Source organism: Triturus cristatus, chromosome 4_1 (genome assembly GCF_964204655.1).
Source record: "Triturus cristatus chromosome 4_1, aTriCri1.1, whole genome shotgun sequence".
Classification (NCBI taxonomy): Eukaryota; Metazoa; Chordata; class Amphibia; order Caudata; family Salamandridae; genus Triturus; species Triturus cristatus.
In genome coordinates this window covers 60241977-60314065 of record NC_140585.1, presented here as the reverse complement: position 1 = coordinate 60314065, position 72089 = coordinate 60241977, and the positions used below count along the sequence as shown (strand labels likewise).

At 45.0% G+C, this 72089-nt stretch overlaps 1 protein-coding gene across 1 annotated transcript; it reads left to right on the top strand.

Moving 5' to 3' along the window:
• Positions 1-25152: 25152 nt before the first annotated feature.
• On the top strand, positions 25153-63577 carry LOC146839507 (uncharacterized). Its single transcript, XM_085651557.1, has 2 exons — positions 25153-25353; positions 58393-63577. Exon 2 carries the CDS (start codon positions 59110-59112, stop codon positions 60016-60018), a length of 909 nt encoding a protein of 302 aa, XP_085507683.1. The 5' UTR covers positions 25153-25353; positions 58393-59109; the 3' UTR covers positions 60019-63577.
• The last annotated feature ends 8512 nt before the right edge of the window (positions 63578-72089 follow it).

Genomic DNA, 72089 nt, shown 5'->3' with positions numbered 1-72089 from the left:
ATCCTGTCACAGGGAGGTGTAACCACCTCCCCAGAGAGGCTGATGTGTATTGGGGCAGGGTGGTTGCATTCACAGAATGCTTTTGAGACACTGCCTGGGGCACACAAGGTGTCCCTGTGCATAGCCCAGTTCAAACTGGTTGCAGGGGCACTCAGCCCCAGCTCTGGCGCGAAACTGGACAAAGGAGAAGGGGTGTAACCACCCCCACCCCAGGCCCTCCCATAGGTGGGGCCTTAGAGTTAGTCCATCACCTACACTTAGTATAAGTATAGGAACCCAGTCCCTAGGACTTTAGATTACCCTGGACGAACCTCTGAAACATATATCCTGGACCTTCGACTTTCTATCTCGACTAGAAGACGGAAGAAATCTCCCTTGGGGTCAAGGAGTGACTCCCCTGCTTGGTAGGCACCAAAGAAGCAATTGACCGGTCTGCATTGCTGAAGCTCCCGCCAGACGCCGAAGTCTCTGCATCACCAGAGGTAGATTTCCAGACTTCCCCGAGGCTACCCTGAGTCCACAGCAAAGCTGAGGCCCGTGGCTATCGTGGATAACGGGGAACCATGACCCCTGGACACCGTGAACTTTTGCAGCAACAACACCTTCCTGGTCATCCTCGAAGTTGTGCTTTGGGCTCCGAGTAGCACCAGCCTTGAGCACCTCCTGCACCAAAGATTGTTGGCCTCCAGTCCACGAGTGACCCGTGGGCCAGCTCCAAGTGCGACCACTCGAGGCTCCTTTGCGATCACTAGCCCGTTGGCTAGCAGGTCCCCACGAAGGCAACTCCACTTCTACTTGTGCTTTTCTGGTTGCTCCAGACTTGTGCTTACTTACCCTTGCTAGGTGAGTCCATCAGACCTTGCTGGTCGGCACCGCAGTCCTTTCTCTGATTTCCTGAGACTTGCCGTTGCCAAGGCTTGTTCGGTCCTTACTGGTTGTCGACACCGCAGCACTCGACAGACTTCATGGGACAGCTCGAATGCGGCTCATGGACTTCGTTGACACCTCCTGGACCTCGTGGCTGAAGAGTCAAGACACTCGACAACTCACCTGAAGCACCCGACATCTGTGGGCATTGGTCCATCCTGCCCTAAGTCACTGGCAAGTGACCCCGACTCTGTCCCCACTGCTTTCAGGTTCCTTACATCCCAGATCCAAGCTTGGATCTCTCTGGATACTTCTCCTCTTCTCGGCAGCAGCAGTTCTTTGCAGGCTTCCATTGGAATCGACGACGCGACCCAACACCAAAAGGCACCTATGCACCCGGCTTCCCTGGGTGAGGTAGCTCCAGTACTCCGGTACTCGCAAGGGTGCTAGCCCTAGAACTGTCTTAGTCCAAAAGGGTTTGGTCCTTGTTCGATTTGAAGTGTCCCTAATCTTTAAAATTCCAACCGCGACATTCCCCATAGAAAGTAATAGGAACCCGCGGTTGTGTTTCCACACTGCATACGGCTCCCGTGGGTCCCCGATGTCCCTACCTTGGGTGGTTGCTTGGGGTCCCAGCGTTGCTAGAGGTGATAGGCACCGTGCCTATCTCAGTCGTGGTTCTTATACCACTATTTTAGTATATGGTTTGGTACGCCCCTAGGGCCAAAACGTGTATTTGTGCTTTTACTGATGCTTAAACACTTGTAACTGAAGTACTTCGAACTCCGGTCTCATAAAGAGACTAGAGGGGTTTATCTTAAATACATATATTTTGAATATATACCTGGTGTGGTTGTCTTTTCATTTGATCTTCAAGAGATTATAGACTGGTAAAACAAGCTGCTTTACATTCCTTCAAGACTTAGCCTGAAGGCTGCTCTCCATAGCTACCACTAGTATAGCTTTCACATAAGGTTGTCTTTAACCTATTACCATAAGGGGTTGTTTGGACTGATACAAGGTGCTCACTAGAACTAGTGGACAGCATATATCAGGCCACCTTCTCACAATATCATCAACATACGCCTCAGGGTCAATGCTCTCTAACAGAGAGGCTACATGTGCGGCAAAGACTCCTGGACTGTTTTTGTAGCCCATGGCTAATCTTTTAAACTGTTTTTGTTTGCCGCCAGAAGTAAAGGCTGTCCATTGACTACTAATAGAGGACAGGTTATGGCTATAAAAGTCGTTGGAGATGTCAAGTGTGGTCTTAAACCTTTTTCTCACAAGACTATCAACGAGGGCAGAACTGTGGGTGTTTTGTACCATGCACGTCCGACAATGAGAGTTCAAATGCCGATAATCCAAAACTTGGCGGTACCACCCATCAGGTTTGGTTACAGTGAAAAGAGGATTATTCATGAGTCACAAACATGTTTCAATTATATCTTGATATTCCAATTGTTCAAGGATCTCCATGACGTGAGATCTAGCTTCTCGGCGCATAAGATATTGGAGTTGTGGCTGTGGCATAGACTCATTGCTTGGTGGTAATTTATCCCACCCAACCTGAGTACGGTACAACGCCGGAGCAAGCACTTGAGCCCACTCTTCTGCAAAGTTCTGAGCTTGCTCCTTCAGCGCTGTGTGCGTGAAAGATGGGAGGATTACCTCCTCCCCTCTGGGAGTGCCCAAAACGAAAGCTGGGGGCCAGTCCGCCTCTGCAAGCAAAATGTTATATTTAGTGGTCATATTTTCACAAAAAATCCCTTTTATGGTACGTTGTATGTCACCTTCAATTAAAAGGACTATGTCATATAGTCTGTCAGGGGGAGCCACTCTAGTGTCAGCAGTTTCTACAGTAATAAATGTGTCAGTTGCTGTCGCCTTCAGATGTGGACGCAGTTCTTGCCACACTATTGTAACCTCCGCTGTGCTGTCTAGCATCGTTAGTGCGCATGTCAGGTTCCGAAGCTGTGTTCTCACTATCTGTGGCATACCTTGCTGTTAGTGCAGCAACTTTCTTTTTCTGAAACGGAGGTCGTTGACGTGCAAAGTCGTCCTGCTTGCCTTTACCATCAGCCGGGCAGGGCTGCTCACATCCTTGTGGGGCACCCCGACCTCTGCCATGTTCTCCTCCACCGGACTGTGAGACCAATGTTTCCTGTGAAGAATGAGGAGAACGTTGATCAGGAACCTGAACTCTATCAGGAGACCTAATTCTTGTGCTATCGTGCAATTTGTAAGTGAGTTCAGTAGTCGCTTGTATCGATGACGTGGGACGAGACCCCTGTTTCTGTTGCTGCGTCCCCTGTTTCTTAGTTTTCCAATTTTGTTTAGGAAAAGCTGCACGGTTGTCTTTAGTAGACTAAACTGTCGTAGTTTGCGGTTGCGCTGTTGTTTTAGCAAAAGGCTTAACATCCAAAGTATTGCGGCTAATGGTCTTATAAGCCTCCGCAATAATTCTAGGTAACTGCCGGGGTTTATCGACGTCGGCGACGAGGCGCAGCTCATTCGAAACTTGAAAGTTAACTGCATCTCCCTTGACGTTAGCAAGGATGAGATCAGCAACTACGTCGAACACACCCACAAGCCTCATTCCCAACTCGACTGCTGCCTCCGGACCGTGCTCATCCTGAACACATTTAATCACGGAGGACAATACAGTCATAGACGGTGTGCTGAAGCACTTTGCGTAGACTGCTGCAAATACTTTACCCCAGTTCTCACAATCTGTTACCTCTGGGACTAAGTCTTTCTGCAAACTAATTGTAAGGATCCTGTGTTTTTGTACAGGAGTAGAATTTGGAAATACTGCCTCCAGCTGGTCAAATTTCTCAGCAAGCCAATAAGGCATATCGTCCTTATTCTGGGGGCGCTTGCCCATTACCGAATTAACCATGACAGGACTAATAGTGATCCCGGCCGGTCCAACTGGTTGCGTTGCAACCCCAGGTGCCCCCACCTGGACATTGCGAGAGACGTATTGCAGTAAAGCCCTATGCACCGCAATCAGGGCGGTGTGGAGTTGACACAAGTCATCCAGCGGGGCTAGCAAATATCGTGGATGTGGTGTGAACCCGGCCAAGACTGGCCAAGTGGCCCCAGGAATGGACAAGGGACCTAACCGAGCTGGAGGTACGGTGTGGGGGAGGGCGCCATTGAACCAAATACGATGCTGCCAAGCGGAAATTGAAATTTCCTGCGTCCTATATGGCGTGTAATTAGCTGGAACTGCCGTAGGAGTGTATGCGTGAAACGTTTTATCATCCGCATTCACCTCCGGAAAAGTAACCGAAGAGTAAAACAGCTCATAGGGGAAAGATGCATCGGCACTCACCACAAAGATAATAGACATTCCATAGTCTGGCAACCCGAACTGCGTCAAATGACGCCGGTGAGGTGCGCGACTATGCACTGCAATGGCAACTTCAGCCATAAGGACGCAGAGGACAAAAACTATCTATACTAACCCGTAGCACAAAAAGGGTAAGTAATTCAAAAAGAAACCTTTTTAATTGTCAAGCTTAAATGAACTGTGGAAATATGGATTTTTCTGGTCAGTTATGTCCCCTATCTTGGACCCCAACGGTTCTATGTGCATGTCACAAGTACATGTGTGTTCCCTCCAGTTCCAGTTATAAAGACGCAAACACATGTGCGTCCACCGTCAACATGTCCTCTGGCAGATCCGCCATGAATAGGCCGGATATTCCATTCCTAAGTATGAAAAGCCACCGGCTTTATATGGTTCACTTATGCCATTTTACAGTCCAGGCAAGTAGGCCCTGATTCTGTCATCAAACTCTTCTTGCCTTCTGCCTCTGAAAGCTCCAGTCTGAGCCTGCATCTGTGACCATGAACTTTGTCTCATTCTCTGCGCGGCTCACGAAGCCTGACATCAGCCTATTCTCTGCCAAGAACTGTATTTCACCTTCGAGTTATCTGCTTCCCCCTCAGCCGATGCATTCCTGCCTAGTAGCTTAAGTAAACATTCTTCCAGTTACCGAGCAAAAGGCCGGCTTCTCTGTCCTCATGCAAGTAATTCATAGCCTTGTTACCATGGAATATTCCTACCCCCTCGCATTTAGTGTAGACACTTAGAGCTTGTACATGCACGCACAGTCAGTATAGAATAGATTCTGTCCGAGAGTCCTTCGTTTATGGATAACATAGTTCTTTAAACATAGGATGTTAGATATGATTTGGGATTAGGTTGACTTGACCCCTCAGACTTCTTGTCTCCACATGTAGAGCTAAATGTCAAGTCCCCTTCACCCCCTAGTTACACGTCAATTACACGTCATGCTGCTGCGCGCGCATCTATGCCAAGTATTATCTTATAGATCCACCTATAGGTGACATCACCACCAATTATGTTCCTTTTTACTCTTTATTACACCCATTTCTGGTTACGCAGAACAACTCGTCATTTTCCTTATCAATTGTTACGCCTACTGCATTTACTTCATTGTCATGTATGTACTATAAAAGTCATTTCTTGTCAATAAAGTGTGTGCTTCACTTCCTGAACCTTCGTGGTGACGGAACATTGGGAGCAACCGATTATAATCGATTATTGGAATAAAGCCCATTCCGAACCTCTAATACCACGGATTCTGCCTCTCATTTTACTGAGCTATTTTATTATGTTCCTGTATCAAATTCAGTCCCGGTAAAGGAGAAATATTTACCACATGATGGCGCCCGAACAGGGACACTTTCTCATCTCACGCGCCGGCGGTGCGTTGCAGGCCCGGTCTCCTGCCACAGCTGGACGGACAATAACGCGTACCAGCAGGATTTCCTGTATCTCCCTCCGGTCAAGCGGGGGCGACTGAGACTGCGATCAACACCCAGACGAGGCGGTGAGAAGTGCGAAGTATCCCGACCAGAGCCTAGCTGAGAGAGCAAGATCCGAGGTACACAGAGACCCACCAGTCCGAAGTCAAGCCCAGTGTCCGACGAGTCGAGTCCAGTCCAGTCCGGGTCAAGTTCAAGTTACTGAGGCCTTCCGTTTCTGAAGCTACCCGGTGAGTACCATTGCTGGGGAGGCATTTCTGACGTGCACATAGGTTGTGCCGGTCAAGACGGGTTTGGGTACACAAATCCGGTCTGCACTGTTTTAGCAGTGTATCTGTACTGTTTAGCAGTATATCAAGTATTCCGAAGTATTCCGAAGTGTCTAGTCATTGTCTAGTTATTGTCGAGAATTAAGCTTGGTGATTAGTTATGCAGACGATCATCATTGTTGTTTCAGTTAAAGGTTCAATGTTTAATGTTTAATGTGTTCAAATACGTTCTGTATATTGTGGTATGAATGACTGTTCATTATCGTGTTTATTGTATTAAGTCTGTTCAAAATCAAGTATCAGGTCAGTTGGTCAAAATCAAGTATAAAGTCAGTTCTCAATATGCCGCTCTTTTCGAAATTAAGACAGATCACTACTAGAAAAGGGGTTCTCGAAGAAGCCGTTCCTATTCCTCCTAGGGACACTCCAGGGCACTCTATGTATCATAAACATGGCTTAGACGCTATATTATTTCTTGATTTATGGGTAGACTACACCAAGGGATTACCAGAAAGTCAGAGGTGGCCCACAGCGGGAACCTGGGATGCAGAGTGCATCATGAAAGTAGAAGAAGAGTTATGGAAAAGGAAAGTCAGACAGTCACAGAAAGACGCCGTTGAGTTATGGCGTAAAGAATCTCATAGACGCACAGAAAAAGCACGTAGACAGGAAGAAAAGAATAAAGAAAGTTCAAATAAAGTTCGAGAGAATGTATTAATTGAGGAAGGTATCCGAGTGAAATCAGAACAAGTAGACAGACAAAGAAATGCCCTTATGAATGGTATGTATCCCCTTCTGGCCGAAGGATTACCTAAGGCTACCCCAGAAATACCGAAAGACTTGCCACCCCCATTGTTCCCAATAAAGGTACATCCTAAGGGGCATCCTAGAACCGCAGAAGATGTTTTTCTTTCCTCATATTTAGATGACGCAGCTCCCGAGTATGCTAATTCCGCCCCACATAGACCGCATACCAGGGAGGTCCAACGCCAAGATCCGGCACCCGTATCCCTACAGCAACAAATCGAGTCACAAGTTCTGGCAAGCACATCTGTTTCCACATCCGCTCCTACAGCTACTTCTATGGCTGTGTCCACACCTGTAGTTGCTGTGTCACGTTCGACGAATCCTTTCACACTCGACACCCCAGATGGGGCCGCGGGAGGTGCTACCAATATCTTTTCTACGCCACCCAGAATAAATAAACTCACTTTTCAAGAGTCAGCACATTCACGTACACCCAAACTCCTTAGTGCCCGTGCGCTTAAGGAACTTCTTATAGATTGTAGATATGACCCGGTGCCTGGAAAGGAGGACGAAATGACCCTAGCATCATTGCGTATCAGACGAGCCGCAGTGTATTTAGCGAAGTTACCAGGAATGACTGCGCATCTAGATAATATATATCATTTTGTCCAAACAGGGCGAGATCCAGAATGTATTTACAGAGCTATGGGATACCAGAAAGTAGAGATACAGGGGGAACTGTTACGTTTCCTCATAAACTGTGTGATCAGAAATCAAGACCGACCGGGGGTAGACCCGGAAGCAATGAAAATTCTTACAAGATGGAGCCAGAATATATCAGAAGGGAGACATGATAAACAAAATTGTATAATAGCCATGTGCCGAAAGATCCGTAAAGAAATAGAACGCCTACACGAAGAACGATTAGAGGTAGACGAGTTCGAACAAAGCGAGGAAGAAGGGTCAGGACTGCCCACAGGACAGTCGGACACCATAGCCTATGTAGGTAGAGGAAGATCTTGTAATAGGAATCAGACTAGATATCATACTGACTCAATACATCCGATATGTCCAGATAATAACCGGAATTTTCAAATACCTATAATTAATATAAGGTCTAACGAGCATTCGTTCCAAACCGCCGACAAAATACTCCGAGAACGAAGGGGTTATCATTTTCTCGATTCTATGGACGAACAAGATTTAGCCAGGGCAGCTGTCCATTGGGTGGACAGTCCCGGAAAATATAGTGATGATACAGTAGTACGCACATTTTTGAATCTTACCCCAGATGAACAAAGGTTAGCTGGGATTTATATGATTCAACAACTCATTATACTATATCGGAGTCAGCATTCGGACCCTGGTCCCTTACCTGACATACTGACTGAATTGCTTATGAATAAATGGAGAGGTCCAGGTACTAAATTAATTAAAGAAATTCTAGAATCAAGAAAGCAGTATATTCTTTTTGTATGTTCAGAGCATGTTTCATTGCCCGTCAAGGAAAGAACCACGTATCACATGGATAGACAGAATCCTTTACGAGAGGTGCACCCAATAAGAGACGAGGACAATCAGTTTAAACGCGTATTTGTATATACGCCCATATCGAAAATAGAATTGTTACAAATGAAGAAAGTGGTACCCAGTCATGACAAAGACCCAGCGGGTTTTCACCGAGAAATTAAAGACATGTTACTCATGGGAGAGTATACCTATCCCGACATTATGACAATATTAAAGGTGTTGATGCCTGCTGGCATTTATGAAAAACTCAAGGAAAAAGAGTGGGAGGTAGGTGACCAAAAGATAGAATGGTCAGTGTTAGAAGCGGAAGAAAAGGCCCGAACTGCAGGAGCAGGACTTGGGGATAAAACTAAAGCACTACCAGGATTACTAGTACAGGTACTGCCACGTCTATTAACTACGAAAAAGGAAGATTGGGGAACGATTTCAGCCTGTAAGCAGAAGCAAGATGAAGACACTAGTGATTACTATGCCCGATTTGAAAAATGTTTTGGTATAAATAGTGGCATAAAAGCAAGTAGCGAATCATACCCGCATCTGTTTGTAACAAAGTTAGTGGAAAATGCCCTGCCACCAGTAAAGAATAGAGTATTAAAATTCGAAAGTACCTGGCAAGGTAACACTCCATCACAAATGTTACAAATGTTACAGTACCATCACAATAGAATTAGAGAAGAACAAGAACATGAACACAGACGCATGAAAGACACGAAAATGAAAATGTTAGTTTCCCAGACAGTTCCAGCTGAAGGACATAAAAAGGGTATGACACATTCTGATTCAGTAGGACCTGTAAAAGGGACATGCAATTATTGCAAAAAGCCAGGTCATTACGTACACGATTGCCCAGTTTTAAAACATAATATCAGCATAGGTAAAACACAAGAAAGATCACGGCCACGCAGACAAGATCAGAATGAACAAGGAGCTTTGCAGCATGCCCAGGCCATGCCAGCCGCACAACAGCCCATACAGTTTGTGCCAGCTGCACCACCGTTACCTGTTACTGCCACACAGACAACAACACGACAAATGTATCAGACCGCACAGTATGAATATCCCGAGTATCAGCGTTACGCATGAACAAGCCTAGAGAGGGAAGTTGACTTACCCCTTATTGAAATCCCAGTAGACCAAGAAGGACCTTATGTACATAGTGAATTATTAGGCCAAGATAGAAAATTTCTACTCGATACAGGGGCAAGTCGAACGACCATAAAACGTAGTGAAGTTCCAGGGGCACCCCTCTCAGGCTCACAGAATATTTCCCTTGGTTTTTCAGGAAAACCTATTGTTAATGAAGTGTCACAACCGCTGCCACTTACGATAGGACCTCTGACCCGAACTACAGATTTATTGCTTACTAAATCATGTCCAGAAAATCTATTAGGAATAAAAACGTTAAAAGCTCTAGGAGCCATAATATGTTGTTCTCCGGAAGGAAGGAGTAAGATTGTTTTTGCGTGATTTTAAAGGTCACTATGTATCTAGAGACATGGATCTCCGATTACAGACTTTACCCACACGTCTATGGGCACAAGGCCCTACTGATGTTGGTTGCATGAATATTACACCATATCGAGTCACATTAAAGGCAGGAGTGGTGCTACCACGAATGCGACAATACAAGTTACCCCCAGATGCTGTAGTGGCTTTACTACAAATCATTGACGAGCTCATTGCCCAAGGAGTAGTTGTGGAAACAGACTCCAATATATGTAATTCACCGATAATACCGATTCTTAAACGAACAGACCCTAAGGCCCCGCCAGTATATCGATTGGTTATTGATCTGCGCGAGTTAAACAAATGCATTGTGCCACAATTTCCTGTGGTTCCCGATATCTCGTCATTACTGACAGCTATTGATTCCGAAGCAACATTCTTTACTGTAATTGATCTCAGCGTCCCAATAGATCCGGAAAGCCAATATTTATTCGGATTTAGTGTAAATGGGCGTAGCTTTAAATTCTCACGCGCACCTCAAGGATTTACAGAAAGCCCCAGCATCTATAGCCAAGCACTGAAACGAGAACTTGACAGTATCCACATGCCAGTTAACACTGCGCTGCTTCAATACGTCGATGATCTGCTGATCACCGCAAGAAGCGAACCGGAATGTGAAAAAGCATCACTGACAGTTTTACAATTTCTAGCCGAAAAGGGGCACAAGGTGTCCCCTTCTAAGCTGCAATTCTGTGTCCAGCGAGTTGTTTATCTTGGACACTCGCTGTCCAAGGAGGGAAGGCAGCTTACACCAGACCGCATTCAGTTAATAGCTAACATGCCAATACCCAAGACACAAAAGGAGGTGCGGGCTTTCATAGGCCTCACTTCATACTGTAGACAGTGGATCCCTCAGTATGCATTTCTAGCAAAACCACTCATTCAGTTAACCACACAGGAGGCAGCCACATCGACTGTTCTCCCTTGGACTCAAGAACATACACAAGCTTTTGAAAGCCTAAAGAAAACTTTATGTCAAGCACCTGTTTTAGCAACACCATGTTACAGAAAACAGTTTACACTCTTTGTTACAGAACGCGAAGGTACTGCCTTGTCAGTACTCACACAGGAACAAGCAGGATCACACAAACCATGTGCTTATTTTTCTAGTACATTAGATCCCGTAGCTCAGGCTTTGCCTGCATGCCTGAAATCAGTGGCAGCGACAGCTTTAGCAATCAGACAAAGCGATGCCATAGTGTTAGGACACCCATTGACAGTTCAAGTACCACACGCAGTAGAGGTTCTTGTAAATAGAACACAAACACAACACTTGACTATAGCGAGACTTACAGGGTACGAACTTACATTGTTTCAGCCACATATAGAAATAAGACGCTGTAACACATTGAATCCTGCCACACTTTTGCCAGTAACCGGAACAGACCCACTAGCCCATGACTGTATTGAAGTTATTACTGTAACGACAAAACCCAGACAAGACTTGACCGATGTTCCATTGTCCGATCCAGACCTGACGTTGTATGTAGATGGTTCATGTATGAGAACAAGTACAGGAGAATTAGTGGCCGCTTATGCAGTCACAACAGATACTGAAGTCATTGAAACTAATCGTATAAATACTTTGTCAGCTCAAGCCGCAGAGCTCATCGCTCTGACACAAGCTTGTATTCAAGCCACGAATAAAAAAGTCAACATATACACTGATTCACGTTATGCATTCGGAGTTGTACATGACTTCGGCGTGCTGTGGCGAGAGAGAGGTTATTTAACTTCCCACGGTGCCCACATTCAGCACGGACCCCTCATCCATGCCTTATTAGATGCAATACATCTACCTACTGCAATATCAATTATGAAATGTAAAGCTCATACGAAAGTTACTGATATCATTTCCCAAGGCAATGATCTAGCCGACAGAACGGCTAAACAGACGGCTCAAACCCAAACCCCCGACATGACAAAGACAATAGTCCCGATGCCGACACATTGTATGACAGTTAAAGATCCTACTCTTGACGTAATTGACATACAGACACATGCTACACCAGACGAAATAAAGAAATGGACTGAATTAGGAGGGATCCAAACGGACCAAGGATGGATGATGAAAGAAAAGTCTGTATGGTTCCTTCCTGATTCAATGGTCCAAGTTATAATTAACACTATACATAGTCCGGCACATCTAGGAGAAAAAGCTAGGCTAGACAGCATTCAACACATTTGGTTTAATAAACATTTACGAGCAGCAGCCAAACAAAAGGTCCGTACCTGTATGATCTGTTGTCAGTTCAACCCAGGAAAAAGTGTTCCCGTAGAACAGGGTGGATTTCATCCTCCTGATCACCCTTTTGAAGTCCTCCAGATGGATTATATCCAGATGGAACGATGTCGAGGATTCAAATATGTTCTCGTAGTTGTCTGCGCTCTGTCCCGTTGGACAGAGGCGTACCCGGTTTCAGATTACACTGCCCCGACTACTGCCAAACAGTTAGTTCGAGAATTCTTCCCACGGTACGGTTTACCACGTGTTGTCTACTCAGATAACGGCCAGCCGTTCTCATCCGAACTAATGAAACACGTTTCCCTTTTGTTAGGCTATCAGTGGAAATTCCACTGTGTCCGACACCCCGAAGCAGCAGGTCTCGTAGAAAGACATAATCAGATACTGAAAATCAGACTGTCCAAAATATGCAGAGAGAAAGGGGTCGACTGGATAGTAGCATTACCAGTCGCACTTTTTTACATGAGAATGGTAGCACACTCTAGAACAGGGCTATCCCCGTATGAGGTGATCTTCGGTAGACCACCAAATATGTGGGGGACGCCTATACCACGCAAAATAACTGATATTGACTGTAATATGCTGACAGATTACTTGGCTTCCTTGATGTCTGCACTACAATCTTGTCGTTCACAGGTTGCTGCAGCATTTCCCGACAATACTGAGGTGAAACCCCATGACATAGTTCCGGGTGATATTGTGTTTGTGAAAAATTTCGACCGAAAGACTCAGCTGGAGCCCAGGTGGAAGACACCCAAGTTGGTTCTGCTGACCACAAGAACAGCCGTGAAGATCGAGGGCCGCAAGGGCTGGATTCATTCAAGCCATATCAAAAAATTTCATGGACAATCCTCGGATATAGACATTGTGCCCTGCACTCCCTCACAGACTGATTCAAAACTTCCTTTGGTGGAAAAAACTGAAAGCGAACTTTACAAAGTTAAGTTAAGGCCTAGGACGTCAGACGGTTTGATTGTTTAAGTCCTCTCCTAGGTGAAGCGGTTGAATCTGTCTCTGACATGTATCCTCTAGACCTGAATCATGAACAGTCGCGAAAAATGATGAAACGACAGGCGTATTGTAAATCACTGCGTAGCCATTGTATAGGGACATTATTAATTTTGTTTTCCTTAAGTCTTTTAATAATTATTACCAGTATGTTGTTGCACATATATTACCCTATTGCCAGAAATGTTCACAATGTTATTGCAGAACATTCTTTTAGTGACTTACCCCCGCATGAATTGTCCTATAGACTTGCGCTGCGCAATAACACTTTCATTAGTATGTTACATCATTCCCATCAGACTAGTAATGCAACAAATTGTTGGGTGTGTGGCCGACTCCCTCCCTATCAGAATTATGAAGGAGTCTTGCCTTTCTTTCCACATCCATTTACACGTAATGGCTCCTGTGGAGCATGGTTTAGTTTAATCAATTCCATAAACTCAGACACAGCAGTTTACCAAGATCAGTGGGTATGGGGAAACCTGAACCTAGTCTTACTCAAGGTCTGCTATCCTGACAAGGAGGGTCGCCCCAAAAGAACAGGAACTGATCTAGAAAATGAAGTGTATGGATTAGGTAATTTTACACCTAATCTCATGATTCTAAATGTCGTATCCGAAGTTGAGCTAGTCTTACCCACCATGTCAGTATTCCCAGCAAAAGGTGAATTGTGTGTAAGAAAGGTTGGTTCCATACATATGGGCCATAGTCAATGCACTACTACAGTAGAATTCAGTGATCAAGGCAAATCTTCATTCAGAGCTTATCGCCATTCCTACTTTATATGTGGTCAGACTGCATATATGCGTCTACCTCTAGATTGGGATGGTACCTGCTACATAGCATTCCTTTTGCCACCTGTTTTCCTAGCTCCTCCTGATTATTATAGAAATATTCATTTAGTACACAATAGAGAGCGGAGAGATCTCCCAATTGTCGATTATACTGAGACGGCATGGGACAAGTATGTAGATTTCAATAAAGGCATCTTTCCCTATATAGGTACAGTTACCAATAGTAAGCTGATACGTAGATTAACTAGAACCCTTGAAGCAGTAGTGAATGAGACTATTTCCGCCTTAGGCAATTTAACAGAAGAGCAGTCTGCTATGCGGATTGTTGTGCTTCAAAATCGTCTTGTCCTTGACGTCATCCTGGCTGATAGAGGCGGAGCTTGTAGGGTCATCGGATCAAGCTGCTGCGTATTCATACCAGAAAATTCGCCATCTGTATATAAAGCTATAACTCGCCTTCACAAGATTGTAAGCCAGATACACCAGAACCCAGGCACTTGGACTTGGTCCAGTTGGTTTTGGAATGTGATATCAGCCTGGGGATGGAGAGTTCTATCCTTCCTAGGTATTGGCCTTCTCCTACTATTCAGTTGCTGTCTATGTCTACAATGTGGACCAGCGATCTGTGGTCTGTGTGCCACATCGTGTATTCCACCACCAAGATTTCATTCGTCACGGAAGAAGAAAGAAGAACAAATGATGCTATATGAACAGATCAATGGATTAATGAAGATTGATATCTCTTAACGGGCAAGTAGGGGACAAGGAGGGAATGTGGAAATATGGATTTTTCTGGTCAGTTATGTCCCCTATCTTGGACCCCAACGGTTCTATGTGCATGTCACAAGTACATGTGTGTTCCCTCCAGTTCCAGTTATAAAGACGCAAACACATGTGCGTCCACCGTCAACATGTCCTCTGGCAGATCCGCCATGAATAGGCCGGATATTCCATTCCTAAGTATGAAAAGCCACCGGCTTTATATGGTTCACTTATGCCATTTTACAGTCCAGGCAAGTAGGCCGTGATTCTGTCATCAAACTCTTCTTGCCTTCTGCCTCTGAAAGCTCCAGTCTGAGCCTGCATCTGTGACCATGAACTTTGTCTCATTCTCTGCGCGGCTCACGAAGCCTGACATCAGCCTATTCTCTGCCAAGAACTGTATTTCACCTTCGAGTTATCTGCTTCCCCCTCAGCCGATGCATTCCTGCCTAGTAGCTTAAGTAAACATTCTTCCAGTTACCGAGCAAAAGGCCGGCTTCTCTGTCCTCATGCAAGTAATTCATAGCCTTGTTACCATGGAATATTCCTACCCCCTCGCATTTAGTGTAGACACTTAGACGCTTGTACATGCACGCACAGTCAGTATAGAATAGATTCTGTCCGAGAGTCCTTCGTTTATGGATAACATAGTTCTTTAAACATAGGATGTTAGATATGATTTGGGATTAGGTTGACTTGACCCCTCAGACTTCTTGTCTCCACATGTAGAGCTAAATGTCAAGTCCCCTTCACCCCCTAGTTACACGTCAATTACACGTCATGCTGCTGCGCGCGCATCTATGCCAAGTATTATCTTATAGATCCACCTATAGGTGACATCACCACCAATTATGTTCCTTTTTACTCTTTATTACACCCATTTCTGGTTACGCAGAACAACTCGTCATTTTCCTTATCAATTGTTACGCCTACTGCATTTACTTCATTGTCATGTATGTACTATAAAAGTCATTTCTTGTCAATAAAGTGTGTGCTTCACTTCCTGAACCTTCGTGGTGACGGAACATTGGGAGCAACCGATTATAATCGATTATTGGAATAAAGCCCATTCCGAACCTCTAATACCACGGATTCTGCCTCTCATTTTACTGAGCTATTTTATTATGTTCCTGTATCAAATTCAGTCCCGGTAAAGGAGAAATATTTACCACAGAACCTATAAGTCAACTATATAGGTAGGTTTAAATCGTCACTCCCATCAACCGGAAACAAGAGTGAGGGTGTTGAGGACAAATATAAGCACTACTAAGGCGTCTCAATCATAAGACCAAAACGTTAGGTGCGCCATGTTGCGGGGATTCTGCTCATGCACAGATCTATGTGCAGGAAACCAGGACCTCAGTGAATTGTGGTGTACTAAAAAACTCACCTCAGTACCTAGAACCCCTATCCGACTAGCATCAGTGTCGCATTCATTCTCTGTTTCATATCGAAGCTACCAATGATTAGACAACACATAACAAGCGACTTAGAATACTCTCAAGAATAACTTTTCGTTATTGTTCTCATATCAGTCCACAACGTGAGTAATCAGAGACAAGGAAAAGTTTGAAATGTTTATTTTTAACTACGTGCTCTAAGGTGCAGTACTTTGGCTAACATAGGCAGACAAATTATTAGAAATAAAACCATCAGCGTTGTTACAATACCATAAAAAACAAAGGGAGAAATCATATTATAATGATAGTGGAAACAGGTCCTATAATACCTGGTGTACCACCCTCCTCTAGCTAATAAGCTAGTTTTATAATAATAATAGAAGGTCTCTAGGTTTGAATGGGGAACCCCATAACTCCAAGATCTGCTTAGGTGAATCACATCACAGGATCAGCACTGCTCTCTGTGTCTGGCAAGGTTTTCTCCAAGTGTATGTGAATCAAGCAAGCAATGCAATATTAAAGGCACCCGAGTTTCAGATATTTGCAGCTCTGTGCTTGTTGTGTCTAGAGCGTGGGCCGATCAACCTGAATTCAATAGCATACATTGTTATTTGACCTTGACGGTTTCTGCACACAGTGTTCAGACTAAGGTCGCGGTGCACGTCTAGGGATGTGAAAAACAGATCGTTCTCATGTGAAGAAAAAGCAAGCAAGCAGTTTTACTTATAATAACAGCTACCTGTAGTGTCGTGTGCAAAAGCAGCAAAGTGGAAAGATGGCGTTAACATCTAAAACGTTTATACTAACATAGCAATGTGTGCAGGCAAAACCCTGTCTTCACTACACAGGCTCTCGCCATTTTGAGGATGGGGAGCCCTACCCAATCAGGACTAGGCTCCTGCCACCCTCCCACTGGAGAGTGGCAGGATAGGGGGTGTACTCACCCCAGGAAAGGGCCCCATTGGTCCCTGACCTTTCCCTACCTGTAACACCCCTAAATGTAGTATTTAGTAGCACCCTGAACCTTCGTTCCTCAGATCCAGATTCCGAAACTACCAAGAAGAAGAAAAAGAAAGAAGACCTGCCGTGCAGCAGCTAACAAGAGGATGACTCCAACTGACTTGGCCCCAGCCCTACCGGCCTGTCAAACCTCGAACCTGCTCCTGCTCCTGCTAAACCCCGGCATCTCCAGTGGTCCGCAACCTCAAAATCCCCGTAGGACCTGACTGCCTTGCTCATCTAAAGACTGGGACTCCCACGAGCAGTGGTTCTGCTCAAACAGCAACAACCCCTGGTGCCAGCCAGGAGCCGCGAATCCAGCACACTCTGCACCCGCCGAGCCCGACCTGTGCCTGAGTGAACAAAGACCATGAGGACATCCCCGTGGTGACTGTGACCAAGAATCCAGCACCCAAGCACCCTCCGTGACGCTCCTGGCGACGCCTGCAGCCTCAATTCCAGGGACCCCCCAAACGCAACCTGCAGAAGGTAAGATTTCCAGATGCCAAAAGACACCCCTGCACTCTGCGGCCCCCTGTGCCCAACTCCTGGGTGCCTACCTAACCTACAGCTTCCCAACTTACCTCTCGAAGTGGTGGTCGCACCTGACGAATCTCCATCTCCGAGCTTGCAGCTTTTGTTCATAACACAGCTTTCCCGGCCTGTGCCTGAGTAAACAAAGACCACAAAGACATCACCCTGCAACTGTGACCAAGAATCCAGCACCCAAGGACCCTCCTCGATGCTCCTGACGACGCCTGCAGCCTCAACTCCAGGGACCCCCCCAACCGCGACCAGCAGAGAGTAAGATTTCCCGACGCCAAAAGACACCCCTGCACCCGGCACCCTGCGGCCCCCTGTGCCCAACTCCTAGATGCCTACCTAACCTACAGCTTCCCAACTTACCTCTCGAAGTGGTGGTCGCGCCTGAAGAATCTCCGTCCCCGAGCTTGCAGCCTTTGTTCATCACACAGCTTTCCCATTGAAATCCATTGAGCGCCCGACGGCTCGAAAGCACACTGCACCCAGCCGCCCGAGTGCCTCTGGAAGTGCAGCATCTGTTCTATTCTACTTCCCCACTTGCCCTGTGTAAGTGACCAGGAGCTCAGCTCCCACAGCCGCGTGGCCTGCCTGGTAGCAGCCACCAACCAAAGGCCTCCTACCCAGCATAGGCTAACATTGGGCCTACTCTCTCTGCACCCGGCTGCCCCTGTGCCGCTGAGGGTGTAACTACTGTACCTACCTGAACGTGGGAGACCCCCGAGCCTAACCCCAGAAGCTTAACTCTGCCAGTCGAGTACTTACCTGAAAGCCGATAACCTACATTTTCTCCATAGGGTAACATTGACTGGTTTCACTTGGAAATTCTTGTGTCGAGTTTTGAAACTGTGAAATATTCACTAGAAATCATCCGATCAACGAAAACGAAATTACTCACCTGTTACTAGGAGAGATCCCAGTGCTGGATCTTGGTGCCCAGCACTGACCCTAAAAAGTAATTACAACTGTGATTTTCAGATAACCTGATTTTCCCCCATAGGATAACATTGCCTGGTTTTCACCAGTGTTGATTTTTGCAACTTTGCAATATTCCTTAAAAATCGGCTTTTGTACAAAAACGATTTTTTTCAACTGTTTACAGGAGATGCACCAGGGCTGAATCCAGGATCCAGCCCTGAGTAAGAAAAACCTACATAAAGTAATTGTTACTTTATGTAGGTTTTTCTTACTCAGTTTGCTTAAAATTCCATTGAGCTCAATGTTATTATTGTGTTAGGATTGTGTAGCATAATGCAACAACTGTATCTATTGCATTGAAAAGTCTATTGCTTATTGAAAGTATACAACTATAGCATCTCATTCTGAGAAAGTATTTTTATACCTACTTGTGGTTCTAAAATAAAACAACTTTATATTTTTACATACAAACCAATTGGCCTAGAGTTCAGTTCTTGAGTGTGTGAGACCATTTGCTGACTGAGTGTGTATAACAAATGCTTTACACTGTCCTCTGATACTGCCTTACTGCTCGACCAAGCTACCACGTTAGAGAGTAAGGTTATATCTAACTTTAACCTCTGCCAAACCTCTGGGGACTGTTGGACTCTGTACACACTGAACCTTACTTTGGTGCAGTATATACAGAGCCACTTTCTTACATTGGTGGATCAGCGGTGGGATACAAACTTGCATTTGTAGGACTACTTGGTTACCATCTGATCACACGACAGAACTCTTAAATTGCCTTTAGAATTCAGATTTTTACAAATTGGCATTTTTTACAAATTACTAAAAGTCTTGTCAGGGCCTTGCTTAAGTCCCTTTAGAATTTTAGAAAAATAAAAGTCACTGTAGTCAAGGGTAGAGGGGTTAGAACTGTTTGGTTAGAATATCTCAAAAGAACCCAGCTATTAGTGAAAACAATAACATCCAGGACTTGGTTGAGGAGCTCGACCTCACAGGTTACTTACACTTGTCTTTCAAGGAGTTATGGTCCTTGTGAATAAATGAATGAAAGGACATTTATAGAGCGCATGGCTACTCGGGAGCATCCCAGCGCTAATAGCGTTGCAGTTCCAACTATACACAGTTTTTAGGGCAATAAATAGGTTTTGAGTTGTTTTCTAAAAGTCAGGTAGTTAGGTTCCAGGCGGACATTGGTGGGTAGATAGTTCCATAGTTTGGCAGCATTGACTGAGAAGCGATGTCCTCCGCTTCGAGTTCTTTTTATTTTTGGAATTGCCGCCAGTAGTTTATTATCTGACCTGAGAGATCTATTGGAACGATAGGGGTGAATAATGCTGCTGATAATCTGAGGGCCTTTGCCTGAGAGAGCCTTGTGCATGATACAAAGGGCTTTAAATTGGACTCGTTCTTGAATGGGTCGCCAGGGTAGTGCTGACAGTGCCGGTTTAGCAGAATGGCGTTTGGGGGTGTTCATAAGCAGGTGTGCAGCACAGTTTTGACCTATCGGTAGTTTCTTTATAGTTTTGGCTGGGGTTCCTAAATATAAGGCGTTCACATAGTCCAAGCGTGACAAGACCAAGGCTTGGACCAGTATCTTTTTAGCTGAAAAAGGAAGTAAGGGGAGGATCTTTCTTATCATTCTTAGGATTCCAAAGCAACAAGCTGCCACCTTGTGTGCTTGTTCTATGAGATCTAGCTTAGAGTCAAGCCATATGCCTAGACTCTTGATGTGTTCCTTCGGGGCGGGAGGGGTCCCCAAGCAACTAGGACAGAAAGACCTTATAGCCATTGAGGTAAAATTACCCAGGAGCATGAGCTCAGTCTTAGCTCCGTTTAGCTTCAAGTAAGATTCATCCATCCAACTTGACACCTTTTCCAGGCACAGTGCCAAATCAGAGCCTGTATTTTCTTTTTGATTTAGTGCGACCACCAGCAAACTTAAAAGTAAACCAATGGGCCTGCATCCAACCAAACAAGGGCTCCAGGACCTCCTGGCTGAGTATGCTAAGGACCACCCCTCTGAACATGGCGATGACCAGTCAGAGGAGGAAAGGGAGGAGGATGAGGGGGATAATGACCCCCTTCCAGTCATCCCTAGGAAGGAAAGGACCCCTTACCCTTGACTCCAAGATTCAACCCTTGGAGACCCAGAGGCCACACAGGTGACTTAGGCTTCAGTGAGGACATTGGGAATAGCCCCAATGAGAAGGGCAGCTTTTTAGCAAAGCTGGCCAAAAGATTCGATCTAGAGTCCAGGCTCCTGGTTCTAGAAAAATAAAGAAAGGAGATGGGTTTAACACCCATCAATGGTGGAAGCATTACTAAAACTAAGGACAGGGAGGAAACCTCTGATCCTAAAACCCCAAAGGGACTGTTCCTAAATTTGAGGAGGGTGATGACATCACAAAATGGTTCACATTCTTTGAGAGGCCTTGTTAAATGAGGAAGGTGAAGAAAACTCTCTGGGGGGCACTCCTGTGGGAACTGTTCTCTGGTAACTGCAAAGAGAGGCTTCTGACCCTCTCTGGGCCAGATGCAGGGTCCTATGACCTGATGAGGAAGACTCTGATTGAGGGATTTGGACTCACCACTGAGGAGTATAGAATTAGATACAGGGGGGCTCACAAAACCCTGACCCAGTCCTGGATTGATTTTGTAGACTACTCAGTAAAGACTCTGGATGGTTGTTTAACTGGACACAATGTGCATGATTTTACTGGACTTTACAATTTCTTTATGAAGGAACATATACTAAGTAATTGCACAAATGAAAAGTTACATCAGCATTTGGTAGACCTAGGTCTAATTTCTCCCCAAGAATTGGGAAAGAAGGCAGACCTCTGGGTCAAGACTCGGGTGACAAGGACAACCACTGGGGGTGACCAGAAGAAGGTGGTTACAAAACCTCCCCAGGGGAAAGGTGGTGAGAATCCCCAAGATATAAAGTCTGAGTCTTCCAAAGGGCCCCAAAAACCTGTACAGGGGGGTCGGTCCCAAACTACTCCCTATGTGCCTCAGCCCTATAGGGGTAAGAACTTTCATCCCTGAAAGGCCTGGTGTAACAACTGTAAGAAGTTGGGACACTTAACTGTAGATAAATCTTGCCCCCACAACAAGGCCCCTAAGGCAACCAGTAGAGCTACAACTGGGGTGGCAAGTCTACAGATGGGATCAACAGTGTGCCCAGAGCAAATCCGGATGCACACGGAAGCAGTTCTAGTTTCAGAAGGGGAGGTTAAGTTTGCCACTGTAGCTGAGTGGCCACCCAACTTAAAGAAATACTTACAATACCCTTGGGTTAATGGAACTAGGATAGAAGCTCCGAGGGATACAGGTGCCAGTGTCACTATGGTGAGAGACACACTGCAGGGCTCGAAAAATGTGTGAGTATGAATCTGGCTGAACACAGGTGCATAGGAAGGGCTCGAAAAATCTGAAAAATGGTACTAGTCCTGCAGGACTAGTACCTTGAAAAATCTCCTCGCCCTAACAGTGACCTACTTGACCTCCGTCTCTGAAAGCGGAGCAAAAGTGACAAGATAACAAGATTTAAAGGCATTTTTATTGCTCATTTGCTTTGTGAGCAACAAAAAGGCCTTTAAATCTTGTTATCTTGTCACATTTGCTCCGTTTTCAAAGACGGAGGACAAAAGTTAGTATGTTTTCCAACTCGCCAGAAAGGGCGAGTAGGACCTAAAAATAGCTCGACCTCATAAAATTTACCTCGCAAATGCGAGCGGTCGAGTGGATTTGTTGAGCCCTGCACTGGTTTCCCCTGAGCAATACTTGATTGGGCATACTTACCCAGTCACCAATGCTGACAGTGTTACCACTAATCATCCAATGGCTATGGTGACATTAGGCTGGGGGGGGGGGGGAGTTACTAGCCTTAAACAGGTAGTGGTCTCTCAAAAGTTACCAGCTGCATGCCTGCTTGGCAATGACCTGGAAACCTCGGCCTGGGCTGAGGTTGAATTAAAAACACATGCAGCAATGCTGGGTATCCCTGAATTGGTGTGTGCAAACTAGAGCACAGAGCAAAAGGAAGGGTGAAAAAGTAGGATTGGAGCCTGAAAGTATGGCCCAACCCACCAAGTGGAAAGGTGGGCTCAGCCTGTGTGTGCATGACATGGTAACTCACGGAATCTATACCACTGGGCTGGTGAGCATATGCCAATTCTGACCAGCTTCACCAAAAGGGCAAGTCAGGCGTGGCCAACTCTGGGTCCGGGAATCGATCCTCATCCACATTGCTGTGATGCGAGCGGCGAAGAGGACCTGAGCTACCATTAATTTGCCCAACACCCTGACAAGTGTTAGTGAACACTTCCTCAAATGCCACACACTCGCAACGCTGAGGGTAGGACTTGCCGGCAGCACTGCAGGTTTTCCCCGTGACTCAGCCCCTTACTTATTAAAATGTCTCAAGGCTTCACAATTATATTTTAATCATCTAAGTAGCCAAGTCATAGGGTAGTGACTCCTCAGTGATGCCGCATCATATCGGCCCGTGGTGTGTCCAGTCCCAATACATTGTGACAAAGTAGAGAGCTTACAGGAGCAGATCCTGAGCACGCCCCTGAAACCTAACGGGAAGAGCGCACACATGCATTGCCACTCAGTCATGGTGCATTATAGCAGCTGAGGAGGTGCTATAATGTGTGACTTCGGATTTCAGTGCGGTGATGCGGACCGCCACACTGAAATGCGTTAGTCTAATGTCTGATGCATGGTACGTGGCAGGGCTGGCATACTGATGCCACAAATCTGAGGTTGTGGGCATGTGGTGCGCCAGCTCACGTGGCAGTCAGAATCTCAGCTATAATGAATGATTTTTATTTTACTACAGTGAGTTGTCAGTGAGTGTGTTTTCAAATACAGCAGCCTGCCAGGTTGTGACCTAGACTACTGTTAGCTTACTATAATTATGAAGGTGAGGCAGCGTAAATCTGTGTCGGGGCCTCTCACAACCTACAAGACAGGACCCGGGAGAGATCCGCCTGGCCAGTGATGTTCCTCCTTTGCCTCAATTGATTGCCAGCAACAAGCCTAGGGCCCGGTGGGTGTACTAAGGCTGGTGAAAGCTGGAATGACTAATTGCTTTTCTGCGGGTGTAACGTTGTTTTGAGCTCCCCATCTTTTTGTGCCCGTAGAACACCGGCCCATCCTCTCAACAGGTATCCGAGGCTGTGGCAACATGTCCCTAGTTCATTTTCCTACCTGCCTGGGCCCCTGGAATTGTTGCTGTCGTCTGGCAACACTAGTACTTTGAAGCTGGTGACATCCACCAGGTCAGAGAGCTCCTCTCACGTCCAGCGTGCCTCGTGATTCGAGACAGAAATCACAGCAGTCTGCATATATCCTTATGAATTACACCATTTGTGCTGCATGTGTAATACAGAAATAGACAAACAGATTTAGCTCCATCAGTCGATATCACAGAAACAGCTTTACACCATGGCATGCATGACGAAAATTAATGGTTTTAAACCATAGGTGACACAGCTATTGCTTAAACATGGTTAAGGAGTGTTTTAGATATTTTAACTAGTTGCAGCAGTTAACAGTAGTGTTGTGCCTCTGACTTTACAATGGCACTAGGTTAGTGCCCTTCCATTTCTGGTGCTTTGCAGCACTTAACGTTTTAGTTTCTTGTTGCTCAGAAGGGTGTCATTTCTGATATTTATATGCTTTCCTCACCTTCTTCGCTTAATTATGCTGGCCAGAAAGTGTCACTCATAGTCATTGAAATGTCACTCATAGCAGTCTGAAACCTTGGTAGCTATGATAAGGAATAGCCCAAAAACACTGGAAGATTAGAAAAAATCTGTTCTTTTAATTTTCGCTTTGACGTATGACTTATGCCACACTTGTGGAGAAGTGTGGCTCAATGATTAGAGCGGCAGACCCTGATGCAGAGATCTAGCCCGGGACCAGGGTTCAATTCCCCGCCTCGGCGGGTCTGATAATTCTCGCCTCGGTGCCATTCTAATCATGGAGTCCCACTCTGCAACTCTGGGCAATAGCTTGCTTAATCTCCACAACGGCCCCCACAACGCTAAGGATGCCTGGCCTCCACCTTGGGGGTGCCCAGGAGTGGACGCCTCACAGGGAAAGCCAGGATGGGTTCCACAGCGGTATTCGTACAAGCGCCTTGAGACCCTTGTGGGTGAGTAGTGCGCTATACAAGTATCAATTTACATTTACTGTATTTGGTCTGATGTATAAAATTGCATGGTATTTTTCTCTATTTACTTTGTTATGTACCATGATGTGCATTTGAAAAACCCGATAAATAAAGTGTTTAAAAAAATAAAATGAAACAACTAATAAGCTGACCTGTTTAATTCACCACTAACACATATTCTCATACATTTAATGAAATATAAACTGTCACTTCCAGTTGACTGCTTACTGTAAATTCTCTTTAGTCCTCTGCATCAGTGTTTTGAAGATGCTCATGTGAAGTAAAGCTGTAAATACTTTTTTACAGCAGCAACCAAGGGTGAGACCCTGTAGAAGGACTGTGTGTATCTTAAAAACATTCATTTCTGTGACATCTAAAAACCAAGTCATTTCCTGCCACAAAATGCTTGTTTGTGTATATTCACTCCTGGATGTGAAGGTTCTTTAAGTAGCCAGCAGAGGGCGCGCCTGCCTGCTGATGAAATCCACTGAGCACGTTGTATGAAATGAAGAACGGTTTCCTTTCCTGTTCCTATTCAGCGGTGGCAGAGACAGTACAAGCAGCAGATGGTGACACAATTTCCCGCCTCTCCCTCTGTGTCCAGCCTGCTGCAGAGGAGGAAGTACGCCCTGTCTCTCTGTGCTGTCATCTTCATCTGCAGACCCTCATAGACCCCCCTCCTATCCCAGGACCACAAATCTGCACCTGCCCCACCCCAGCCATAGGAGAAGGAGAGAGCCTGGAAATGTCTGTACAGGTTTCCGCTCAGGTAGGAGATTGTAAGGACCTTGTGCTGTGTTTGTAGAAATAGACTGAATGATCCTGAAAGAACTCTCTAGCAGGAGCCAGGCTCTTCTATCCAGGGACCTCTGGGGGCCTTTCCGTCCGGCCCTGGGGGTGTTTGTGGTCATCGTTTGTTTTAAAGAGAGGATCTGTGCACTGCACTGCATCTTAATGCACTGTGAGAAATCTGTGCACACTGCACTGCATTTCACTGCACTGTGAGAAATCTGTGCATGCTGCACTGCATCTAACTGCACTGTGAGAAATCTGTGCACTGCATCTTACTGCACTGTGAGGAATCTGTGCACGCTGCACTGCATCTTAATGCACTGTGACAGATCTGTGCACACTGCACTTTACAGCACTATAAGGGATCTGTGTCACTACAATGCATCTTACTGTACTGAGGAGTTTGTGCCACTGCACTGCATCTTACTGCACTGTGAAAAATGTGTTCAAATTGCACTGCATCTTAGCGCTCTATGAGAAATCTGTGCACGCTTTTTGCTCGGCTCTCGCTGTCAGTTTGTTGACTTGCGCACCTGTACCCCTGTGTCAGAGGCATGTCCCCCAGGCAGTTGAACGTCAAGGCTCCCCTGCTGCCCCTTGCCCCTTTGCCCCTGTTTTCATATCTCAGTCTAGGTAAAGCCTCAGTCATTTCAATAGGTTCCAGTGGCATAGGATGGCTTATAGCATTATATCACAAAGAAAATGGGGGTCAAAGCACAAATTCCCGCACCAGTCTTAACGTCTCATAAAATTTAAACACAAAACAAGGTGCAAAAAAGCCTGGGACACAATCCCGTAGGTCCCAAAAATAGAGAAACCAGGAGAGACCCAACCGGTTCCTCTAAAACCATACAACAAAAAATAGCTCTGCACACTTGTAAATATTCAGTCTTGGCAACCCACAGTGAGGTACAGTTATAATACAGTTGTTTACTTAAGTAAAGAATCAAAGTTATTCTGTTGGTATTGAATTTTCATCTTTTATTCATTTTGCAACCACCAACGCGTTTCGTCCACTTATGGACTTCTTCAGGGCTTAAAAAGTAGGCTTTCTCTATTATCAGATATCCATATTCAGTATGACTAACCGAGTCTGTTTAAGGAAAAGTTTGTCCAGACATTGTCCACCTTATAGTTTCATGAGGACAAAGGATAGGTCGATGACCGTGTTCATCCGTCCTTCCACGATCGTCTGATTCGAAGCGAGGTTTTTAGAAAAACTATAAGATGGACAATGTCTGGACCAACTTTTCCTTAAACAGACTCGGTTAGTCATACTGAATATGGATATCTAATAATAGAGAGAGCCTACTTTTTGAGCCCTGAAGAAGTCAATAAGTGGACGAAACGCGTTGGCGGTTGCAAAATGAATAAAAGATGAAAATTCAATACCAACAGAATAACTTTGATTCTTTACTTAAGTAAACAACTGTATTATAACTTTACCTCACTGTGGGTTGCCAAGACTGAATATTTACAAGTGTGCAGAGCTATTTTTTGTTGTATGGCTTATAGCATTATCTGCTGCAGAGGTTGTGTGTCTGCTGCAGGGATTGTGTGTGTGTGTGCACTGACCTTGGATCTGCCAGGTAGGAGGCCTTTCAAGCAGTGGAACGTACATGTCTGTGTTTTCGATGTACCTCTGCAGGTTGGATGTGTGTGCATGTGACAGGGTAGAGTTGTCTTTGCAGGCTGTGTGTGTGTATGAGGTGCATCTACAGTGTGTCTTTTTGCAGGGTGTCTGCCTTAGCAGATGTTGGCCGGACTGTCAGTCACTCTGCTTGGCCTCTCCTCTCTGTACAGGAATCTTTAGGGTCACTTGCTGTAAGAGGGTCTGCTCTGTGCAGAATAGTCAGGTGCTACTTGATACACAGCAGACGTCTGAGAAAAGTCACGTGTGAAGTTCTAGTTCTTCCACATAGTTTGGAAGAATTAGGCATCTTTGAGTGAGACTTCAGCACGACTTCCAAATGTGAGTTATTACAAGCACCCAGGGCTACTTGTATGACAATGCCACAAGGGGTTGCTGCACTCTCTCATCAACGGTGTGTTGGTGTGGATCGTGCTATGATATGATATGAAGCCTACATGAAGGATTTCAAGAGACTCTTGAAATCATTCTGCTCAGGTTGTCACTTCAGCCGGAAGGAGAGAACAAGATGAGCGAGCAGAAAAAGCAAGAAGAGGCCAGAGAAGAGAAAGAAGAGCGATACAGAGAGAAAAAACACGAAGGGTGGAGTAATTAATAGACATCTGCCAAAATATGAAAGAAAGAAAATTGTACGGGAGGGAATGAGAGTTCTAAAAGATGGCCAGGAAAAGAAATGTAATGAACATTATTTATAAATTGCCATGAAAATGTGATTCAAGTTTGACGTGAATTTGAGTCTTCAAGTGTTATAGGTGTAATGTGCTGTTTAGTGGTACCAATACTTGAACGAACTTTATATCTTTAGATCTGGGACTTAATCCCGTTCACCAAAAGGTGTAAATGAACCAAAAGGAGGGATCAATGTATTTTCGGGTTACCAATCTCAGCTCAAGTGAGATAGTTAAGAGGTCCCAGGTTCCGACCGTCCTCCTTTATAAATGTGTTTATGCACATACTGCACAGATCTGTGTTACCTTTGTATCAAACATACCAATCCTAATAAATTCTGTTGGAGGTGACCCTTTCTAGGATGCTTTCCCTCAACTTTTTTTTTGCTTTTGTCCCTCCTGGTTTTCCTCTGATCTATGTAATAGCCTACGGACATTGATCGCATTTTACACTGCCATTCAGTGCCAAAGTGATGTGCTTGTCATATACATACTGGTTAGTGTATACATGATTGGCTAAATTGAGTTTGCTGTTAGTCCATTGTCTAGAGGTAAGACATAGACCTAGGGCATGTAACTCAACACCTTCTGCGTGGGCTAGCAGAACTGGTTGTGCCACCCACGGAGCTAGTTCTTTAAATGTGCCACAGATTTGCCATGACGGGGCCTGTGTGTGCAGGTTACTGTTACTAGGCTTGGCATTTAAGAAGACACTTGCCAAGGTTCTGCATGTCTCTTGCTATATCTGAGTACTCCCTGGGGACAGGGTGCGCTGTCGGGAAGACGAAGGGCATGTGCGTGTGTACGCTACATATACTGGTAGTGAATGGCACCGAGTAGTATGTTTGGTACAGTAGGGCCTGATCCTCATATTGGATTGCCCTGAGGGATCTGTGGAAAGGCTATTGAGCTGGACTTCCTGCATGCAGAAGAGTGTCAGTATAGTGTTTGATATCGATGAGTTAGTAATGGCGATCCTGCTCCGGTGGTGTGAGTGAATTCGACATTATGACAGTGGAAATACCACTTTGGGAAAGTGGGAATGCCTGTACTCATGGCTCTGTATACCTATCTGCCTGTCTCCAGTTCACAGCTGGCTGCTGGGGGGATGGCTACATCTGTGCATTTCTGATAAGACAGCCATAAACTAGGGGTCCAAAGGATACTGTAGACCTCTCACTCTGAGGGGCCTTCCTGTGTTGGTTAAGAGGGGGTGGAATTGGCACCTGCATTCCAAGAGGCAGGGTTGTGGGCCCACTAAAGAAACTGATAAATCCTCCCAGGGTAGGATGTCAGACATGACAACATTTAGAGAGGGCCTGTGCATTTCGAAGGCGGCCTTTTGAGCTGATCTCCTCTTCATAGGTCATTGTGGGTATACCCACTGGGCCTCTGCCTTTAGGAGTTAGAGACGCTTTGGGGATTGGAAACTGTAACAGAGTAGGATCTGCACTTATGTTGCCCCCACTTTTTTCCTGATGTTAACACTGGTTTCTGGCTATAGTCTGGCAGGGTCCCTGCTAATCAGGGCCCCAGTCTCTCTGTTCTCTCTAAACGACTTGGTGTGCATATTAGATGCACTAGTAAATGGAAACTGTGGTACCTTATGAGCCCCTAGTATATGGTACCTTAGGTACCAAGGGCATAGGTACTTCACAGGCCTACCAGGTGTTGAAGCATGTATTATGCTACCCCTGGGAAGCAGACTAAATCTGACACCACAGGCCTGCTACTGCAGCCTGGGGGAGGTAGTGTTAGCGCTCCTCACTGAGATATAGGTACCCTATATCTCTACCTGCACACACATATAAACCTATCAGTTACCCCTAAGGGAGGCCCTGTCATTCCTGAGGGCAGGGTGCTTGGTTTCCATGTGAGGGGGTGCCTCTGCCTGAGCAGGGCCCCTCTGCAGCTCTCAGAGTCTATTATCTGCGGCTGTTTGTGGATGCGGTTAAACCATATACTCTTAAGTGCATTATAACCTCGCGGTAAATGCTAACTCTGGGATGGCTGCATCAAAACATGTCGTGTTTGGTGTCAAACGCTTTGGAATCATACCCCCACACCAGAAACTGGTGTGGGAGCATGATCCCACCCTTCTAGAGGGGTAGACATGTACCTACTGTGGAAACACGGTAGAATCCTGAAAGAGGCCTGGCATCACAAAATGGATGCCACCAGCACAGACACTGGGCTGCCTGAAACTCGCAGTGGAGGAGGCCCAACAATAGGCATCCTGTCACAGGGAGGTGTAACCACCTTCCAGACAGGATTTATTGTATTGGGGCTGGGTGGTTGCACTCCTAGAGTGCTTTGAAGTCCTGCACTGGGGGAGCAGTAGGCTCCTCTGTGCATATGCCAGCTCAAACCGGTTCAGGGGCTACCTGCCCCTGCTCTGGCGCGAAACTGGACAAAGGGAAGTGGGTGTAGCCACCCACTCCCTGACCCTCCCATAGGTGGGGTCATAGAGCTAGTCTCTCCCTTTCCTTTATTATAAGTTCGGGAACCCTTGCCATTGCAAACTAGATATCCCTGGACGATGCTCTGAAGAAGAATCCTGGACCTTCGACATTCCACTACCTCTGGAAGACTGAAGATTCCCCCTGGAAGTCAAGCAGTGACTCCCCTGCTTGGCAGGCACCAAAACTTTGAATCAACGGTCGCAAACTTTCCCGCTCCCGCCGGAGTCCGAAGTCCCTGCAGCCCCGGAAGTGTATTTCCTGACTTCTCCAAGGCCATCGTGATTCCCAAGCGAAGCTGAGGGAAGTGGACCCCACTAGTGACGAGGAACAGCAATACCCGGTTCCCGTGGACTATTGTCGAGTGCAATCCCTTCACGACGTTCTACGAACTTGTGCATTTGAACACGTGTGGTCCAAGCCTCCAGCAGGATTTCCACCGAAGATCAGAGGCCTACCTCGTCCCGAGTGACCGTGGGCTCCTGTGAAGTGAATCCTCCCGAGGCGTCTTTGCGATCCCTTGCCAGTTGGCTTGTGGGTCCCCTAAAGACTTTTCTACAAAACCAAAAGGCTGCCCTGGTTGCTCCAGACCTGCCCTGACTTACCCTCGCTGGGTGAGTCCCTCAGACCTTGCTGGTGTGCACCGCTGACTTTTTACACTTTCCACGAGACTTGCTGTTACCAAGGCTTGTTGGCTCCAATCTGGTCGCCGACACCGCAGTAAGCTGCAGACTTCGTGGGACACGCCAAATCCAGCTCCTGGTCGTCATCGACGCCTCCTGGACCTCGTGGCTGATGAGTCAAGACACCCGTGATCACCTGAAATCACCCGACTACTGTGGGCGTCCAGCTTCCTGGCCCCGGGTCACTGGCAAGTGACTTTGAACACTGTCTCCTCTGCTTTCAGGTCTTCTTTCTTCTGAATCCAGCCTTGGATTCCACCGGACACTTCTTCTGTCTTCACAAGCAGCAAGTCTTCTTTGGCTCCCATTGAAAACGACACCGCGATCCGACACCAAAAGACACCTATGCACCCCGCTTCCCTGGGTGTGGTAACTCCAGCACTACGGTGCTCCTGTGTGTGTTGGCTCTAGAACTACTTACCCTGTAAGTAACTTGCTTGTAGACTCTCCCGAAGTATCCTAAAACTTTAAAATTCCAACCGCGGCTTGCTCCATTGAAGTCTATTGAGATCCGCGGCTGTGTTCTCACACTACATGCGTCTCCCGCGGGTCCTTTGCTTACCTGCCTTGAGTGGATTAGTGAGGCCCCATCGCTTCTGAAGGCCCTAGGCCTTGTCCCTTCTCAAGTCGATATTCCTAAAGCTCTTTTTTTAGTATATGGTCTGGTACGCCACTAGGGCCCCACCATATTTGTGCTTAACTTGTTGTGACACGTTGATTTGTGCATATGTTCCTGACTTCTAACCTCATAAAGAGATTAGTAGAGTGTGTCTAGTAATAAATACATATATATTTTATATATATACCTGTGTGGTGTCCTTTCATTTAGTGATTCAAGAGATTATAAGGTAAAACAAGCTGCTTTACATTCCTCTGTGACTTAGCCTGAAGGCTGCTCTCCACAGCTACCACTAGGATAGCTTTCTTTAAAAGGTTGTCTTAAACCTTTCTACCTAAGTATTTGTACTGGTGCAATTGGCCACTTTAACTAGTGACCAGCATATACCAGGCCAACTTCGCACAGAAACATACTACGCTGGTTCAACGCTGGAACATCAACAAGAAGAACTTTTGGGGTGGGGGGCTGCAACTGGATTATCTGCAGACTTGTGGTGGCCTGGGGCTTATTGTGCTCTAGGAAGGGGACTATCACTTGGTGGATTTTACCTGGATGTTTCAGGCCTGCAGCTAATTGCCAACTGTCGTGGCCAGGTTCCCCAAGCACTCTCTAAGGGCTTGTTGACTGGCCTCCTGTCCACGAGTTCCCAGGGACAGAAAAGATCTCCCAGTTTCCACAAGATCGTAAGGACCGCGCAGAGTTCGGCATAAACGGGTGGAAGTGATTGTCGGCTGGGACAAGGACCCTCCTGACGTGTGCAGTGATCAGACTGTGCCGAAGACTGAGCTGGTGACGTTCAGTGTCACACCTGGGGTGGCAGTAGCGTGAGTTCGAGGAGTGTGGGGGAAGTTTGCTGAGTCTGATGGGCCTGAGATTACAGCCGGAAATCTCTGCTAGTTCACATTCGTTAGTGTGTGGTGTCCGAGCAGTGTTGAGAGAAGTTTGCTGAGTCCGCAATATCCAAGCTGGCAGCATAGACTGTGTCCGACCTCCAGATTGGGAGGACGACAGTGCCTGACATCGCGGCCTCAGTCTGAGGTCACCGGCTCCCTCTCCCCGGACCCACGCCACAAAGTACTATGTTGTTAAGGATATCGTGACTGGAGGTCTCGTCGTGCCTTGTGTGCACCCACGACTGGCTCCCTGGAGCGGCTGTAGCTCCCACCTCCGCCAGAGGCGAAATCATTCTCCAAATTGGGAGCCCGCCAGCTTCTGGTGTTGCAGTCGTTTTCCTGCGGGGAGGATAGTGATCCCGCACTTGTAAAGGGCCACCGGGGGCCTGAGGACCTAATCTGGATGGACGAAAACACGTAACTGTTTCTTTCCACTTTAGGTGGTCCCTTAATCTAATCAAAGTGTTGACAGCAGGGGCAACGTGTATCGTTGGCAGGTGTAGTTTGAGTGGCTGATGGGCTAAGTCACAAGGTGTAGAGAGAACCTGTTATTTCTTGACCATTACAAGTATAAGGAGTACGCGATAATGGGAATGTTGTGGTTTATGCTAATGTGTAAGCGGAAAAGTGAAATACCTCTTCACAGCCTAGATATATGATTCTGTCGCTTATAATGTGGAAGGGATTGATTGTATTGGGAACACCTCTGGGATGTATACACATAGGTGTATGTTGCTTACAAGGGTGAGGGGATAATGGTACAAGCGAACACCCAGGACAATTACATATATGTTAATGCCGTTCTGCTGCTAATGGAAGAGTTTGAAAATTTCATATAACTGTAAAGTATATATCCAATGTGTATGTCGTTTTGATTTCAATGTGTGTGTAATACAAAGACCAGTGTTGTATACATACTGTGTGGAGTCTTTTTGTAGCGTCCACAGGGTGTTGCGGGGTTGAGGGTTGTGCCAATACCTTACACTTTGACCCTGAGGATAAGCCTGACTGCTCTTTGCCAAGCTATCCGAGGGTGAGCATAGGTTATCAGACAAGTGTATCGTACTCATCCTATCTAGGACAGTGGATTCTGCCTGGCTTTGATGCATCCCAGCCAGAAACCGCTGGGTCTAACAAATTCCTAATAATAAATAAATTGAAAAAATATTTAAGCTGCACCAATTTTGCACCCAAGACCAACTTTTTTTTTTTGATAATCAAGTTTATTGGTTTTAAAGAACAAATCACAAAAATACATTGGTAGCAAAATCAAGCACATTATTTGGATAAAATACATTGAAAGAGAGACGACAGAGACTTGTAAAGCACTCTATAGGATGAATAAAAACAGTTGCATATGGTTATTCCTGTACAAGACACGCACGCGACCCTTAGGGCAGTAGATTGAACCATTTGCCCCATATCATGCCAAAAAGCTCGGGACATTCCCGGGCCTCAAAGAGGGGCTCCTTTTGAGTTCCACACCAATCCACCCCGTCTCCATTTCCGTATAGTAGGGGACTTGGCCTGAGACCAGATTGCCGCTATATCGCGCTCCGCTACTGCCACCGATGTTCCCAGGAAGCGCTTATCGGGCCGAGAACTATCGAGGCCATCGAACACACCCAGGTCGAAACGTAGTGGGTCATGGGAGACCGTCCACCCCAGGGTCTGTGTGAGTTCCAGTTCCTGCCCCGCCCAAAATGGTGCAAGGACAGGGCATTGCCAAATCATGTGGTAGAAGTCCGCAGGGGGGTGATTGCATCGCGTGCAGGTCGGGGAGGGCCACGTACGGGTGCTGTATAGGCGCACAGGAGTGAGGTAAGCCGTATGGAGGTAATAGAGTTGAACTAGACGCAACTTGGAGGAGGTCGTCGGGGTCTTGTGGGCCATGAGAGCATCTCTCCAGTCCGCGTCTTCTAGGTGCCCAACCAAACCTCCCAGCGGGCACGTAACAAGTCTAGGGACGCAGGGCCATTGTTCACTAGGGAGCGGTATATTCGCGACACCCCTCCTCTACCCAGGTTCCCCATCATCACTTGGATCTCAAGGGGGCTGAATTCAGGGAAGGAGGTGGGAGACGGAATATGTACTCGAAGGACATGCCTTAGCTGTAGGTATTTTTAGAATTGGGAAGAATGGAGGGAATAGCTGTGCTGTAAATCTGCAAAGGATGTGATGTGGTCCTCAACCCAGACGTCCCCTAGTAGCGAGATCCCAATGTGGTCCCACCGACGGAAGTCCCAGGGAGACGAGGCCTCTTTCAGCCAAACACCACACCACAAGGGCGTTTGCCTGGTGAGTTTCCCGTCCCATTTTGTGTGGCGCAAGGCTGTGCGCCAGGCCATGAGCACCGTTCGGGTGACGGGGGACGGACCTGCGGTATGGGGGCCCCATACAGGTAGGCCTGGAGTTGTGGGAAGTCCAATGATCGGAGCTCCACCCAGTACGCCGGGTCGGACCATCCGCCTGCGAACCAGTCGTGAACCACGATGAGTCTCATTGCAAGATAATAGAGGTAGAGGTTGGTTACCCCCATGCCCCCATCGTAGGAAGGTATGCGGCTGTGTGCCAGGGACATTCGCGGTCTTCCGCCCCCCCGCCCCCCATAAAAACCGGGTGAGGGTATTGTCAATTTTACGAAACCAGCTCCCCAGGAGGTGAAGAGTAATATTTTATAAGATATATAAAAAACGGGGGAGGTCCATAATTTTAAAAAGGGCACTTCTGCCAAGGGGGTTGAGAGGGAGGGATTGCCATTTCCTGAGGTCCGCCTTGGCCTTGGTAATATTCAGGACCCATTCGAGTTCTGGAAGGAGGGAGACCCACACCCCCAGGTACTTGAATGACTGCCTGCGCAGGGGAATGGTCGTTTGCCAATCGAAGCAAGCCCGGGACGGGTGGAGGGGAACCAGAGTGGATTTCGCCGGTTTGAGCCGGAGGCCGGAGACCCGTTCAAAGGCAGAGAGGGCATCCAAGCACCGTGGGCCGAAGCTCTCGGGGTCCGCCAGGAAGAGGAGAACGCCGACAGCATAGAGAGCGATCTTATCGACCTGATATGGGTCTCAAGCCCATCCTCGGATGTGGGGGTCCTGACGTACGAGAGAGGCCAGGGGCTCCATCGCTAACGCGAATAAGAGCAGCGAGAGCAGACAGCCTTGGCGAGTGCCCCTCTGGATGGGGAACGTCTCCGAGAGCACACCGTTAATTAGGACCCTCGCCTTAGGACTGGAGTATAAGATATGGATGAGGCGCCGAAACGGGGGGCCGAAACCCATCACCTCCAACACGTCTCCCAAGTAGGTCCAGTCCACCGTATCAAATCCTTTTTCAAAGTCAATGAAGAGCAGGGCCAGATACGGGGTAAGATGATGGCAGTGTGCAAGGGCGAGGTGGAGGCAGCGTATGCAATGTCGGGTGCCCTGGGCAGGCATAAAACATCATTGGTCTGGGTGGACCAAACCGTGTAAATGGGGGCGGAGTCGTTGAGCCACGACAGTGGCAAAAATGATAACCTCGGTGTTAATGAGGGAAATGGGGAGGTAATCCGCACATGCAAGGGAAGGTGGCTGTGTCTTTGGGAGGACCACAATAGTGTCTATGTCTGTCTCTGGGGGAAAGGACCCCAGGTCCTCCACATGCTTAAACAATTCCACCAAGTGTGGGACCAACATGTCGCGATAGGTCGCATGTATTCTTGGGGATAGCCGTCCGGCCCTGGCGTCTTACTGGAGTGCAGAAGCGAAATGGCCCCATGTATCTCCTCCGGGGTGAAGGGAAGGTCCAGAGTCTCTGAGACCGTCTGGGAGAGGCGGGGCAGCTGGGTCCCGGTTTCGGACAGCAAATCAGCCAGGGAGGTTTCGGGAGGCAGGGCCGCATAAAGGGCAGCTTAATAGCGCGCGAAGGCTTGGGCAATAGCCCGAGAGGTAACGTGGTGAACGCCGGTCCCATTGCGGATCTCTGGAATAATGCGGTTGGCTTTAGGGTATGAAAATAAATTATGAAGTAATTTGCCATTTTTATCACCCCAACCATACACGCGCGCCACGGAGGAGCGCCATAGCATTTTAGCAGACTCCAGTGAGATCTGACAGATCTCTTCACGGAGCAGTGTAAGCTGCCGAGCGGAGTCATCGCTTTCAGTATACGCCTGGGCCGTCTCCAACTGTGCAGTTTGGGCCCCCAGCTGCACAAGGCGGGCGGCCTGTACTGTGCACTTCGCGTGGACCAAACCTCTAGCCGCCCCCGTATAGTGGCCTTTCCAGCCTCCCATAATGTTACCGGTGAGGAGACTGAACCCGTATTAATCGAAAAATAGTGCCGCAGTTCCTGCCCGAGGGATTTAACGAATTCCACATCCTGCAGAAACCAGGCGTTCATCCGCCAAGCCGTTCGAATGCCAACAGCGGAGTTCCCGAGATGAAGGGAAACAGGCGAGTGGTCTGAGATGCCTCGGGGCAGGCTGGTAGCCCCGGACATCAACTGACAGTCAGGGGCAGGCAACAGGAGCAGGTCGATACGAGAGTGAGTATGGTGGGCCACCGAAGTGTGAGTATATTGTTCCTGACGGGGATTCCACACCCTCCATCCATCGCAGAGACCCAGGGCAGAGGACCAGTCAGATGGGCGGTTAGCAGAGGCAAGACAGGGCGCCGAGGGAGTACCTGTCGTATCGCGGGAGGGTTGCATAACGGCATTGAAGTCGCCTCCGATGACCGTCAGACCCTGTGGAAAGGTGGAGACTACGAGTGTGAGACGGCGAAGGGCAGAGGGGGGGTGTATACACACAGGAGATTAAAAGGATGCCCTTCGATCTTGCCTGTCAGGGCCACTTAGTGGCCTTGTGTGTCCGTCTCAGGTGCGCCAAGGTAAAGGAAAGCCCCTTACGAAGCAGTATGGCAACCCCCCCGGGAACCCCGTGTGAAAACAGAGTGCCGAGCCCTGTCGAACCCATACCAGGCGAGGAAGGTGCAGTGAGTGCCCAGAAGGTGTGTTTCTGTAGAAAAAGGATATCAGTCGTGTGTCGCCGGGCACTGCGAAGAACAGAAGTACGTTATATGCGGTCTAGTAGGCCGATGACGTTCCACGATAGAATGTGGAGGGGTCTATTTAAGTTGGACGTCATCTGGGTGGACAGTGTGTGGAAAGAACAGCGCAAGCGGACCCGGGTCCCAGGGGAGGCAACACCCCGTGGCCGGGACCTTTGGTTGAAATTTGTGCGGTCTGTTAAGTCTCATGTCGTCGATGGTGTGCGTGCATTGATAGCTACCAAGATAAACAAAGAACGGTGGCCTGTAGGCAGCCAAAAACAATAAACTGGGAGACAATGGTCTTCCCACCCTCCCATGCCCCCCAACACCCCCCACCCAACACTTCCGAAGATGAAGCATCTGTCGCCCTGAAAAGTAAACACCTTAAAACAACAACACACGAATGAGTCTGAGTGCTAAGCTAAAACCGTTAGCGGAACATGGACGTGGCAGAGATGGACCCCTCCATGGAATCAGATAAGAAAATGTGTTAACAGCTGCAATTACATTTGGAACAGAGAAGTACAAATAAATCTAGGAGCTGAGATGGGGAACAGTTCGCAGTACGTGGTCGCAATGAAGATGGAACGCTCCTGCTGTATGTATGTGGTAGCGATCTCAGCTGCAGGAGCAATTTGGGAAACAGATTAAGGATCGCCTGCCTTGGGCCTTGAGTTCAAACTCCCTCGTCGTCTGCAGCGGTTCACTCCCCACGAGCAGGGACCTGAAATGCTATCACCCAAGCCGCTGGGGCAGGACCGCCAGCCGGCCCTGGGACTTCCCCACCTCCAGCACTCACAGAGCCGGAACATGCCGAGACTGCAGGGGGGGGAGCAGGCCCCAGACAGTCCCTCAATGCCAATTGCACCCCAGATACCACGGACTCACCGCCAGGGCGATCCAGGCCCACTCTGGAGGTCCGCAGGTAGGAGCAGGCAGCCGGGCGAGAACTGCGTCCGCGATCCTCCGCAGGAAGGGCAGGCCTCGTCTCGTGGCCCCAAGCCTCAGCACCCCCTCTCCCCACACGGACCTCAGGCAGCACCGGAGAGAGCAGAGCAAGGCCGCCACCTCAGAGCCACCAGGGAGCCCCCGAGGGACGGATCGGTGGAGCGCAGGCCGCTCGTCTCAGGAGTGGGTCGCCGAGGGGGCCGCCATCTTAAAGCTCACTGCCGCGGGTAAGGGGCCAAAACAAGGCAGTGGGGTCTCCAATCTGCTAGACCGGAGCACAGCAGAGGGGACAGGGGATCTCTTCCTATGGCCAGCAGGGTTCGATGGCAGCTGTTAATGGGCAGATGCAGGGCGGATGACGGAGGGGGTCCGGAGCACTCTTAGAGTGCGACCGCCATCTTGACGCCTCAGGCCACCCACCCCCCCAAGACCACCTTAATCTGTCCTAACTCTAGACATGTTTATGAGGAGCCATGGCTTCAGCTTCTTGCTTAACTCAAGGGGTGAGGAGGAGGCTCTGATGTGTTGAGGGAAGTCGTTCCACACTTTAGGAGTGATATTTGAGAAGAGTTGTCACCGGATCTGTTTCTGTGTAGGCGTGGGTGCGCAGTCAAATTATCGACTTTTTTTATTGACCTACACTTATATCAAGTTTTAAATATCAGAGGGACAGAATATCGACTGTAAGGTAAGTAATATCGTATTTGTTAACCCCTTCGCTGCCAGGCCTTTTCCCCCTTCTGTGCCAAGCCTTTTTTTGGCTATTTGGGGTAGTGCGCACTGACGCCCCTGTAACTTTTTGACCACATAAGGTATCCACGCCAAATTTGCGTCCTTTTCTTCCAACATCATGGGCATTCTAAAGGTACTCAGGGTTTGTGGATTCCCCTGGAGGGGTCACAGAAATGAGCCAAAATACAGCAACATTTTGTTTTTGTTGGGAAAAATGGGAAAAACGGACTGCAAATGAAAGCGCCTAGGTTTATCCCTGCAAATGTAATCAAAAAAGCGTTTGTGGGGCTGAAATCACCATTTTCCCAGCTTTTAGGGGATACCAGACCTTTGTCAGAAACCCAACATTTTTTACACAGTTTTGGCATTTTTCTGGGACATAGCCTATTTTTGCTATTTTTTGTGCTTTCGACCTCCTTCCAGTTAATGGTAGAAATGGGTACAAAAGCAATAATGGATCCTCGAAAGCTATACATTTTAGAGAAGTAGACAAAATTCTGAATTCAACAAGGGGTCATTTGTGTAGATCCATCAAGGTTTCTTTATAGAAACTAACAGTTAAATATAGGATAAATTGAAAATTAGTTGAAAAAAACAGCCTTTTTTGTGTCAACGTTTTCACCTGTAACTTCTTCTAATTATGACATCTCTTTGAAAGCAATATACCGTTACATCCACTGGACATTGCTGGTTGTGGGGATATATAGGACTTGTAGGTTCACCAAGAACCCGACGAACCCAGAGCCAATAACTGAGCGGCAACTTGCAATGTTTTTTTTTTATTATGTACCAGGTATATAGTAATTATTCTGTAAAAATGTGTACATGGAAAAATCGGTATGAAAGACACCTATGTATTTCTGAAATGGGAACAAAATATAGAGTTTAGAAACAGTAGATATTTGCACATTTCCAAAATTGGGAATACTCATACTAGCATGAGAATTATCGGTCATTTTTTAAAATGACTTCTTTTTTACACATTGTCTTTCATTTGGAAGACAGAAATGCATCGAAAGTCAATAGGTAATAACAGTTCCTTTACAAATCTGAATTACCAAAAGTCTCCCGATAAAAATGGTACCTCACTTGTGTGGGTAGGCATAGTGCCCACGACGGGAAATGGCTCAAAAACCAACGTGAACACACCACATTTTCACAATTAAAAATTAGCCTTTTTTAGCAAAGTGCCTAGCTGTAGTTGTTTAACCCTTGCTCTGCCAGCACCTAGGAAACCTCGCAAACCTATACATTTGTTAAAACTAGACACCCAGGGGAATCCAGGATGGGGTGACTTGACTGCCTCCCACCAGGTTCTATTACCCAGAATCCCTTGCAAACCTAAACTTTTGTAAAAAAAAAACAAATTTTCCTCACATTTCTGTGGTGTAAAGTTCTGGAATTTGTGTGGATCCACAAATTTCCACCCACCCTGCGTTCCCCAAAGTCTTCCGAGAAATATGGTACCTAGGGAAACCTAGCAAACCTATACATTTTTTAAAACTAGACACCCAGGGGAATCCAGGATGGGGTGACTCAACTGCCTCCCACCAGGTTCTGCTACCCAGAAACCCTTGCAAACCTAAAATATTTTGCCAAAAAAACTCACATTTCCCCCACATTTATGTGGTGTAAAGTTCTGGAAGATGCGTGGATCCACAAATTTCCACCCACCCCCCGTTCCCCAAAGTCTTCCGAGAAAAATGGTACCTCACTTGTGTGGGTCGGCCTAGTGCCGCAAAACCTAAAATGGAAACACCTCAATTTTTCAGTGAAAAATGACCCTTTTTTGGCAAAGTGCCCAGCTGTAGTTTTTGAACCATAGCTCTGCCGGCACCTAGGGAAACCTAGCAAACCTATACATTTTTGAAAACTAGACACCCGGGGGATTCCAAGGAGGTATTGCTGAAAACTAGACATCCGGGGGATTCCAGGGAGTTATGGCTTGCATGGATCCCCTAACGTTTCCTTACCCACAATCCCCTGCAAACATCAAATTTAGCTGAAAAACATCACTTTTTTTGCATATTTTAGTGTGGGAAAGTTGTGGTATCACCGGGCTGACACAAATTTCCTACCACCCAGCGTTGACCCGGGTCTCCAGATAAAAACGGTGCCTCACTCGTGTGGGAGGCCCAAATACCCGCGAAAGGCAAGGACCCAAAATGTATTGTGATGCAGCACTGTAAGCAACTGGAGAATGATCCAAGACACCGCAGACAATGACGTCTTCTAATCTTCTAATCTGTCTTCTAATCTTCTAATGTGCCCTGACATGCTTCCACCAGCATGTCTGAAATGCCAAGTGAACAGCCCACATCCAACGCATTGAAGCCAGCAACAACAGCAACAAATACATCTTCTTCATAGTCAGAAAATTCACGGTGCTGCAGCCACCACCAACAACATCATCCCTTACAGGACCCATTGCAACAATCTCTATAACTTCTTTTGGAAGGAGATCACATTCGCATACGCCAACTTCAACTTTCAACCTGACCCCAGCAATCTTGCAGCCAGTCTTCCAATCTCAGCTGAAGCATGGACCTTGACCATTTAGAACATCATCTCCACAAAACAGACTGGCGCAACCATGAAGACCATCCACTAAGGGGCCCCATTAGACCCATGCCCCCACCACACTCTCAACAAAGGTCTAACCACCATCAGTGAAGTCCTCACTCCCATCCTGAATGACTCCATCAATGCGGCCGTCTTCCCAGAAACCCAGAAGCAGGCAGCTGTCACAGCCCTGGTGAGGAAACCCTTTGAGGACCTCACCAAACTCTACAACTACTGACAGATCACCCTCCTATCATACATGGCCAAGGTCCTAGAGAAAACCATCAAGAAGTGTCTGACCAGCTACCTCGTCAACCACCAGCTCCTCAATGCCACCCAATCTGGATGGAGGCCCAACCAGAGCACAGAAACAAAGCTCATTGAACCTACCAACGCCATTCGCATGATCCTAGAGAGAGGGGAGAGTAAGGCAGTCATCCTATCGTACCTCTTGGCAGCATGTCACATGGTACCACATTCCATCCTAATCAGGCTCTGTCACAAGTTCGAACTTCAAGGACCTGCATGCGACTGATCTGCTCCTCCAGATAAAAACAACTCCCGACAGTCAACCGGACGTCATACTCCTTGGAAACTGGAAATCTCATCTGCGGAGCACCTCAAGGTTCACTTCTCAGAAGGACACTATTCATCACTTACATAACCCCACCGGCCAACGCCATACATACCCACTACATCAACATCCTCTCCTACGCTGACAACACACAACTAATACTGTCCATCTCTGACAAAATCCACAACTCAAGGAACACGTTCACTGCCTGTATGATGGAAGTAGCCACCAGGATGAAGTTGAACTGTCTCAAACTCAACACTGACAAGATCGAAGTGTTGATCTTGGGAAACAACACCTGTCCATGGGGCCGGAAGAGGCTGGGCTGGGCCACCCCTCTGACATCTGCTATTTGAGGAAAGCATCTACTCTGTAAGTTCCAAGTATTATTAACATAACTGTTACATCTTATTGGAGAGCGCGCTACCCCCCGGCTCTATAATTGGACTGTTTAGGTCTGCTGCAAAATGAGCAAACGCAGGGGAGAAGTTGGGACACTGGACCCTTTTCATGTGAGGGCTGTGTCCCTGTTAACTCATGAAATTGAACTTACAGAGCATCGTCTGTCGCTCGACCCTGTACCCTTACAATCCCGTCTATCATTAGGTGGTTTGACCACAGATGGTGTAACTTGCGCAACTCCAAATAATGTGCCGTTAACGGAAGCACGCACTGCTCCCACAAGTCTATCCACACCAGATCTGGGAGCCTCTAGTAAGGCTGCCCCGGACATGCCTAGTCTTAACACCAGAGCACAGGTGGCATGTCCACATATGAATCCCAAAGTGAAATCACAAACCGCCAAAATTGTAAAAAAAAAGACGAAGACCAAACTTACCAAAGACCGCTAACCTGTCAATAATGCATCAAATCAGGTGGCGATTCCTACCGTCTCAGTGGGCATACAGACTGATGTTTTCTCCAACTCTGCCTGCAATGATCTCAATATAAACACCATGGGAGCTGCTGCTGACACCAACTTTGCAGTAGAATCTATCGGAAATGCACTGGGAAACCTCAAGGATTTTATTAAATCGAATTTTGATGCACTTTGGGGGAAAATGGAGCATTTGGACTCTGAATTGGCCAACCTGAGGGGTAGGAAGGTGGACTCTGTTCATAACGATGGTGGGGGAGGAATCTCCTCGATTCCCCTGGGCTTGGGTATAAGCCACAATCTAGTCTTGTCCTGAACAAAGATGTCAGGAAATTGCAGCAATTTAAATGTATTTCCAGTGCCACAACTTATTAGCGAGCAGAGGTGAAGACAGGACGCTCCCCAACCTAATACAGTTAATGTCCCAGGAAGCAGTAATGCCACCCAGCTACGGACTAGTGCCCCCGCAAGTGACCTGTGTTTAAGAAAGGATACTTCTAGCAGTCTTGGGAAGGCCCGCATGAGGCCAAATACTGATGTGTTAAGCTTACCTCCTGCCTCTTGTCCCTATGTGCTGGTGTTGGCTGGTGTTGGCTGGGGCCCCTAATTTAGTGAAGGATCAAAGGGAGTCTTGGGTAGACCTGCGTTATAAGTCCGTAGACTGGCTTTGTAAATATAAGGGTTTTCGCCCTTCTAATATGAATGACATTCTTATGGCCAGAAGAGTAGCGTGGGTTGGTCACTCTGCCAAGAATATAAACGGTGTCTGTATTGTTTAAAATTTTCGCAGACCTCATATGGTTCAGCGTTTACTGAAAATTTTTGAGCATCACTCCACACAAGATACCTGTATTAGTGCGCTCCCCTTGGGCTATTTTTATAAGCCACCTTTTAAACCTGTTAGGGACACTTACGTCCTCCCTTTGCGAACCAACAGGTTTAAAGCACTCTCCAGCTTAGATGCACAGGTTTGATAACCACCATTAATGACAGACCAACAGCGTCATCTGCCCTATTTGGTGGACCTTCCTGCTACTATAGTACCAACCCATAATGATAATGATAAGTCACTCCGAATTAAGACGGTTTCTCCAGCTACTATGGTATTAACTTATAATGCCAATGACAAGCCATCTTTAATCAAAAGCAGTATTGGAGCAGACTTGAATATCCTAAGTTGGAACGTAGTAGGGTTGCAGTCTAAGCTTGGTGACCAGGTTTGGTTGCGCCTAGTTAAGGAACAGGATGTAGTTATGTTCCAGGAGACTTGGGCCACTCATGACTTGCATATTGAGGGGTTCCATTGAATTAGCGTAGCGGCATCCCATCACAAACCGGGCCGTCCATCGGGGAGACTTTTCATTGGAGTTAACGTAGCACCTTGAGGGAGCTTTAAGGTCTTACCAACTAATAGTTCTAATTATCAAGTTGTATTTTATATAAAAAGAGTTTCTTTTTATTTGGTGAATTTTTATAATAATGATTTCCAATCTGTTCCTAATAGAAATGTTATTATGCTTTTTGATTTTATCTCTAATTTAGATTGTCAGAAACACTTGGGCAATACTATCTATTCTAGGGGGAGATTTTAATGCAAAACTCAAAGATACACATCATGGCGTAGAGACACTTAACCAAGGTTCCTCCTCTCGTAGGGGCGCAGAGTTGGCTGCGTTCTTAAGTTCACATGATTTGGTTAACGTTATGGACCAGATGGGTCCAGCACACGCCATTAACTATCAACCTCCGACATTCAGAGGTAGGGGCCATTCCTCTACAATAGATTTTGTTTTTATCTCTTCTGTGTTTGTGGATTACTTAACGGGCGCAGAGGTTATCGCCACGATCCATGGGGATCACAACCCCATCACATTAGAATTGAAATTGGCACCTCGACCCGTGTTTTCAGCTGAATGTGGGGCTAAAGACCTAACGCCATCCATCGATAATTTAAGATTAATATGGAGGGGTGTCGATAGCAATGAACTGTTTAAGTTACTAGTGAAGGATAATCTGCCCCTCATTAACTCATGTCTGTTATTTAAAACTCTGCACCTAGAGGTAGTCAATGATTTCTCTAAACTCTGCACGGTCATCAAAACCTTACTGTCGAAGCCCGGTTCTTTGAGGAAGCAGGGCCCTAGATGGTTTGATGACAAATGTTCACTGGCGAATAGCAACCTACGTAGGGCCCTTTCAGCCAAACCTAGGGTGCCCCAGATGTGAAATTGGCAAGGCAGAATTATAATGCAGCGGTTAGCATTAGGAAGGGAGTACTCCTAAACGATTGTTGGGAAACCCTATCTCAGGCAGCCACAAATAAAAAGGGCAAAATGTTTCGGTTTGCTGTAAGGGATCTCTGATCCACAGAACAGTTACTAACCCCCTTCAGCTGCACTATATCCAGTGAATCTTGGGAAAACCACTTTTCGAATATTTATGCTACCCCTTCATCGGAGACGGACCTGTACGAATTTGGCCCATTCGCTGGCATCCAGATAACACTCCCCGAAATAGAGGAAGCTATTCATCATAGCATCGGGAATAAGGCCCCAGGCCCAGATGGGGTACCAATAGATTTAATCAAATGGAACCCGGACTTCTGGGCCCCGCTCCTTTTGAACGTTTTTAATAATCTAATGTACGCCCCGCTACCCAGTACCTGGGCAAAGAGTATTATCGTCCCAATATTTAAAAAGGGGGATCGGTCACAGCCTAGCAATTATAGGCCGATTTCATTGATTGATAACACCCTTAACATTTTGGGCAGTGTTTTATACAAAAAGTTCCTGGAATGGTCAGAGGAGTGCAGTATTCTAGAGCCCTGCCAGTTAGGTTTCCGTAGCAAGGTTGGCACTAATGAACAATATCTTAACCTCAACCTTGTAATTGGGAAGTACACTATCGCTCGGAATTCCCCAGTCTATTTGGCCTTTATGGATTTGTCCTCAGCATTTGATCTTGTGAACCGATCAAGGCTGTGGGCTATCCTATTGGCCTATGGGCTGTATGAGCCACTGGTTCATGTTCTGGCATACCTCCATAAAGACCTTGAGGCTCAGGTGAGGATAGGTAGTGGGGGAGAGGTTTCGGAAGCCATTAAGGTTGGAAGGGGGGTCAGGCAGGGATGCGTCCTGGCCCCCCTCCTCTTTATTATTTATATGAATGGCCTAAATAAGTCACTAGTACCTATGACTCAAGATGTCCCCATGATTCATGGGAAACCCCTTCCTGTACTACTTTACGCAGATGATGGGGTTCTTATAGGCCGCTCTCCTAATTCTCTACGTATCCTAGTACAGTCCTTTGTCAAATTCATGGATAGTTCGGACTTGTGCGTAAATTTAAAAAAATCATTTTTAATGTCCTGTGGCCCTAGAAAACGCCAGCATAGTTCTATTGTTGCTGGCAATCAAAATTTAACAAGTACCTGTAAATTCCCTTATCTCGGAGTAGTCTTTGCTGCGAACGGCTCCTGGACTGAGCATCTTACTCACTCCAGGAGCAAGTTCTCAAAGACTATTAATTCTATTTTTAGTTGTCCCCGCCCAAAAAACACAGGTGCTATTTTAGCTATTTAAAAATGTTTTAAACTACAATGTGTCCCTGTGGCTACGTACGGAGCTGAGATTTGGGGCTCCGCAGATAGCTCCTGCATTCAGCAGGAAGAAAAACGGTTTTGTAGAAAGCAGTTGAGTATCCCAATCTCGACCCCACAATACATTTGCCACAAGGAATTGAATTTAAATTATATATCTGATTTTATACGCGCCTGCCCAGCTCTTTTCTGGCTATCAGTCTGGAAGAATCAGGCAGCTACCTTAATAAAAAAGGTCATAACAGACTGTTGGAAGTGTGAGAAGGGGATGGACATTCCCTGGTTATCTGGAGTGTATCAAAGCTTATGCAGCGTCAATAAGGGCTGCATTTTTTAAAATCCTAGCGAAGCCGAAACTGTAAATAAAAGAGAACTTAGACACGCTCTTTATTTGTCATATAGCACCGCAAGAACTGTGTTGGAATCAAATAAACCCTCTGTTTCCAGTTATATGGCTTACGAACGGCACTGTTAGCCCCTACCAAATTATCTCACCGTACCCATGAGTCGGTGGGAAAGGAGCCTCTTATTCCGCCTGAGGGCTGGGACAGTTAAATTTGCATTGTGTTTCCCTCTGGGTTATCACCCGAAACTTGATTCACTACCCAGCCTATGTGACGGGGTGAGTGGCCAATCAATCCAACACTTTTTGTTTTTCTGCAAATATTACATGAAATATATCAAGTGGCTTCTTCTCCCATTTTTTTATAAGAGCAGGCCTATCCGTTTGGTTTCTGCTTATTCATGTACGCTTGCCTTGGCTGATGAAGAGCTGGTTTACCGCCTAAGCAAATTTTTGAGAATTGTAAGACAATGTCTAATCACTGAGTTTCATTCACGCACGGACAGTTCATAATCATCGAATGCATTGGTTTTATATATTAGTGATTTATTTATTATTGATGATTTTTGTCTTATTCTGTCATTTAAATTTTATGATATTGTGTTTATACAACTGTGATTCTTACTATTATGTATTGCTACTTTTTTTTGTCATTTTTAACCATTTTCGCACTTTTATGGATACAATGTTTATCCGAATAAAGTTTGTGAACTGACTGAAAATAAACATAGTTAAAAATATCTTAAAATGTTAAAAAATTATAACTAATAGATATAATGTAAAAATGAATTAAATATATACATATAATATATATGCTTACTTAATATTTTGTAATCATTTTTTTAATAACTTATACATTGTTAAAAAATATCTTATAAGTTATAAAAACAACTATACAGATAAAACAATAATATAAATACAAATTTACAAAATATATATAACAAATTGAAAAAATTACAATTATTCTTAATCTTTTTAAAATTAATTATATACTACATTATCTAAAACAATTAAAAAAATATTGGCTAGCGGAGTGAATAAAATTACTATTCCAAGTCCAAAGAGTGCAACAGTAGGGAAAGTGTTTGATAGCGTAGGGGTAAAAATTACTATTCCCACTCCAGTGAGTGCAACAGTAGGGAAAGTATTGGATAGCGTAGGGGTAAAAATGACTATTCCCACTCCAGTGAGTGCAACAGTAGGGAAAGGGTTGGATAGCGTAGGTGTAAAAATTACTATTCCCACTTCAAAGAGTATAACTGTAGGGAAAGTGTTGGATAGCAGAGGGTTAAAATTACAATTCCAACTCCAGTGAGTATAAAAGTAGGGAACATGTTGGATAGCGTAGGGATTAAAATGACTATTCCCACTCCAGTGAGTGCAACAGTAGGGAAGGTGTTGGATAGCGTAAGGGTTCAAATTACTATTCCCACTCCAGAGACTGCAACAGTAGAGAAAGTGTTGGATAGCGTAGGGATTAAAATTACTATTCCCACTCCACTGAGTGCAACAGTAGATAAAGTGTTGGATAGCGTAAGTGTTAAGATTACTATTCCCACTCCACTGAGTGCAACAGTAGGGAAAGTGTTGGATAGCGTAAGTGTTAAGATTACTATTCCCACTCCAGAAAGTGCAACAGTAGGGAAAGTGTTGGATAGCGTAGGGGTTTTAATTATTATTCCCACTCCAGTGAGTGCAATAGTAGGTAGTGTTGGATAGCGTAAGTGTTAAAATTACTATTCCCACTCCACTGAGTGCAACCCACTGCACATAACAAATTACACAATTAATATAATTATTAATTAATCAGTTATTAAAAATTAATGATCAATTAATAAATAATTAAAAATAAATTAATTATCAATACTAATAAATAAAAAATAATAATTACTTAATTATAATAAATTACTTCCCACCCTGTTCCCCTATAAACCCACAACCCGCACCATAAAAATATTTACACAATTAATATAATTATCAAGTAATCAATTAAATATAATTAATTACCAATTAATAATTAATTAAAAATAAATTATCAATATTAATAAATAAAAAATAATAATTACTTAATTATAATAAATTACTTCCCACCCTGTTCCCCTATAAACCCACAACCCGCTCCATAAAAATATTTACACAATGAATACAATTATCAATTAATCAATTGATAATTAATTACCGATTATATAATTAATTCAACATAAATTAACTATCAATACCAATAAATAAAAAATAATAATTACTTAATTATGATTAAATTACTTCTCACCCTATTCCCCTATAAACCCACAACCCACTACGGAACTAAAACGCAAAATTTAATTTAAAATAATTAATAATTTTTAAAAATTATTATTTAATTTACTATATTTAAATTACTTCCCACCCTATTCCCCTATAAACCCACAACCCGCTACAATACTAAAACGCAAAATGTACTTCAAAAAAATTAATAACTTCTAAACATTTAATACATATATTTAAAAATAAATAAAAAACATAACAAGAAATATTAAACACATACATATAAAATACATACTAAAATACATAACACTAATGTAAATCTCGATATTATTGACATCGATATTATTGCAAACGATATTACTTACTTCGATATTAACCCCTTGAATGCCCATGACGAGCTGGACTCGTCATGGCACACATTTCTCGTGTGCCCATGACGAGTCCAGCTCGTCATGAGGCATCCCCTGGGAAATCCCTCTGGTGTGGGCACCAGAGGGATTCCCTTTAAACCAAAATAGCCTCGGGAGCTGGGGAAGGAGGTGAGCAAAAAAACGATGGATTTAGGCCCAGATCTCTGTACTGGGGTGAATGTATGACATTGTTCTGCATTCTGTCCATCAATTGTTGTTTTTGCATTTGTCACACCGAGTGGGAAGGGTATGCTCAGACGTGAGTCCCTTGCTCTCCATGCCACTGGAATCAAGCTATCCTGGCTGAAGAGGGGTGAAACCCAGAAACCGGTCCTAGGATGCTTGTTTCCAGTCCAGGGAGGACCTGGCTTGGCAGTTCGGGCTGGACTGTTCCCATGAGGCACAGGGTCAAGACTGATTTGCATATGGCTGGGTTCAAACTGGAATGGCATGGTGAGCAAAAAAACGATGGATTTAGGCCCAGATCTCTGTACTGGGGTGAATGTATGACATTGTTCTGCATTCTGTCCATCAATTGTTGTTTTTGCATTTGTCACCCCGAGTGGGAAGGGTATGCTCAGACGTGAGTCCCTTGCTCTCCATGCCACTGGAATCAAGCTATCCTGGCTGACGAGGGCTGAAAGCCCGAAACCGGTCCTAGGATGCTTGTTTCCAGTCCAGGGAGGACCTGGCTTGGCAGTTCGGGCTGGACTGTTCCCATGGGGCACAGGGTCAAGACTGATTTGCATATGGCTGGGTTCAAACTGGAATGGCATGGTGAGCAAAAAAACGATGGATTTAGGCCCAGATCTCTGTACTGGGGTGAATGTATGACATTGTTCTGCATTCTGTCCATCAATTGTTGTTTTTGCATTTGTCACCCCGAGTGGGAAGGGTATGCTCAGACGTGAGTCCCTTGCTCTCCATGCCACTGGAATCAAGCTATCCTGGCTGACGAGGGCTGAAAGCCCGAAACCGGTCCTAGGAAGCTTGTTTCCGGTCCAGGGAAGGCATGGCTTGGCAGTTCGGGCTGGACTGTTCCCATGGGGCACAGGGTCAAGACTGATTTGCATATGGCTGGGTTCAAACTGGAATGGCATGGTGAGCAAAAAAACGATGGATTTAGGCCCAGATCTCTGTACTGGGGTGAATGTATGACATTGTTCTGCATTCTGTCCATCAATTGTTGTTTTTGCATTTGTCACCCCGAGTGGGACGGGTATGCTCAGACGTGAGTCCCGTGCTCTCCATGCCACTGGAATCAAGCTATCCTAGCTGAAGAGGGGTGAAACCCCAAAACCGGTCCTAGAATGCTTGTTTCCAGTCCAGGGAGGACCTGGCTTGGCAGTTCGGGCTGGACTGTTCCCAGGAGGCACAGGGTCAATACTGATTTGCATATGTCTGGGTTCAAACTGGAATGGCATGGTGAGCAAAAAATGATGGATTTAGGCCCAGATCTCTGTACTGGGGTGAATGCATGACATTGTTCTGCATTCTGTCCATCAATTGTTGTTTTTGCATTTGTCACCCCAAATGGGACAGGTATGCTCAGACGTGAGTCCCGTGCTCTCCTTGCCACTGGAATCAAGCTATCCTGGCTGAAGAGGGGTGAAACCCCGAAACCGGTCCTAGGATGCTTGTTTCCAGTCCAGGGAGGACCTGGCGTGGCAGTTCGGGCTGGACTGTTCCCATGAGGCACAGGGTCAAGACTGATTCGCATATGGCTGGGTTCAAACTGGAATGGCATGGTGAGCAAAAAAACGATGGATTTAGGCCCAGATCTCTGTACTGGGGTGAATGTATGACATTGTTCTGCATTCTGTCCATCAATTGTTGTTTTTGCATTTGTCACCCTGAGTGGGACGGGTATGCTCAGACGTGAGTCCCGTGCTGTCCATGCCACTGGAATCAAGCTATCCTGGCTGAAGAGGGGTGAAACCTCGAAACCGGTCCTAGGATGCTTTTTTTCAGTCCAGGGAGGACCTGGCTTGGCAGTTCGGGCTGGACTGTTCCCATGAGGCACAGGGTCAAGACTGTTTTGCATATGACTGGGTTCAAACTGGAATGGCATGGTGAGCAAAAAAACGATGGATTTAGACCCAGATCTCTGTACTGGGGTGAATGTATGACATTGTTCTGCATTCTGTCCATCATTTGTTGTTTTTGCATTTGTCACCCCGAGTGGGACAGGTATGCTCAGACGTGAGTCCTGTGCTCTCCATGCCACTGGAATCAAGCTATCCTGGCTGAACAGGGGTGAAACCCCCAAACCGGTCCTAGGATGCTTGTTTCCAGTCCAGGGAGGACCTGGCTTGGTAGTTCGGGCTGGACTGTTCCCATGAGGCACAGGGTCAAGACTGATTTGCATATGTCTGGGTTCAAACTGGAATGGCATGGTGAGCAAAAAATGATGGATTTAGGCCCAGATCTCTGTACTGGGGTGAATGCATGACATTGTTCTGCATTCTGTCCATCAATTGTTGTTTTTGCATTTGTCACCCCAAATGGGACAGGTATGCTCAGACGTGAGTCCCGTGCTCTCCTTGTCACTGGAATCAAGCTATCCTGGCTGAAGAGGGGTGAAACCCCGAAACCGGTCCTAGGATGCTTGTTTCCAGTCCAGGGAGGACCTGGCTTGGCAGTTCGGGCTGGACTGTTCCCATGAGGCACAGGGTCAAGACTGTTTTGCATATGGCTGGGTTCAAACTGGAATGGCATGGTGAGCAAAAAAACAATGGATTTCTGCATTCTGTCCATCAATTGTTGTTTTTGCATTTGTCACCCCGAGTGGGACAGGTATGCTCAGACGTGAGTCCTGTGCTCTCCATGCCACTGGAATCAAGCTATCCTGGCTGAAGAGGGGTGAAACCCCCAAACCGGTCCTAGGATGCTTGTTTCCAGTCCAGGGAGGACCTGGCTTGGCAGTTCGGGCTGGACTGTTCCCATGAGGCACAGGGTCAAGACTGATTTGCATATGGCTGGGTTCAAACTGGAATGGCATGGAAAGCAAAAAAACGATGGATTTAGGCCCAGATCTCTGTACTGGCGTGAATGTATGACATTGTTCTGCATTCTGTCCATCAATTGTTGTTTTTGCATTTACTGACATAAACAGCAGCAAATAAACTTTAAACTAGCATAACCCCGGAAGGACAACCCCCTCCATAGTATGCACCAATCACATAACGCTCATTGGTATAAATGTCTGTGACGCAATGCTTCTTCCTCTTTCTTTGCAAAAACTTTCAAACACTGTTCTTAAATTTGACCGTAGAACCTTGAACTCCGCCGATTCCTTCATCGACTTGAACCCAAACTTAACCACCGGAACTTCTCCTGATCCAGATAGGATTTCTCCATGACTCCTTAAGCCGGTTTATTCTGCTCGCCTGAAAAGAGAATACACACCATAATATACCATTCACAGAATGTATTTCCAACAAGAATACGGGCGGGTAGAAACCCAACATCATAATACATAACATAATATAAACTCATATTTGTCAATATGAACAAATCAAACCTCATATTTTATAACACTGTTTCTAGAGTGGGATAATCCTTGCTTCTGTGTCCTTAATAGAATTGAAAATTCTTGACGCGCTAGCTAGAAATGTTTGTATTCTATGTCAGTCCACGGAGGCTTCAGATTATGCTAGTTTAAAGTTGCTCCACCACCGCTGTTGCTACATCTACAATTGGTTTATGATAAAACGTCTTGAAAGTAGAATCAGAAGACCAATCTGCCACAGTCATGATATGTTCCAAGCGAGAACCTGTAGCAAAAGCTTTAGAAGCCTTAGCTCCTCCTACAGAATGAGCTCCAAAGGACGACGTATCAATTCCTGCCAGGTTCAACAGCCAAGTGACCCACCTAGCTAGAGTTGCGGCAGTGACTGGGCGAAAGTGGTCTCTGTAAGGAAATCAACAATTGACCTGCAACATCATTTCAAAATTCTCGAGTGCAATCCTCATAACATTTCAAACATTGTACAACACACAATTTACTGTGGTGCGGAAACGCAGGATAAGAAACACTAGTAGAATTCATTTTAGTTCTTTTCAAGATATTAAATGAAACTCCCGATGGAGTGAATACCCTACCTGCTAAGTCCAACGCTTGCACGCCAGACACTCGTCTACATGAAATTAAGCATAACAAAAGTGTAAATTTTGTCGATAATTGTTTACAAGATAGACCCTCATTTGCTGGCCAATTCCTGAGAAAACGTAGTACTATATCCACATCCCACAACTGTGAATATCGTGGTTTTGGAGGGTTCACCAACCTGATGCCTCTTACCATCTTACATACCAAAAGATGTTCCTCCACTGGTTTACCACCCACAAGCGGATGACCAGCTGAAATCGCAGATCTGAAATTGTTAACCTTCCTATAAGCTAAACCTGTACTTGCCATATCTGACAGGAAGTTAACCATCGTATGGATTCCGGATCCCACGGGATCCCCTTGTCGTTTAGCACACAAACTAACCCACTTACTCCAGGCTGACTCATATCGCTTATGCATAGCGGGGGCCCAAGATTGAGACAAGAAAAACATTGTGTCCTCAGAATCTCCCGGCATTTGCCTGCGTCTCCTTAAAGTCTCTATGCCATGAGGGACAACTGCCCCAGAAGTACTAACGGATGAGGTTGAACCAGAGGGTCCGTCAAAATCTCTGGAAACGATAGCAGACATATTGGAGGTGCGCACGACAGGGCCAGCGCTGCTGGGTACCACACTTGTGCCCTCCAACATGGGGATATCAACATCACCTCCGCTCTCTGTCTGCGGATCTGCGCCAATACTCTCTGAATCATGACCAACGGTGGAAATGCATACAGCATACCCGTCGTCCATGTTTGAAGAAATGCGTCCGAGTTGCTCGCCAGAGGATCTAGTCGCCAACTGTAAAACCGAGGCAGTTGTATATTCTGCCTGGATGCAAACAGATCTATCGAACAAGGGCCCCACTTGTCGTTCAGTTGTCGGAATAGTCTGGGGTGAAGCTGCCAATCGCTGGAATCTTGAAGGAAGCGCAAGTTCCAATCCACCACCACATTGGAGTTGCCTGGAATGTACTCCACCGTCACCGATATGTGGTTCAGAAGGCAATAATACCAGAAATCCTTGGCTATTTCCTCCAACAGCCGAGATCTCGTGCCACCCAGACAGTTGATATATCTCACTGCCGAGACATTTCCATCCGCAAAAGTGTACAACAACTCGCCTTCTGAGGGGAACGCGTCCTGATCGTAAATGAGCCCGCTAAAAGTTCCAGACAATTTTTGTGGAGTTTCGATTCCTCCACGGACCATCTGCCCCCCGTCTCCACGGAGCCGCAGCGGGCTCCCCAGCCCCATTCGCTGGCATCCGACTCAATCACGACTTCTGGGATTGACGCGAATATAGCCTTGCCATTCCATGCATCCATGTGTTCTGTCCTGGCATCCGCATTTAGCTAAATCTGTTCCATGTAGCTCAGGCCCTTGCTTAAATGCGTAAATGCATAATTTTAACCTTTGGAGTGCTCTGTAGTGAAGGGTACCCGGGAAGATGGCTTGAATCGACGACGCTAACAGACCTACCAGCCTGGCCAGCATCTGTAAGGATATAGTCTGAGAGGCAAGCGCTCTCCTCAATTCCTTCTTGATCGCAAACTCTTTTCCTCAGTGGGAGCAATAACTGTGCCGTAAGTGAGTTCACCTGGAACCCCAAAAACTCCATCGACTGTGCTGGAGTCAGTATAGACTTGTATGAGTTGATTACGAACCCTAATTCCTGAAGAAGTTGAGTCATCCATGCTAGATGTCGAAGGACTGGATTCATAGTCTGACCCATAATAAGAATGTCGTCCAAGTAAACGATGGGTCTGACCCCTCTCTCTCTCAAGAACTGTACTATCGGTTTGAGGAGTTTGGTGAGACACCAAGGGGCAGACGAGAGTCCAAACGGCATTGCGGAGAATTCATACCATCTGTACCCCCATTGGAACTGATGGAACCTCCGGTGAGGAGGAAAAATGGGTACCACCAGATAAGGGTCGCTTGTCAGGTTCTTCCACTTGTGTATAAACAAAGCAATCCGACCCCCCATTTTTACATCCTCACACTGAATCAAGTTTACCTGAGTAGGAGGTATCTCTGTTGTTACTCTGTCCTCAATAACCTCCTTTCTGATGTCTGCCTCTGCCACCGCGATTTCTGGTGGGATAAAAATTGGACCGCTGGGCTCCTCCACGCCCTCTCTGGTCAAAACCTCTGGAGGTCTGAATAAGTCCACGGCCAGTCGCTCGAGGCCTGAAGAGTACGGCCCTGGTAAAAAGGGCAGTGTGGAAAACCTTTTTAATATTGCTTTGGGCTTTGTCTAGTGCCGATAATGTCACCACATAATTCCCCAATTCCTTTACAAATGTGTCGCCGAACAATAACCCGTTCGCCAGGAAACCGTCTTTGGTCATGGCCATGTCCGCCAGTTACGGGTCAATCCTCATTAGGAAAGATCGTCTCCTCTCGGTCGATAGTGCACAATTTGCATTGCCCAGGAAACAGAGAGCCCTCTGCACCCATTCCAATATCTCCGTCGCGTCTAAGGGGGTTTTGGAATCTTTGACCTGTACCGCTGCATCAAGAATCTTCGTGAGAGGACCAGAGACATCTAATAACTTCTCCTGGCACCCTCTCCATGCTCTGTCCAGGCCCTTTTTGGGTTATGTTAGACCTGGCACCTTGGCGTGGGTCTCCCTTCCATTTTTTGCTGTTGCCTCATGTGTTTTTGCTGGTTATAGATGCTTTGAGCACTGTGCCACTGCTATCCAGTGCCATAGTGCAAGTGCTGTCTGTTGTAAATTGATGTATGGATTAGTGATTCCATGATTGGCTGGTTTGGTTTACCTATCAGACCCTAGTACAGTGCACCAGGAGTGCCCAGGGCTGGTAATCCAAATACTGCTTGTGGGCTTGCAGCACTGGTTGTGCCACCCACAGAAGCAGTCTGGTACTGCCAATAACATGAATATTAACAGGAAAGTACTGTCAAGAATAGTGTGAATGGAGCTACATTTGTTATATACTTCCTGAAGCGTTACCTTTATTATATACTTCCTGAAGCATTACCTTTATTATATACTTCCTTGTCACAGATTGTATTTCCACCTTAATGCGTCAAGTGAAATCTGGATCTCCGGATGCACCATTTAAACCTGATTAGATTTAAAAATTTCAAGAGAGCGTCACACCCATATTTCTAGAATTAGCCAAACTCTTGCTGAGCACTGAAAAAGTATCAATATCATGGAAACACGCCAAGGTTATCCGTCTTCTAAAAAAGCCTTCGCTAAATGGCACTCAGCCAGAAAACTATCGACCCATTTCTCGTCTGCCGTTTCTGTTCAAGGATGGGGAGAAACATGTAAACAATTTCCAAACCAAAATATTAGAACATAATCAAATATTAGATTGTTCCCAAAATAGATTTAGATCATACAGCACCGAATTTGCTCTTTTAACAGTTACTGAATCCCTTTGCAGTACTGCAGATGCTGGCAAATCCCAGGCTCTAATACTCCTAGATTTAAGTGCGACCTTCAACACTGTCTCACATGCAATAATATTAACTTGCCTCACTGACCTTGGGGTGCAGGGCAAAGGTCTGACCTGGTTTAACTTCTTTTTAAAGGAGTGGTCTTTTAAAGTTATACTCCCCCTTTCACCTCATCACAAAAAGGACTGGCTCCTGGCGTCCCTCAGGGTTTGGAGCTCAGTCCTACCCTTTTTTAATATTCACATCAGACCTCTGGCGGAGGTACTGAAATATTTTGGACTATCTCACTAGTGTCGTATGCTGATGACTCTCAGCTAATTATTTCCCTGTCGGCAGAGTCAACTGGCTTTTGTGTCAAATTTTAAAACTGTGAATCAGCATTGGCCAAATGGATGCACGACAACTGTTAAAAACTTAACTAAAAAAAAACACAGAGATCCAAGGAGTACCCAGCCTAGCTGCCTGGATGCAATGTCACATGCCCTCCAGAACACTACACTCCACCAATCTAAACCTGGCCCACATCCCTCGTCACAGCAGAGCCAGAACGGGAGGTTTCTCCTGGAGCTTTCCCATTATTATATACTTCCTGGAGCATTACCTTTATTATATACTTCCTGGAGCGTTACCTTTATTATATACTTCCTAGAGCGTTACCTTTATTATATACTTCCTGAAGCGTTACATTCATTATATACTTCCTGGAGCGTTACCTTTATTATATACTTCCTGAAGCGTTACATTTGTTATATACTTCCTGAAGAGTTTTCTTTGTCATATAGTTCTTGAAAGGGTTACCGCTGTTACACACTTCCTGAAACTGAAGTGACAGCGGCACATCCTGATCCATCTCTTTTTTCACAATCCCTTCTTGTTTAAATTAAATCTTGTCCATGTGCATCTTCCTAAAGCTGTACCTCTAGCAAGAGGGCGCTCTGTGAGTGCTCTTTCTGTACTAAGTTACTCTGTGAACACTGGAAATTCACCTCCTTTTCTGAAGTAAGTAAGAGTGACATGTTCAATAGAAGATTTAGTTAAATATCTGTGAATGGTGAAATATCTCTTGGTAACTTTCAAAAATAGTAAAGAAGAGATGTATTTTACAACTAGTTAAATATTGTGTATTCCCATCCTCTTACATTTCCATTTAGTGATTTTAAATCTCTTTACACCCAATAGGAAACCAGCCTTGAATGCACAAATGATCGTGAATAATGACACTAATCGTGCAAATCTAAAAAAAAGCGGTTAGAAAAAATGAGCTCCAATATTCAGGAAAAGATCTGCACAGTCAGAGACTGAGGAACCTGAACATAAACTGATAGATCCCGGAAGAAGCAGTCAAGAGCAATTCAGTGGATGTAAGAACCTGAGCTGTGCACCTCCACACCACAAGACGAAGAAATGATCTCTAGAAAATTAAGGCAACAACACTGACAAACCACTTCCTGAATAAACAGGCATCCACCACCAGCTTTGATCATGTGTTCGGTATGAGGTGTATACAGCATTGCTCTGCTTCCTGTAATGATGGCAGACCACCATTCAGCACGCTAGGTGTATTATAAACATTTTCTGGCCAAACCACAGGAGCAAGAGAAAAGCACAAGGGAGTGGAGCCAAACAACTGAAGGGTAAAGGAAAGAGAGTGTCTCTGATCTACAACAGACTGTCCCAATGTGCATCGACCAGAAGGAAGACTAATCTTTACCGGTAAACATGAAAAACCATTCCGCAATATAAAGACATAACCACCTACAAAGAAGCTTTACTTGCCACAATTATAATAAATGTAGTTGGTGACTTTTGTGTTTCATTGTGAAATCTGACATCAACCATTCAAAAATACCACACACATACAGAGAATGTGAGAATAACACAAGTGCTTTATCAACCATGTTAGCTCTTCAGGAAACGCAGTTATGGGATGCAGACAATTATAAACCCGACCCAGAGACACTAACCAAGAAAGAAGAATCATACACATGCAGCAAGAGCTTCAGTTTGTCATCACTACTAAAGAGCCATCAGCAAACACACACAGGAGAAGCAACGTGCAATTGCAATGAATGTGTGAAGAACTTTAGCCAGTTAGCACTCCTAAAAGATCATCAGCGGACACATACAGGTGAAAAACCGTACCATTGCACTGAATGTGGTAAGAGCTTCAGTCGGTTATCAAATCTTCAAAGACATCAGCGAACACACACTGGGGAAAAAGCATACCATTGCACTGAATGTGGAAGTAGTTTTAGTGATTCCTCAAATCTCAGGATTCATCAGCGAACACACACAGGGGAAAAGCCATTCCAGTGCAGTGAATGTGTGAAGAGCTTCCGTCGGTTATCACATCTTCAAACACATCAGCGAACACATACTGGGGAAAAACCATACCATTGCAGTGAATGTGGAAGTAGTTTTAGTTATTCCTCAAATCTCAGGAGTCATCAGCGAACACACACAGTGGAAAAACCCTTCCAGTGCAATGAATGTGTGAAGAAATTCAGTCAGTTATCAACCCTCCGGAGCCACCAGCGAACACACACTGGGGAAAAACCATACAAGTGCAGTGAATGTGGAAGTAGTTTTACTGATTCCTCACATCTCACAAGACATCAGCGAACACACACAGGGGAAAAACCTTTCAAGTGCAGTGAATGTGTGAAGAGCTTCAGTCAGTTATCACATCTCCAAATACATCACCGAACACACACTGGGGAAAAGCCATTCAAGTGCAGTGAATGTGCAAAGTGCTTTAGTTGGTTATCACAGCTACAACGTCATCAGCGAATGCACACAGTTTAAAAGCCATTTAAGTGCAGTGAATGTGTGAAGACCTTTAGTCGATTAGAAAACCTACAAAGACATCAGCAAACGCATATTGGGGAAACCCCATATAATTGCATTGTATGTGGAAGTAGTTTTAGTGACCCTTCAACATTAAGAAATCATCAGCGAACACACTTGGGGGAAAAGCCATTCAAGTGCACCGGATGCGCGAAGAGCTTTAGTCGATTATCAATTCTACGAAGACATCAGCAAACACATACAGGGGAGAAACCATACCATTGCAGTGGATTTGGAAGTAGTTGTGGGAAGAGTTTTCAGCAAACCACAGGGATTAGTGTTAAAACCTATAAACACAACTCACTTGAATAAGTTTAACAAGCACAGACTGGAGAATATTTCTGTCTGATTTTGGTGTTTGGTCCTTTTGTGCAACAACTGGTTCAATGACAGCTGCTAGAGAACTACGTCCAAAGACACAAGAAGTAAAAGTAGGAAATCGTGACCTGTAACTGTGAGAGATAATGCTTGTAGTGCAAAACATTTACATCCGAAGCCCTGACGCGGGGCAAATGATGCTCATTTCAATCATCACATGCATCTGTAAATGCACCCACCCTAGTAGCACTTCCCCAGAGGTGTCCAATATCAAGCTGGAGCCTTGGGAAATTTGCTGGCTCACCACTGACTGTAAATGATTCACGGCCAGATTAATTGTATATGAATATATTTTAGACCTTTCTTATTTACAGAGATCCACCCAACCAACTCCTAACTGGTGAAAGGACAAAATCCGTGCATGATGGCGAAATTATTGATCAGAGAGAAAGCTGTTAAAAAATTTAGTTCTTAATACGTTTATGAAAGGTTGACGGTTAGGTAAAGAATCTTGAGCAGTAAAGAATTCCAGCTCTTGGAATCCAGAAATATCGACTCCCTGCTTTACATTTCTTTTCTTTTTTTTAAATATGTTTATTTAAAAAAGTTCTGATTATAAGACAATAACAGTGCTCATCGGCATAATATGTAAACATGCGCAAGTAGACATCAGCTGTGTATCTAGTCAGCAGCAAAGTAGAATTAAACAATATTAGTGTGTACCAAATCATTATCGTGGGCCCCATCTCCCCATTCCAACCATATACCCAACCATATAAGATCATTGTGAATCGGAGAGCGAGAGTCCATAATGTGTAAGCCAAGGCTTCCATATTTTCCAAAACATTTTAGGGCAGCCCCGTGCTTTATAGGTTGTCTTCTCCCAGCATATACATGTCCATGCTCTTTCTCCATTGAACAAGAGATGGAACTGCCGCGGCCCCCCAGGGACTAAGTGGAATTGTTTCCCCCAAAACATTTTACATCTCTCCCATCAGAGTCATTCAGTACCTTCTGCTTTACATTTCTTCAACCTCTGCATTGGAAAAGAAATCTGGATTCATAAGTAAAGGAACACAAAAGAGTTTTGGCACAAATGAAATTCAGGTTTGTATTTTTTTTTTTTTTTTTGGATTGTTTTATATAGAGCGAACTTGGCCCAAATCCAATCAGTTATCAGAGCGCTTTACATAGCACCAGTTACGTTACATGAGGACACTTTTTTGTTAGGCACGGGGAGATTAAGTGATTTGCCCAGAATCACAGGATGTTCAGCGTCATTGCCGAGACTCGAACCCGGTTCCCCAGATTCGAGGTCGACCGCCCTAGCCATTAGGCCAACTCCTCTAAGCCCAACCTTTTTTAACATCTATATCCAATATCTGGCAGCAGTGTCCAGGAGCAGAGGATTAGCTGTGGTATTTTACGCAGATGACACACAGCTGGTGGTGGCATTATCTGACGACTTTGGGCAGGGTGCACTTAAGTTTCAGGAAGATTTAACAGCTATTGCAAAGTGGATGACGGCCAATTGTCTTCAGCTCAATGGCAACAAATCAGAGATCTTGGTGGTGGGCAAAGACATTCATCTGTGGAGTGACCTCTGGTAGCCGTCCTCTTTGGGCCGTCCGCCGGCTCCTAAACCGGCAGTAAAAAATCTTGGAGTCTGGATAGACTCTGCTCTTTCTTTTCAAACCCAGACTAAGGTAGTAGCCGGAGTTTGTTTCGGGCTCCTACCTGGGCTTAAACCTTTTCTGGGTTTCTTCGATCCTACCATCCGTCAGGTAATCATTCAGGCCACAGTACTCTATAGACTGAACTATGCGAGCTCCCTATATATCTGGGCCAATAGGGTAGAGATACTGCGTTTACAAAGGGCACAAAATGCAGCAGCCTGGGCCCTCCTTGGTCTGCCAAGAATCTGTTCCATCGATAGTTCCATCCGCAAACTACATTGGCTGCCGGTGGAGAAATGCATCGGAGACTCTCGGTATTGCCCACAGAATCATGATTCTCCAATCTCCTGCTATTCTGGCTAGCCTCATGGCGTCCTATAGACCTACCCAACAGCTGCGCTCCAAGGAGCAGCATCTATCGGTTGTTCCTCAGTTTAAGAGAGTACGGACCGGAGGACTCTCCTTCCATATTTGTGCTCCTAAGCTTTGGAACTCCCTCCCTGCACATATTAGAAACATTCAAAATCATTCTCTCTTCTGTAAAGCCATCAAAACTCACCTCTTCCCTGCATAATTGCCTCCTGGGTGTTCTTGGCTTGCTTTTGGCAGTGACATTTTAGCGCTGGGTCGCCCGTTGCTGGGGCAGCTGCGCGCTTTATAAAACCCCTTAACATAACATAAGAAGCAAAAAGAAACCCTAGTTTTATAAACTGCCGGTGAATGAATGGACATCAAAAGTGCTGCCTCGTGAGCAAACAGTGAATCTTTGTGATGCAGTTGGGACGTCCTCAGACCACAAATTAGATAGATGGTAGCATTCTGAATCATCTGTAATGTGCTTTTGTGTTGCTGGAGCTGCCAAATACACAGTGTTCTTATAGCCCAGCCTTGCTTAGAGGAAGGTGTTCACCGATATAATATGAATATCAGGAGAAAGGATACATCTTCAGTAGCCAAAGATAGTAGAAACTAATGCTTTCCACCGAGTTCATTTTAACAAAGTGCTGAGTCCGAGAAGTTCTTCCTGCTGCCGACCATCATCACCACCACCCCCACCACCACCACCCAATCAGTGAGGAACAGCAACAAGACTGCTCTTTAGCACACCCATCCTTATACATAACACACTACAGGGGTTTGCTCCAGGGTCAAACTCACTTTACTTTCACGTTATCAGCAACAAGTTCTAAACTGAACAAATTATATTTAGAAACAAGTGGTTTGTACGGCCATTAGTGGCATAATACATTTGAAACCCAATACTTTATAAATCTGTATTAATGATACTTAACCAAACATCCAAACACCACCCATGTATGGACATCCAAGAGCCTTTAAAAACCACACTACAGAGGTGTGTACCAGGATCAAACTCAATTTACTTTAAAATTAGCATGAACTAAATTATGATACAGCAAGAACAATCATGATGCTGTGAAATGTACACAATGATGACTAGATTTTACATATTAATAAGAAAGATATGTTTTTTGATATGTAATAAAACAACACATTTATTTGAATTCATGGTATTTGACTGCTGATTGTATAGGATATCTTAAATGTGATTTATTCCCTAAACTATAAAGATAATTTGTGATGTCATCAAGGAGCCTAGTTTATTTGGCAATAGAGTGGTCAAATCTCGATAGCATGACTGCTTTCAGCAGGAGTCTGACGCAGGTGGCATTAGAGGGAACTATTCTCGGCAGTGTGCCTTGTCTCAGAGTGAGAGGTGCTAAAAATATGTCTGTATCCTGGCACTTCTCTTGTTAATAATCCATAAAAATACCACATAATGTTGAGTACTTGAAAGCAGTCTGCCATACAAGGGATTTAAACATGAATTTGTCAAATAAAAAATTGATTTTTTTATTTGTATTTTTGAGGTTCTTATATAGCGCTGCTTTATCTAATAATATCTGACAGGTTTTCTTCGAGAGCCCTTCCTCCTTCGGAAGAAGTTTTCCATCGACATACCCAATGGGATTTCCAATGAAAGGCTGACAATCTGTCCAACTCTAAACAGGGCTGGTGGGTGGACTGTTGTTTGGCTGGTATAATGCTTAGTTGCATTTTTGATAGAGTGCCCCGCCCACCACACCCTGAATCCAGCTAGTCTTTCTATAGTGATTTTTCTATTATGAGTTACATTTGAAGACTGTCCCCCTTATTTATAGTTTGAGAGGTGGCGCAGGGTCTGCTAGAGGAGCAGGCGTAGCAACTTCCACTAACCCTTTTGGACTACCGTCCACCATATTTAGCGATCTCCTCCAACCTGGCTATCCCTGTGTCTTCAGAGGAGCAACAGGAGCTCCTCTAAAAGCCTATTTTTCTAAGTAATTTAGTGAATTTAAGTGTTCTAAAAAACATAAAGGATGGTGTGGAAAAGCAAGCACCTTCTCTTATATATTGGAAGTGCAATATTTTTGAAATTGTAAAATACCCCTCACACACTGAAACCTGATTCAGTGTCATGCTTCATCATTGGGGTCTTCATGTCCCTCTACGGGACGGGGCGTGCTACGACCTACGTAGACGCAGGAGCACTTTTATTCGTGATTCGTGATTATGTGTAGTGCGTGGAGTGGTAGGGTCGTGAAAGATATGTGAAATAGTTTGAAAATTCCCTGGCTAGTGGAAAAAATAACTTTATTGCCTTCCCTAGCTGGAAATAGTAAAAAATGGGGAGGTGTAGATGGTGTACTATAATGAGTCACTGTCTAAAGGATCAACATGTTTCAGAAGCCATCCCCCTGGCTTTTTTCCTCAGGACCAAAAAAGGACGATCCCTACGTCACCTTTATCGGCGGTATAATATTATAGTTGTACATATGCCTGCCGGTCAAAAGTACTTTTCTCTGTACGCCTTACTGAGGCGATAAAAAGATATAACAATCGTATATTGTAGTCTCTGAAATGGAAAAACATAAGGGATAAACAACTTAGCTTATTATTTATCACACATTGTGTTCACATCACCATCTTGTGCAAAGTATCGTGGTGACTAGCACTGTGATATATTTCTCTTGTCGGACACAACATTTTCATGCCACAAGTGAGTGTTGTGCAACTCAATAGTGAATATCACTCACTTGCAAGAATTAAAAAACACTCCTCGTCTTGGTTGTTAAAATATTTACATATCACTCAGTTTACACATTCATTCATCTCCCTTTCACACATCATTGTGGACTTTTTTAAGTTCATCGCGTCCCACATGTTGTAATTAAATAAGCATGCATACATGTGAGCATTCATTCGTCAGAAATCATACTCTCACATCGTTTTGTCAAGATTTAGTTGGTATACATACATCCGTGTATTAACGTTGTTGCCCCATGAGCTGGCACGAGACGTTAAAGGCGCCTGTGTTCAGACACTGCGATTTTTTAAAGAAAAACGGATATAAACAACTGATTCGGCGTTGTACTATGAATATGATTGTTGTCATCGGCGGTTGGCTTCTTTAAAGACTAACCATCGTCCTACTTACGCATTCAACCAGGAATTACCTTCTCGTGGCTCGCCGGAACATAGTTTAGATGTTTTCAAAGCCTGGCTTTTAACTCGTTTGCCAGTACATGAAAGCGCGCCAAACCTTGGAAATCAGGGGAGGGAAACACTAAACTGAGCATTTCACAAAATGGCCCCACTTCCTGGTTGAGTGTTCTGTGTTGGTCAACGACAAGAACACTAGACTGTGCTTTTAAACATAAATGGCCGCCACCCATTGGAACTCGAGGGGGCCTCTTGCGACCACACTTCCTGTTAAATCGTTCGTGTTGGCAAAGATTGTACTTTATCGGGGCAGCCAGAAAAATTGTTGTAGGTGGCGTGTTTACACGCTAATGATGTCAAAAAAATGTGAATTATATCTGAAAAGGATTATTGAAATATTAGCAAAGAAACGTGGGCTGGTAAATTTTAAAAGATCGCCATATGATGGCTAATTATGGAAAAAAAGGTTTATAATAATGAAAACCAAATTGTAAACATTTTAGTATATTTCGCAGGAAAATAGTAGGTAGTCGATCTCCAAGGAATAAAGTTCAAAATCCGCCAGGGAGATAATGATTAGTGTTAGCCAACCATATATCTTGTATCACAAATGTGCTGGTATATAAAAATAAAAGGTCTTTCTTTTGGAAAGTGCTAACGCAAAACTAGCTAGTGTAGTCACCTTAAAGAACACAAGTCTTAGTCAAAAGAATGACTTAAAAAAGGGGGCTGTTAGTAGCTGGTATTGACAGATACCCTTTCTTCATGAGATGCATTATTAGATATGCACAGGTTAGAGCTGATTCCAAGGGATGTCATCATTCAAACCTTTCTCATGTGTTCTCAAGCGGAACACCCATCATTGTTCCTTTTCGAACAAGTACCTGTCATTTTGGATTTGTTCGATGACTGTCCAGGCAATGTCTTCCCACTTGTGACCCTTTTCCAGAAAGTGGGCTGCCATTTTTGTGATGTTTTTTTTGCTTTTGATGTTACTTTTATCTTCTCCTATCCTTATCTTGACGGAGCATGTGGTCATGCCCACGTACTCTAAGAGACATGGGCAGGTGATCAGATAGACAACATTTTTAGAATTGCAAGTAGAGAAACCTATCTGGTCCCACCTTGTTCCATCCTGGAAGAATATTTATTTGCTTTTTCTGGTCAGTCTACATACATTGCACATTCCACATGGATGGTGTCCAGAGACCAGTGGTAATAAAGTTGTTTGCATGGTATGTTCTCTTCCTTTGTCTTTTGGTCTGGTATGTACCACCATGTCTCGTCTGCTCTTCGCTCTTCTGTGTGAAAAGATAGGATTTGGTAGATTCATACCTCCGCTATTGAGAATACGCCAATGTTTGTTCACAATTTTAGTAATTTCATTGGCGTTCGTATTGAAAGTTGTGATGCACACTGGACGATATTCCTCCTCTTTCTGGGGTTGTGGTTCCAAAAGGCTGTCTCTGCAATTGTTTCGCGCTCTTTTGTATGTCTTCTCTATCACCCTCCTAGGGTATTGGCGTTTCTCCAGTTTCTTTTTGAGGTCGACTGATTGTTGTTTGAAATCTGCAATTTCAGTGCAGTTCCTACGCAAGCGTTGGAATTGTCCATATGGGAGGTTGTCGCGAATATGTCATGGGTGAAAGCTTTTGTACAAGATTAGACCGATTTCGGAGGTCTCCTTGAAATGGGTGGTTGTTACCAGTTTTCCTTCTTTGGCATGAATGTTTAAATCCAGGAAAACTAATTTCTCATTTGAAATGGTGCTTGTGAACTTCAAGAACTGGTCTTGATACTTGAGCCACGTTAGGAAGCGTCTGGCCATTGTCTCATCACCATCCCAGATGATCAGAATGTCATCTATATATCGTTTCCATATATGTATGTGGTCACGGAATGGATTGCTGGAATTAAGGATCTTCTGTTTTTCCAAGTGGTGTACATAGAGACCAGCTATGCTGGGAGCAAATGTGCTCCCCATGCTGGTCCCATGTTTTTGTAGCTACAGTGTGCCACGGTATTCAAAAAAGTTCTCTTTGAGTGCTAGTTGGCAGCACTCCATGATCACATTTCTTGGTGTCTGGTAATCCCAGTCTGTGTCGAACAGGACGTCCTCTATGATACCTAAAGTCTTGTTATGGGGAAGACTTGTATACAGGCTTTCCACATCACAACTGATCAGTAGTTCTTTCTCTGGGTTAAATGATTTCCCTTTTAAACGTATCAGGACGTCTTTAGTATCTTTTAGATACGTCGAGGTATTTTTTTACTAGCGGTCATAAAAATGCATCCGCAAATTTTGAGACCGGTTCCAAAATGGATCCAATACCAGATACTATTGCACGACCCGGTGGGGAGTCCAGAATTTTGTGAATTTTTGGTATGGTGTAGAGGAAAGGTGTTTTTGGTGAAATTATGGTTAGAAATTCCCCTTCCTTTTTTGATATCCACCCCAAGTCCAAATATCTTTATTCGATTGTAGTCTTTACAATCATAAAAGTTCATGTCACAAATATACAGTCATAAACCAAATTTCATAAAAAAAAACAGTTAAAAAGTTCATATCACAAATATACAATCATGAGCAAGATTTCACAAATAAACGTTAAAAAGGATAAATCCTCCAGTTCCGAATTTAGGACAGCAAAGTTATGAGACAATAAATTACGAAGTTGTTATAAGACCAGACAGCAGACAAATTGAACCAGTTAAAAATATAAATAGGTATACAAGATTAAAAATAAGGGAGAAGTACATCAATAAAAACAGCATAATTATCCCTCCATACTTTTCCTAAAAATAAGGGCTAATTTCAAAAAGCTGCATATATATAAAGTGCAGTCACTATTTAGGAGTTGAAGGTAATAAAGAGCTGGTTTAATCTGTATAAAATTCAACTTTTTTAAGCAAGGCTTTAGATATAACTTCCGTGGTACTGTATAATAAGGACAAATAAATAAAAAGTGCACCAAGTCTTGCGGAGACTTCCCGTCGCAGCCGCAAGCAGGTAGCACTTGACCTCGGTGTGCCCCTTTCGGAGTTGCCAACAAGAGGTGAATCAAATCAAAACGGAACCTTGTCAATAAAAAGCGTTCAAAGCCAGACATGGGCCATGTTAGGTACGGTTCCATACTTGGGCTTGTTTGGAGTAAAGCATGTTTCCTAACACTAGCTTTCAACAATTCGCCCTCCTCCCGGGCAAAATTCCTTATGGACAAAAATGATTTTTTCACAAAGGTAACATCAGCTCTAGTTATAATCTCTGGGGCTGAAAACAAGTCAGGGCGTCCCAATTCCGTGAGGCGGTCATTTATATACCTCAACCATGGTACCTTAAACCTGCCGTCCCAAGTTAAGGCTTCTTTTAATATATCATGTGTGAGAGGTATGTCTTTGTTTAGCCAGGAGGTCAGCCAGCATTTCATGGGGCTTGCTGCTAATCTATCACTGAGAAAAGGTACACCTAACTCCTCGTGAACCGAGAAGTTTCCAGTACCCCTTGGCAGCCTCAAAACCTTCTTTAAAAAATTGTTTTCTGCAGTCTCCAGGGCTTGCGTTTGACTATAACCCCAGAGCTCGCTGCCATAGCAGGCATTGGCAACACTCTTGGCTTGATAAAGTTTAAGTAAAGCAGCCACCGGGCTATTGCCCATTTTTCTAGCAAACCCGAGAATGGCTGCATTTGTGCGTGTTACCTCGCCCTTCTTTTTTATAACAGCTGGGCCCCAGGTTAATTGATTATCAAGTAAAACCCCGAGGTATGAGAAGGTTTTAGAATTTGGAATTTTTTCCCCATTTATAGAAAACACATTAGGCTTTCGTGACCCTTGACCTATTTTCATCACGTATGACTTTGAGTTGTTAATACTCAAGCCTCGAGAGCTCATAAAATCATGAAATGAGTTTAAGAGTAACTGAAGGCCATTCGCTGTCCTGGAAATAAGGACGGCGTCGTCCGCATATAGCAGAACCGGGATGCCCTTTCGGCCGACATAGGGGTAATCGGCTCCTGTTTTTATCAGGTAATCCTCTAGCTCATTAATATATAAATTGAACAAAAATGGTGCTAGGATACACCCTTGGCGGACACCCCGATTAATTTTAATGTCACTTGTTACTTTCAGATCTTGAGTGTAACGAACATTAGCTCTGGTGTCTGAGTGCAAGTCAGCCAAAACATAAATTAAATTCTGCTCGACGCCCATCTTTAACATAATGTCCCACAGTTTACATCTATCAACACAATCAAAAGCGGACGATAGGTCCATAAAAGCCATGTGAATGGTTCCCTGTCGGGCCATAGTGTATTTGCCTACAATCAAATATAGATTCAGGCATTGGGTTATTGTAGAATGACCAGGTCTGAAGCCATATTGTATAGAAGATATGACTTTATTATCTGACGCCCATGTTGTTAACCTATTCAAAATTACGCCACCTACCACTTTAGCTACAGAATTAATTAACGATATTGGCCTGTAGCATAGTGGGCTACTACGGTCGCCCTTCTTAAATACGGGGACGATGGTGGATTGTCCCCAAGACTTTGGACATCCAGACATTGCAGCTGCATTTATCACCTTTGTGAGAACAGGTGCCCATACCGAGATACACGATTTAAAAAGGTCCGGTGGCAAACCATCTGGACCTGGAGCCTTATTGCCAGTTAAACCTTGGATAGCCTTTTCTATTTCATTATCAGAAAAAGGTAAAAAATTCTCCTTTAGTGTTAAAAAATTGTATGCTGTCTGTTGGTCATCACTTTTAAAAATTGCACTAAAATGAGTAACCCAATCTTTCTCTGGGATGTTTGTACCAAGTGCAGTATCACTCAGGTTGTCAAATATAGGTTTATTTATAATTTCCCAGAATTTGCTACTGTTGCCCAGAACTAAGGGGTCAAGTAAGGACTCCCAGATATGGGTTTTTATTTCCTTTTTCCGTTTGGCAAGAGTTTTTTTATATATCAGACGGAGGTTTTTAATGTTACCTGGTCTCTGGGTTTAATTTTTAAAGCCTTTCTTAAGTTTTTACTTGCCGAGGAACATGCATTATCGAACCATTTAGGAATATTTCTAACCTGCCCCTTCACTGGAACTGATAACAGCGACCCTACTGTTGTTACTATGCCTTCAAAAATGTCTAAAATTTGCTCTGGGTGCAAACATGTCGATACACAGTCCATTAGATCCCTGCCGCATGCTTTGTTAATTTCTTTATAGAGATTTTCCTGATTTACCATATGCCATTTCAAGCGACGTTTTCCATTGGTGCATTTTAATATGCCCACGTCTTCACGGTGCTTTCGCTGTTCAAATATACCCCCATTCAGTTTAATGGAAAGTGGGTTATGGTCACTGTGGATGTTTGTTTGAATCGTGAAATTAGAAGCCTGATTGGCAAGATCGGCAGATAATAATATGTAATCTATGAATGACCCAGACCCAGAGCCTTTGAATGTTGGAACGTCATAGACTTTGGTCTCAGGGGCCAATGACATAGCTACAAACAAGTTATTTTCATTTATCAGGTCATTTAAAAGTGACCCTTGCCTAGTGTGTCGAAAATGGAATCCATCCATGCTATTACACCCAGGTCACCCATAGGGGTGTCTCGGGGGTTACCGCAAGGATGAACATTAAAATCTCCTACAATTAAGACATTACACGGCAGTGTGCCTGGACCATCTTTCAGCAGTTCATTCAATGATATTATATTACTCTCCCCTTCATCAGTTATAGCATTATAAAAATTAACTAGGGTTAGAGTATGTTTACCTCGCTTCAGTACAAGCAATTGAATATTACAGTTAACAGTTTTCTGGTAAGTTAAATTACACAAAAGAGACAGATTAACAAAAATAGCAAGACCCCCCTTTGCTCTGCCACTAGCTGAGGGGGCTGCAGGCCTAAGGAAGCTTTGATATCCATCTATGAAGGCATTATTTCCTTCCATCCAAGTCTCTTGGAGACATATAATCGCAAATTCTTTAACAAAAGCAAGCCAGCTTGGGTCACTTATTTTATCAGCCAGGCCTGCTACGTTCCAAGAGACTAAGTTCATATTACATACAACAGCATTCATAGTATCGGGTGCAGCCTCGATGACAATGGGATCTGATATTCGATCAATATGTTCGACGTTAAAAGCACCCATAATATTTACTGGACTGGATTCTGGGTCTATATGGATTGGATGAATATTAGAAGCTTCTAACTGATATTGCATTGTACTGATGTGCTCCGAGCCATCAGATTCAGAACTAACCGAAAACGGATCTATAACTATTTCTGTAGGGTCGTTACTATCTGAATTAATATGGATGGGGGAAAGGTTCTTGTCAAGAACAGGGTTACTAGATTTAAAATCAATACACATAGAAGTGGCTGGAAAATCATACAGTCAGTCAACTCCCTCTAAGCCATTACGCTCATAGAGGGCGTTGAATCTATTAGAGATAGGAACATTATATTGGATATTAGGATATGTCAATTGGGGAGTATTATGATTATTATATAATCCATTTAAATC

Bases quoted from the DNA above. Each gene is read 5' to 3' on its own strand.
- LOC146839507 (XM_085651557.1), top strand. From the start codon at position 59,110: ATGTTAGCTCTTCAGGAAACGCAGTTATGGGATGCAGACAATTATAAA.